The sequence below is a fragment of the Balearica regulorum genome, chromosome 1, assembly GCF_011004875.1.
Source record: "Balearica regulorum gibbericeps isolate bBalReg1 chromosome 1, bBalReg1.pri, whole genome shotgun sequence".
In the NCBI taxonomy this organism is placed as follows: Eukaryota; Metazoa; Chordata; class Aves; order Gruiformes; family Gruidae; genus Balearica; species Balearica regulorum.
Genome location: NC_046184.1, coordinates 20988940 through 21061028, shown reverse-complemented (window position 1 = coordinate 21061028; position 72089 = coordinate 20988940). Strand labels below are relative to the sequence as shown.

At 41.2% G+C, this 72089-nt stretch overlaps 2 protein-coding genes across 4 annotated transcripts; one reads left to right on the top strand and one right to left on the bottom strand.

Moving 5' to 3' along the window:
* Window positions 1-41829: 41829 nt before the first annotated feature.
* Window positions 41830-54373, bottom strand: CRELD2 (CRELD disulfide isomerase 2). Its single transcript, XM_075742622.1, has 10 exons — window positions 54050-54373; window positions 52915-52997; window positions 51904-52014; window positions 49660-49751; window positions 48063-48239; window positions 47573-47671; window positions 45854-45931; window positions 44978-45073; window positions 43972-44112; window positions 41830-42392 (listed from the first exon to the last, which is right to left on the bottom strand). Exons 1-10 carry the CDS (start codon window positions 54200-54202, stop codon window positions 42334-42336), a joined length of 1089 nt encoding a protein of 362 aa, XP_075598737.1. The 5' UTR covers window positions 54203-54373; the 3' UTR covers window positions 41830-42333.
* A 117-nt stretch (window positions 54374-54490) lies between these two features.
* Window positions 54491-71882, top strand: ALG12 (ALG12 alpha-1,6-mannosyltransferase). Of its 3 annotated transcripts, none has more exons than XM_075742611.1 (10): window positions 54491-54780; window positions 58973-59162; window positions 59314-59446; window positions 59975-60148; window positions 63050-63244; window positions 64548-64651; window positions 65116-65339; window positions 66080-66249; window positions 66460-66535; window positions 70539-71882. In XM_075742611.1, exons 2-10 carry the CDS (start codon window positions 58998-59000, stop codon window positions 70768-70770), a joined length of 1473 nt encoding a protein of 490 aa, XP_075598726.1. In that variant the 5' UTR covers window positions 54491-54780; window positions 58973-58997; the 3' UTR covers window positions 70771-71882. The 3 variants fall into 3 exon arrangements, with proteins under 3 accessions (XP_075598726.1, XP_075598716.1, XP_075598709.1); XM_075742601.1 differs by lacking the exon at window positions 54491-54780 and adding an exon at window positions 54850-54892; XM_075742594.1 differs by lacking the exon at window positions 54491-54780 and adding an exon at window positions 54902-55377.
* Window positions 71883-72089: the final 207 nt, after the last annotated feature.

Below are 72089 nucleotides of genomic sequence, written 5' to 3'. Positions count from 1 at the left end.
GCACGCAACACACAAGGTATGCATCTCCTCCTGCACTGAGGGGGAAAAACAAACCCCAAGAAGATGACCTGTGTGAATGTAAAAGGTGCTGCTGCTTGTAGGATATAGCTTGGGCAGGTTTCAGGAGACAGCCTTGGTGATGGAGTTCCTCCAAGGCATTGCTGCTGGGCAGCTTCTTGGCTTTGCAGAAGCAACTTGGAGATCTCACATATTAATCTTTAGTTTCCATGACTTCAAACTGTTTCTGTATGTCTCTTGCTGTAGATTGTCTCCTTCTAGCTCTTATCAGTTATATATTTGGCTATTAGTAGTATTCATTTCTGACAAATGATCTCTTGCAAATTTAAAAAAAAAAAAAACAAACCATGAGACTTTAGAAAAACTTATGTTAGTTCCAGCAGATCCTTGGGAAAAAAATCCATATTTTATTTTGGTTTTTTCCTTATTTCTATCATCTGGCTGATTCATTTATGAAATATATGAAAATTCTGCACCCCAGCTGTACTTTATAAGCACAAAATAGACCTACCCTCCAGCTGCACGCAATCCAAACCCTACCACATCACTTCCCTACCAAAGACACATGCATTTGGGGGAATCAGAAGCAGTGCCCAGAACAAATCTAAACCATTCACTTGAATGATAACAGCAATGAATACTGTATATACAGAGTTTATAACTTCTGTTCCATAGAAAAGGCTAGATTATCTACTCTGTACTCAAACACATGACAGGTCATTACATTTTATCGGCATGATCTTCTTAAAATTGTAAATATCTAAATTTAGGACCCAAAGGGCCTGAGTTGAGCTAAACTGCTTATCAGATGAAGTTTTCTACTCCTCCCTCCTCCCAAAGTTTGCTACTCCTGTAGCCAGGCAAGGGGATAACTGTTGCAGCCTGCACCCTGTTGCTCCATCTCTAAACAAGGAGGGAGGTGGGAATGCACAGCTGGATGTAATACCACCTCCAAACACAGAAACTACATCCAAGCCTGAGCTCAACTTTTACGTACTTAGACCAAAATATTCTGAACCTTGGTCAGTGATTCTGTTTACAATAGGGGAAATCAAAGCCTCACCAGCATCCAAGGCCCTTTATATGATATAACACTGAGATGATTTCTATTGCTAACCTTACTATTTTCTCTGCATTTCCTGTGTATACAATAGTAACTTCAAATACATGATCAGATATAAATAGCAGCCCCTTTTATCATAGAAGTCAGAGTATTCTCACAGAACACCACTGAAGTCAACAGAAGAACGTCTACCAAGAATAGGTTTTGGTCTTTCCATTGTCCTTGTCACCTAAAATACATGTATTTTTTTTTTTAGCGTAGAGCATGTGAGTCATCTTCAGGAGAAAGTGGTCATAAAAGGCCACTGATTTGCTGTGGAAAGTCCTCCACTGGTATGTACCTTCCCGCAATTGCATTAGTCCTGTCTTTGCTGCCTATCTTCCTTCAGCTGCCTGGCCTTTGAGAGGTGATGCTTTGGGAGTTAGGATCTGAAACGTGTCAAAAGGGAAGTAACAGGGCAGGGTAGGTCTCTGTTCTTTCTCATTTCCCATAGAAATTTTCTTCAACTGGTACTCATTAAAAAATCCTGCTGCAACTTACACTGGCATCAGGTATCCTGAAATCAGAGACCTGTCAACACTCTCCAGTGCAACAGACTATTAGTGTAACACCATGAGGTGCTCAAGTTAGCTAAGCTGTACTGCTACAGCACACATGCTCACATAGGTAATCACCATCTAATACTGATTTTCCATACATGAATCAGGGACCCAGATACTTGCAGGTTTGCTCATGGCTTGGTGTTAATGCCTTCTCTTTGCCTTCTCTTAGGCAGGTTCTTTAAGAAAGCAATGGATGGAAAGTCACCAGGAAGACTGTCACTTCTGTGAGAAGACTGGGTGCTGTAACCTGTTGATGCAGGAGTGACAGGTTATTTTATATGTTTGTGTTATATTTGCTTTATTTCAGGAAACATGTTTACATTTATGTAAATGAAGATTTGTTCCCACTGATTAATGCTGTCTTATTTTTGTTGAGTTACCTCGCAATGCAACCACTAATTTCTACCGGCTTGGCAGAAAGATAAAAGATGAATCAAAGTTCCCATGAAAGATATCTAGATTAACTCTGTGACTGAGGGATGTGCAGAGATTACACTAATTTAACTAAAACTTTTTGAATTGATTTAGTTAAAATTCATGCAATTCCCATATGCTGCTTGAAGAAATTTATTTCATTGGATCCATATTAATTTTAGGCACTGGGACTGATTGTTAAGTTTTTACAAAAGGGAGGGAGACCCAGATTATATAAATCAATTTACAAGTTGATTGAAAAACTCTATTTTCACAGTGGGACTGAGATTGACAAATGTTGTCTTTTTTTCTTATAGCTATATTGAATGAAATGATTACAGTCATGTATCCCTGATTACTGTAGAGAAAACAAACAGCTTCTATGTTCACAGTGCCAAAGAGAAGAAGTACAGTGAGGTCTTTACTGAAAGATTTCTTAGAAATTACTGCACAGCTTTCTCACAAATCCAGAAATTGTTTCTCTTATCAACCCAGAAGATTATTTTTGCATTATGTCAGGGATTAACTCAAACACTTCAAAAGCAAAAAATGAGAGAGAACAGCAATGTCTGGGAAAGTAAATCTGGTTGAGTCCTGCTCAGTTTCTGGAGTGACAACTATTATTACAGCTATACTTTGTAATGGTGTGTCATAGGCGTCTCTGTGCTACACTCTACATGGAAGATGTGGTCCCTGACCCAGCAAGTTTCTGTCTGCTTTTAGGTTTTGGAGCAGAAAGAACACACAAGAAGAGGCCAAGGTAGAGTGGCTAAAAATCTAGAGTAACATGTCACACAGATAGACTCCAATCTCCGTTTGATTATAACAAAGAACATCAAAGATTAGGTTTGGATTTTTCCTAACTAAAAATGCAAATTGTTGGAGTTTTTAACTCATCTGTAAGACCAGATGAGTTAATAAGCTCAAATAAAGCTCTTGCTCTCACATATCCTATTCCAGAATGGCTGAGCATTGTGAGGGCTTGCAACATAAAAGAAAACTACCTAGTTTGGTCCAGATGGTGTAGTATACATTAATACCAACTTAATGGATATTATAATGGTAAGGAAGAAAGTGTTAAAGAAATGCAAACCTTGAAGGCCCATCCTTTACAAGTACTAATCTACTTGTGTTCTTCCCTTTACACCAGTGCTGCGTGGCCTCCTATGGCAGTGGCTTATCTGATGACAGGAGATATTGCAGGTTGTATTGAATTGTTTATACTGTCAGCTGGGAAAAAAATGAGATGAGGTTCATAATACAAAGATGATGGTGGGTTTGTTTAAGCCAAAAGATAATACTCAACTAGGACACACATAGGATATGGCAGGTTCAAGTCTGTGCTTGATGTTTAAATCCCCATCATTCAGGAGATTTTTCCCTCAGGATAAAGCCACGGGACTCTCTTAATCACTTCTGTGGTATTATGTATTTACAAACTCCTCCAAGGAGAGACCAGAAGAAATTTGTTACATACTCAGATGAGTGTCTCACCCATCAGGCCATGGGATTAATCCCCTGATTTTTCCTAACCTATACCTATCCCTATATTCAGGGATCTGCTTGGTAGAATACCATGGGACAAAGCCCTGGAAGGAAGAAGGACCCAAGACAGCTGAGTAATATTCAAGCATCACCTCCTCAAAGCTCAGGAGCGATGTATCCAAACAAAGAGGAAGTCAAACAAGAACACCAAGAGGCCGCCATGCATGAACAAGGAGCTCCTGGGCAAAGTCAAACAAAAAAAGGAAGTCTACAGAGGGTGGAAGCAAGGGCAAGTAGCCTGGGAGGAATACAGAGAAACTGTCTCAGCAGCCAGGGATCAGGTTAGGAAAGCCAAAGCCCTGATAGAAATTAGTCTGGCCAGGGGTGTCAACGACAACAAGAAAAGCTTCTATAGGTATGTTAGTGAGAAAAGGAGGACGAGGGAAAATGTGGGTCCCCTCCGGAATGAAATGGGCGACATGGTTACCCAGGATATGGGGAAGGCTGAGGTACTCAATGACTTCTTTGCCTCAGTCTTCACTGGCAAATGCTTGAACCACACTGCCCAGGTCACAGGAGGCAAAGGCAGGGACTGGGAGAATGCAGAACCGCCCACTGTAGGAGAAGATCAGATTCGAGAGCAACTGACATCATCTGCCTGGACTTGTGCAAGGCATTTGACACTGTCCCGCACGACATCCTTGTCTCTGAATTGGAGAGACATGGATTCGATGGATGGACCACTCGGTGGATCAGGAATTGGCTGGATGGTCGCACTCAAAGACTTGTGATCAATGGCTCAATGTCCAAGTGGACAACGGTGATAAGTGGTGTTCCTCAGGGGTCGGTACTGGGACTGGCACTGTTCAACATCTTTGTCGGCGACATGGACAGTGGGATCGAGTGCACCCTCAGCAAGTTTGCCGACGACACCAAGCTGTGTGGTGTGGTCGACGTGCTGGAGGGAAGGGATGCCATCCAGAGGGACCTTGACAGGCTGGAGAGGTGGGTCTGTGCGAACCGCATGAAGTTCAACAAGGCCAAGTGCAAGGTCCTGCATGTGGGTCAGCGCAATCCCAAGCACGACTATAGGCTGGGCAAGGAAAGGCTTGAAAGCAGCCCCAAGGAGAAGGACTTGGGGGTATTGATTGATCAGAAGCTCAGCATGAGCCAGCAGTGTGCGCTTGCAGCCCAGAAAGCCAACCGTGTCCTGGGCTGCATCAAAAGAGGCGTGATCAGCAGGTCGAGGGAGGTGATCCTGCCCCTCTACTCCGCTCTTGTGAGACCCCACCTGGAGTACTGCGTCCAGCTCTGGGGGCCCCAGTACAGGAGAGACATGGAGCTGTTGGAGCGAGTCCAGAGGAGGGCCACAAAGCTGATCAGAGGGCTGGAGCACCTCTCCTATGAGGACAGGCTGAGAGAGTTGGGATTGTTCAGCCTGGAGAAAAGAAGGCTCCGAGGAGATCTAATTGTGGCTTACCAGTACCTGAAGGGGCCTACAGGAAAGATGGTGAGGGACTGTTTATCAGGGAGTGTAGTGACAGGACAAGGGGTAATGGGTTTAAGCCAAAGGAGGGTCGATTTAGATGAGATGTTAGAAAGAAATTCTTTACTGTGAGAGTGGTGAGGCACTGGGACAGGCTGCCCAGAGAGGTTGTGGAGGCTCCATCCCTGGAAGTGTTCAAGGCCAGGTTGGATGAGGCTTTGGGCAAAGTGGTCTAGTGGAGGGTGTCCATGCCTGCAGCAGGGGGATTGGAACTAGATGATCTTTGAGGTCCCTTCCAGCCCAAACCATTCTATGATTCTATGATTCTATACCTCCCCCTTTAACAGATCCTGTAGCATTTTTCATATATAAAATGAGATGAAGAGTGAGACAAAGAAATCAGTTCATCTGGTGCTTAATTGTTGCAGCCACTTTGATGACATTTGGTAACTGTTTAATATTGTGGGAACAGAAATTCAGTTTAAAATGGGAAAAGGAAAGGGATGTCATGGGACCATGAAAGGGAAAAAGTGGAATGTGTCTTGAGCTTCTTAAAACATCTTACACTGAAATGTTCCTCTGCGCACTCTCTCCTGAATTTTTTATGCTTGATCTACAAGCTTCAGGCTCCAGCCATTTTGTCTAGCCCTGCACAAACTTGCAAGCTCTCTCCCCTCGTTCTTCCTCAAGAGATGAGCCCCACCAGACAGGATGAAAGCTGTGACTGCTTGTTCCCCTTGGTGAAGGCTTGTTCTCCCAAGCTCCCTGGCATCCTGACACACCTTTCCAGGAGTTTCCCAGGCTGAAAATGGTCCAACAAATGTTCATCTCATGAAGAGCCTCTAGGTCATCAGAAGCAGAGACATCTTCTGGGAGACCCCAGGCAGTTCATGCACTCTTCTGTACTTTCTTTCTCCACCCGTAAAACGTGGCTAATAACACTTTTCTTTTCCTACTCTATTATCTGCCTTTCCTAAGGTTTCAGTCTTACCATAAGATGTAAATACAAGGGAACACTGACACAGACATATAAAGTCCTCTTAGCTTTAAAACATCCTGGTTTTTCCAGCCCTTGAAAAGAACTCAAAGCTAAGACTCACCCTCAGTACCAAAGGTCTGCATATCTACTTATATCTAGGTACGGTGCCTAGCACAGAGCATCCAGTCTTGGCTCAGGATCCTTCAAAGTTGCCATAACACCACTATTAGATGCTGTATAATACTTTTCTCTGTTGCCTTTCAAAACATATATTAACAAAGATCTGTACAAAGTTACACCCCTAGCTGGTCACGCTCTCAGCTAGTAAGGCTCTGTCATGGAGATCCATGCCTGAAGAGCCCAGCATTAGCAAAAGCAGTGTAAAATAAACACAGTAAGTTATGCATCCACCCAGTGCAGAGTTAAGCTACAGATTTTTTTTTTTTGTCTTAAGTTATAGTAAATGTTAAATGCTGTCAAGGGATCAAAAATCTTTTAGAGAAATTTATAGAAGAAAAATGCATAAAAGGCTGTTAAAGACAAAGACACTATGTCCACTTCAGGAAATCCCTGGCTGGCTAGGAGAATATTCTGAAATTTATCACTGGATAATTATCCTGTTCCTTTGCCTTTCCTCAGCCATTTCTGTGACACCATACCGGGATGAAGGAATGCTGTTGAGGTGAGATGAAGATATTCAAGTGCCCTTACAGAAGGATCAGTGTGACTAGAGATCAGCTGAACGGTCCATGGGATCTTCCAACAGTCCAGGGCAAAGAGAGCTAGTACAATCTTTGGATCATCAGCGGAAGAGTGATTCAGGCATCTGAGCTATGCTGTGAAGGAGGGAAAGATGAGGAGGGCCTCTGCAGTTCTCCTGACTGCCATAATGCTGACCTTGACCTCACTGGAAGGTAACTGCGCACAGAGCACTGTACCAAAAGGCGCTCCTGGGGCAGGAGACAAGGGAGAAGGCACCAGGCGACGGTCCTTTCCCTGCAACCCCATCTCTCAAGGTGGTTTCCCATGACATTTATTCTCCTGTTAATGTGCTGTCCTCACAAACAGAATCACAGAGGCATGGGAATGTGCACGTCTGCGTGTGTGCTGTGCATACAGGCACACGCTTGCAAGTGTTTAGGGATGTCACATCTGTACACCATCAGGAGTCAGTGTGTGGCTTTGATACCACTTCGGAAAACCAGACAGCCTGTCGCACCAAGGAGGTGGATAAGCTGGGACCCCATTAGAGTGTGATATGTGGGTACTTGTTTGTCATTCTCCCACGATAGTTGCATGCTCGTAGCCTGTCTGCATTTATTTATTTAATTTGCTGGCATTGCTCATGGAGGTCTTAAATCATCCTAAATGAAACATTTGAATAAAAATGTCTGAGAACTGTCAGTGTGCAATCCCACTCCACATTCTTTTCTGAGCTTTGCATCCAGCCTTCACAGTACAGATGCTTGCAGTCTGGTGTGTTATAACTTGCTTTTATTTTCAAATAGTGCATTTGTCAACATTTCAGAGCCATCCAACCTCCATCAGGACACAATGACAGCTGATCATAGGTTTTAAATAGCTGCCTGATATTTGGAAATACAGCTTTCTAAGTGTCCATGATTAACTCCATGATTCATTGAAAGTTGGAAGATGGAAGGCAGTTACTCTCCTCTGATGCACCGTGGTTATGAAGATGATCTATTTTTAAAAATCTCTGACTAGCCAAATTGTAAAGCAAGGGAGAACAGCTAGTATGCTAATGAGTGGCCACTGCATATAGGAAGGTCAGGTATCAACATACAGCCAGTGAGTCATGGAGATGTCCTTCACCACTTTTCACCATAAGCCGAAGCTGAATTGTCTATAAAACCTTCAAAGAGCATTGGCAACAAAACAAAACAAAACCCAGCAAATCTCTCTTTCTTGTCCACACCTTGGCAGATAACCAAGAGGTAAATGGAGCTGTGCAGACCTGCAGCAGCAAGACCTGAGGCCAGCAGAGCACCCAGGACATGCCAGCAGTGTGTCAGTGCACTCAGTGCAGAGCCCCACGTAGCCGATCCCTGCAGCCAGGAGAGCACAGGTCATGTAGTGATGGTTGTACAGCCTTGAACCCAAGCTACAGGCAGAGTTATTTTGGGCTCAGAGCAGTGTTCACAGCAACATGGTGTTTCTATGACCAAGCCAACATCTGTAGCTAGTGCGGCTGTAGACACAGCTTTCACTCAGAGCTAGCTTAGGGCTCTCTTGATCTAGTCTTGCCTCAGTGGTGGCAAGCTAAAGCTCAAGAATCAGAAATTAAATGCTGACTTTGTTAATGTCTAACTTACTGCTTCAGCTACTCACTGCTCACTACTGGACCTACTGTACAACTACTTGCTTTAGTTCCACAATGTTTTTTCTGCACTTGGACACATTTTTTATAGAGAAGGGGAAAAAAAAAAAAAAAAAAAAAAAAAGAAAAAAAAAGGTACTGAAATCCAGTTTCCCAGTAAGCTTTGAAAACTGAGGTAACATTCATGAAGTAAATTTAGTGCTTCTTTGTATCTAATGATTTTCAAATTGTGAAGTGCAATAATGTTTGATATTTGAGTATTTAAGAAACAAAGTACAAAGGAACAGTTATAGGATGCTTCCTGAAACGATGAATACCAATCAAATCTACTCTGTAACTCACAAATTCAGGATGATCTGACATATTTTAACACAGTTATTGTAACTGGTTTCAAGTGTGGTGGTAAGGGAAAGTCTAGTTTATATCACTTTCCTAAACAGATGACCTTGTTTAGTTTTTATATAAATGTTGGCCAAATGAAAAGTCCTAATGGTTCATAATATTTCATCTTTGCATTCGTTATTTAGCAGTGTTTTGAATAATTGGTGGGATGACCCATTATCATGTTGCTGGATCAGGCTACAGTGACCAACAAAAGGGAGGCTTCGGTGCCCACCAACCAAGAGGAATATTGATTAAATTTGTTTTAACCAATCACTGGAATTTTGGAGACAGGAACTTTCTAGTTATCATACACATCCCTTCCCTTAACCCCTAGATTTCAAAATCCTGCCCTCCTCTGGTACTGTATCTCTCACCCAACTTAAATATCTTTCTAATGTCCTCTGAAAGTGTGTAGAATGCCAAGAAAAAGTTTTCATGCCGCTATGATCATAGATAATAAATGGCAGCTGTCTATAACTCAAGACACTGCCAAAATTCTTCATTAAAGTCTCTCATTCTAGCAAGCAACATTACCCTGTATAAAGAGAAACGCCAACACACCCTGTCCTATTCCCTGAACTAGGGGGAGACCGTCCATTTATAATATTTGACATGATGTTTTATGGATTATTTGCCTACCAGAGAAGGACCTTAGCCATTCGATTGACTGACTGACTGACTGATTTGCTTGCTTTTGTGCCTCAGACATTCCGTTCTCTGCTAGCCTGGAGCTGTAAAGATTGACCTGGATTTCTGCAGTTTGGAAATCTGACCTGAAAGAACTAAGAATTAAAATTTAAAAGTAAAGACTACTTCTCCTGTTCCAGTGAAGAAGATAAACAAACCTGAAGATTAGGAAACTCAGTGAGTTCATAGTACAGCTCTCATTCCCTCCACTTTCTTCACAAAACCATGGAATAGAAAATGACTAGCACCATGAGCATGGTTTGGTGTGAAAAAAAGTCATCATCTTAAACATCGCCTGCCTAAAATGCTGAAATCTCTTCAAATCTTTTCAAGATTAGCATCTGTTTTGAAGGATTTTATATATGCTAAAATGTGAACAGGTCCAAGGAAAATCCTTCTACCCAGAAATGAAAACTTCTGCAGCCCTACAGAGTATCCAGCTTTACACGCTGAAAATCACTGAGGCGATGCCCGCCCAGCCCTGCTGCCCCGCGGCAGCGCCGGTCACTCGCATGTCCTTGGCACAGGAACAGCTTCTCTCATGCTTTGGAAATCAGAGTGGCTGTGCCTGGGCAGGGCGGCACAGAGACAGAGAGCAGCTGTGCCAACAGCCTTGGCAGCAAGGTCCTGAATGGAGGAAACCACCTGAAGGCTCCAGAGCTGGGGTAGCAGCCTCAGGGACAGATCCTTCCCTTTTCACGAGACGCAGCACTGAGGGGGCAGAGCAGAAGTGTTACCATTATATGACCCAGCCTGGGAGGCATGCAGCTCTCAAAATTATATATACACTGAGTAAAAGGAAGATTAGGTGTCCAGACATCTGCAAAGATCGCTATTCTCATTTTTCATCTAAAGAAAGAAGGAAAGATGACACCAATTCCCTGGTATGCTGTTCCTCACATTGGCACAGTCCATTCTCTCTGCAAACACTCTGCATGACACAGCTCCTTCTTGGCTCTCATTTCCAATTTGTCCTGTGCCACCACCACCGCCAGCAATAGCTCTGTCTTCCAGCACTCCCAGCTCCTGCTATTTGCTAACCTATTGCCCTCATCCCATTGATATGAATTAAAACTCCCCCCTCCCCGTCCCCTGCCACTTTCCCTGTGGGAAGGGACTACTGGCAATATTTTAGCAGCATTCTCCAGCACTGACCAAGAAAAACAACTTACCAGTCATGGTGACTATTGGTTAGCATTGCTCCATTCTATGACTGCCTCATACAACACAAAACCCGTATCATGTTGTGTTGAGTTTACCTCAGTAAAGGTCATTGAATCACGTGCACAAGCTGACATGGAAGCAGGAAGCTTTTCTCCTAGCCAAGTACGTACCTATAAACAGTAGCCCACGGAGCTAGACTCATTTTTGCTTTCTGTGCTCCCATCACTCTTGTATCTTGCCTGTAGAGTAGGAGACCATCACCACAGGCTCATCTGTAGACTGCCAAAGAGTGCAGTCTCCTGGGAAGGACAGTTTGAATGTCCTCAGTATGAGTGGAATATTAAACCAGATCTCTCTCTTCTTGATTAACATCTCTAGTCTTGATACAAAATGAAGTGCAGTACTACCACTGTCTTCTTTAGCTGTGGTTTGGAAAAGACTGCTTTGCTCTGCACTGAACTCAACACCCGTAGTGTGCGCTAGATGGGTCAAATTTGCTCCCAAATTGGCTTAGAGTTAAGACAAAGCTCCGCTAGCTATGACAGCAGTGCCTCGAGGCACAAGCCACAGAGCCTTGACTACCTCTGCAAGTGCAATGCCACCTGGAGGCACCCAGGCATGCTCTGAACAACCTGGCTCAGGTTCTGCAGTCCATGTAGTTTGTCTGGACCAGCTGACCCTGCTTCGCATTAGGCAGGACTGATGCCTGCTACATAGCTATATCTATCTGTATGACTGCTTACGGTGTTATACAGATGTTATACGGTGTTATACAGTCCCTCCTGGACGTTTCCTTTCCCCGCAGCGGGGAGGACTAAAGAGCACAGCACATGAGCCTGAGCCACAGTAGTTTGTGTGCTGGAAGAAATTCAGGAATAAGTTCAGATGTTCAAGTTCAGTGCAGCGGTCTTTGTAAGGCAATGCTTTGAACTCCCTCCTGGTTCTCTGTCTGCTAAAGGAGGACGGAGGCATTCTCTCCTTAGAAAGGATGTTATGAAAGAAAACATTAAATATTGTGAAGCTTGCAGACATTAGATGCATTGTTAGAAACCATACAATGTATTTGTGATTTGTTAGGAAATACTGCTTTTTGACTGCTATATCCATATAGATACACAGTTATATAGGTGTTAAAACTCCTGCATTTTGCAATAGGCTAAACCTTTCCTTTCAACTTTCTGTCCCAAGGTGAAACATTTTTGAAGACACTTCAGTAAATTGCTCCATCCATCCCTAAGTTCTATCAAGGTTGTGTTGGTTTTGCGTGGCAAGGTTTTGGTAGCGGGGGGGGGCTACAGGGGTGGCTTCTGTGAGAAGCTGCTAGAAGCTTCCCCTGTGTCTGACAGAGCCAATGCCAGCCGGCTCCAAGATGGACCTGCCGCTGGCCAAGGCCAAGCCCATCAGCGCTTCTGTGATAACATATTTAAGAAAGAGAAAAAAACAGTTAGAGAGAGCTTTTGCAGCCAGAGAGAGGAGTGAGAAGATGTAAGAACATCTGCAGACACCAAGGTCAATGCAGAAGGAGGGGCAGGAGGTGCTCCAGGCACCCGAGCAAGATTCCCCTGCAGCCTGTGGTGAAGACCATGGTGAGGCAGGCTGTCCCCCTGCAGCCCATGGAGGGAGGATGAGGGGGTGTAGAGATTCCACCTGCAGCCCGTGGAGGACCCCACGCTGGAGCAGGTGGAGGCACCTGAAGGAGGCTGTGACCCCGTGGGAAGCCCGCGCTGGAGCAAGCTCCTGGCAGGACCTGTGGATCCATGGAGAGAGGAGCCCACGCCAGAGCAGGTTTGCTGACACGACTTGTGACCTCGTGGGGGACCCACGCTGGAGCAGTTTGCTCCTGAAGGTCTGCACCCCGTGGAGGAGACTCACGTTGGAGAAGGCCGTGAAGGACTGTAGCCCGTGGGAAGGACTCACGTTGGAGAAGTTCATGAAGGACTGTCTCCCATGAGAGGGACCCCACGCTGGAGCAGGGGAACGATGAGAGGAGTCCTCCCCCTGAAGATGAAGAAGGGGCAGAAACACCGTGTGATGAACTGACCGTAACCCCCATTCCCCGTCCCCCTGTGCCGCTGAGGGGGGAGGAGGTTGAAGCCGGGAGTGAAGTTGAGCCCGGGAAGATGGGAGGGGTGGGGGGAGGTGTTTTAAGATTTGGTTTTATTTCTCATTCCTCTACTCTGTTTTGCTTAGTAATAAATAAGATGAATTCCCTCTCTAAGTTCGGTCTGTTTTGCTCGTGACGATAGGTAGTGAGTGATCTCTCCCTGTCCTTATCTCGACCCACAAGCTTTTCATTGTACCTTTTCTCCCCTGTCTAGTGAATGAGGGGAGTGATAGAGCAGCTCTGGTGGGCACCTGGCCTCCAGCCAGGGTCAACCCACCACAAGGTAAAAAAAAAAAATATTCTCCATTTTACAAAATTAGAGGTGTATTTTTTCTGTGACAATAAATTAGGAACATTTGAGAGGAAGGGAAAATAGAAATACATACCCTATACTTCATAGATAGAAATACATTTTTTCAAGTTAAAGGTTTAATTCTCTATAACCAATGATATCAGCTACTACAGACTAAATGGTCTAAATTAAAATGGTAAAATCAAACTATGAGGTGTTCTCAAATAAGTCTAAAAACCAGTGTGAAATACTCTCTCTCAGCTGTATGTCTGGTTGGATTAGCTGATAACGAGCTTTGTTAAAGTGTGGCTGCTCCCAGGTGACAGGTCTGCTCCACTGACGCTGGGTGACTGCTTTTGTACACAAATGGGGCCCATCCCCAGAAACCAGCCACTGTATGGAAGCCATAATTACTTACCTGACACTATCTAGAAAACCCCAAGACAATAAAAGGATGAGTCATAAAGGCAGAAAACTCTTCTCAAGTCAAAGTCTCTGAGTTATCAATGATCAAATGACACAGTAGAAGCAAAAGTTATGGTTTAACTGACATCATATTCCATGTGAAGTTCCACACAGCTTCCAAAACAGACACTATGATATTCAGTGGTGATATGGAGGTGAGAAGTAGCACTACATTTATTGACAAATTAAATTGCTTAGATCATGTTTCGTTCAAGCTGGAAATCGCTATAGTCATCCAGCAGCCATGCTCATGTACATGTTTGGGGAACAGAAGGTCCTGAGGTGCTTTTCTCCTTTGTACTTTCTGATGGAAACCAAGTCTATGTCCGTGTCCCAGAGACCTGTGTCTGGGCAGTTCTGTTCTGTTCTAAAGTTTTACAGCACAGCATTTAAAAATCTTTTCATGGGAACCGATCATCTGACAGTAATATGAGAAAGGAAATTGGGACTGGTTGGGGGCTGTTGGTCTGTGCTACATGCCATTCACACGATATCAAGAGATAGTGTCTGCCATGGAAAACTGACCATCTTAATTAAGGTCAGAAGCAACAGATAGGTAACAACAGAACCAGCAGTACAGAAAAAACTAACTAAAAGCTCTTCTGCACCAAAGATTACCAAGACCAAGATGCCACTGTTCTGGGGGAAGCATTATTTAATTGTTTGAGACCTGGTTTAAAGGCAGGAAGCAAAAAAATAAGGCTTAAGTGTCACTTATAGGATAGAGAAAAGACTGGAGTATCCCCAGGTACAGATGCTGGAACTAGTTTTATTTCACATTTTCATCAATGACCTGGAGAAGCAAGTATGCAGTGAAATCCCAGAGTTTCTAGACCATGCTAAGCTTTACATGTGGCCAACTGCCATGCCAATGGAGACGAGACACAGAAGGGCTCCACTGATCTGAGCAAAAGCATAAAGTTCCCCTTAAAAAAAAAAAAAAAAGAAATTCCCCCTCAGAATACACTGCATCTGCACTGGTGTGCCTTACTAAGGCAGGTGTGTAGGAGAGGACTTCTCATGCAGGCTTTACTCCTTCATGGGAGAGGCCATTATCCATGAGAGCATAACAGCAGATGGTCCCATTCCCAGAGGGGAGTCTCAAACTTCATTTTGCTAACAATCACAAATTGCCATATTTAAGAACAAACTTGAGGCTCAAGGAGGCCTTGCAGCATGGCTGGATGAAATGTTGCATTACATAAATAAAACAGGTTCCAGAAAGGACCACAGTAAGATCTCTAGCTTCCAGACTGGATTCAGTAACTGATGACAGCTTATTATGTGTGACAATACTGAGTGTTGTCCAGTTCATCATTATTTGTAAAGCAATATTTTTTACTTTCCAAATTTGAAGATTTGTGAGGTTCTTTTGTCCCTGAGCCATTCAAGGAAGCAAAAATCTAACTCCTTCATATTTTCAAAGAATAATAATTAGATCTGCTGTCTTTCATCTTAATTTAAGCCTGTTACTCCTGTCCAAAGCCTTCATCATTACTAAATCAGTGTGATACTGATCATCTAGCTACAAGCATATTGATGGACGTTTGCAAAGCTGAAGTTTTGCGGTTTGCTTATTGAAACGGATGTTACTACATTTTAGGAGTGAGATTTAGCACTGGATTAAGACAACTAGGTTTTGGTGTCAAAAGTGTTTAAAGTATTCAAGGAATACTTGTAGGTGTCTTGTGCTACTTTAGAGTACTTAGGTACTCTAAGCCACTTGAGGCATCCTCACAGGGCTAGCATATGACACTGAATTTGCAAAAGATTTGAAATTTTTTGAAACAGCAGGTGGGATGTCTCACAAGCATTGAAAATTATGCAGGACCTACGCTGAAACGACACAGGACCTACATTTAGATAACTGAATCCAGATGCACAGGAGTCTAACCTAGGACGAAATAAACTTGAACTTTGACATCTTAGATGGTGAGGTACTGTTTATCAGGGAGTGTAGTGACAGGACAAGGGGTAATGGGTTTAAGCTGAAGGAGGGTCAATTTAGATTAGATGTTAGAAAGAAATTCTTTACTGTTAGAGTGGCGAGGCACTGGGACAGGTTGCCCAGAGAAGCTGTGGATGCCCCATCCCTGGAAGTGTTTAAGAGCAGGTTGGATGAGGCTTTGGGCAACGTGGTCTAGTGGAGGGTGTCCCTGCCCGCAGCAGGGGGGTTGGAACTAGATGATCTTTAAGGTCCCTTCCAGCCCAAACCATTCTATGATTCTACGATTCTATGATTTAAATAACTAACTTTTTGAGCAACTTCTGTAAGATGAACTTTTTTCCTACTGTATTTGTTCATGTGATGAATATATGTTTCCTCCATATTTTCTTACCACTTTGCACTCATTACACATATGGTTTTAACTGTTCCCAAATGGCCAGGCAGAGTACAAGATCACAGCCGTTAGATTTAGAGGCATTAAATATGCACACCCCGTATGCGCCTTCAACATGAATAGGAGGTGCATGTCCAAGTCTCCAGATAGCTATAGTCAGATCAGTCACTATGCTTTAAAAAATTCACAGCAATGTTATCTTGGCTCCGGGCTGGGTACATGCTTACCCCAGCTGCTGCTCAGCATTATGGCCTTCCTCCCACTCAGTGACCGCTCTGCAAGTGTGCAAGATCAGGTTGACCGGTGGCAGCTGGCGTCGTACTTACAGAGCAGAAGGGAGACTGCTGCTCGGATTGAAAATACATGTTTTACAGCATGCCAGTGCAAGGCAGGAGCCAATTTTATGAGATTTGGCTGATATGATATGTCTATCCTCGATGCTTTAGGGAACTAAAAAATAAACAGCGCCAAATATGCAAATTCAAATAATTCTATTCCATACACACATTTTATTAGTGTGCCTGACATTTATGTCCCAAACTAATTCTATATCTGGTTCATTTCTCGCTCCCCAAACCAGCCCTTTGTGATTACCAGTTGGGCTTTGCAAAGCACCTAAAGATTATTAATTTGGGTTTTGTTTATACATGTCTGCACCACTCGTTGCAGGTAATTTGGAGAGATGTGGTAAGCAAGAGAGCCCTTGCCTCCCCACAGTGATATGATTTGGCTACAACGCTGCTCACAAATTGACATTTATATTTAAAGAACAAAATTTGTATTGAATTTGATCTTTCTTGAACTATTGCACTATGAAGTGTATATACAGGAGTATTTATATGCATTGATTTTTTTAATACTTTTTACTTTCAACCTGCTTAAAAACCTGCTGTAAAAAAATCCTTGGGCTCCTGCATTTTTCACTACAACACGACCTCAATAATACTGTTAAGTGAAGCCTTTCATACCCTTGTCTAAACTAAAGGGAACATTTACTGGAGCATATTTATAAGGAATTTTTAAATGAAAAGCATCTTTTCCAGAGAGTCTGAAATCCACTTCACACAGAGATGCTCAAGCAGCTTGGTACTTAACCATCGGATGGGAGAGGGATGTTGTGTGACATCCAAGGTCACAAAGCACCTTACAGGCAGCGTTCAAAAGTGTGTACGATCAAATCCAACCCAACTGTATGAACAGGAGAGCAGCAGGCACTCAGCATTGCTCTCCATTTACTGGTAAAGCCTGGCTATGAAAGAGTTCATTGTACCTGTGTGCGTACGTGTGTGTGCAGATACAAACAGTGATGGCTGTCCCTTCATGGCAGATCAAAGTCAAACAGCAAGTGAAAATGAAGACATTAAAACCAGCTTGCTCTGCAGTCACTTTGGTTCTTTCTTACATTCATGTGGATTATTTTTTAAAATTTTACTTTAAATCAATGAGATCACTGAGGCCAAACAAGCAAGAAACCAACCAAAGCAATTATTCACAGACCAACACAAACCTGTAACCAAGCAGCAGAGAAAACACCCCAATAAAAACTCGCAAAGATAAATAAGTGAAAAAAGGGAAATAGTGTATGTTGCTTAGTGTGGATATGAGTAGGATGGGGTCTGGGGTGCATAGCACAGGCTATAAAGCACTTAATCACCTGTTTAAAGCCAGGAGCTGAAACTTTTTTGCCATATCCTGGTTACTCAGAAGCTGTTTTGTAGCGTGGTTGGTGTAAGTTTAAAGCTACCACTACACCTGATGCCTCTGAGGTGCTGTCAGGAAAGACAAAATGACAATATCTGGGACTCCCTGGAAGTGCAGGGAGTAGCAGATTTCCAGCTGGATTCAGGAGGCCAGGATGTGGTACACATGACTGTGGAGTTTTCGCTTTCCTCCTACCTGGGTGATTCACCTCGATCACCATCAGTGTTTAAAACATCAAGCCACCTCACAGAGACCCTGGGTGACCTCAGAAAGCCACAAAAGTCCTATTTCTCACTGTGGCTGAACCACAGTGCTTGCTTCCTGCCTCCTGACACTTCCTTATAAATTGGAGCTCAGGGGATTTCCTCTCCTATTGCTTTTAAAAGAGCTGTTTCTAGGCTGTACTCACTTTCCCCTTCCTGGACTTGCTGCCTTCTATAATGACTGCACTTTTGGCCTGCCACTGCCTGCCTTGTTTGGTTTTTTGTTTTTTTTTTTTTTAAGAAAAGGGATTTCTAGCCGATTTTCTTGCATCATCTGGTTTCTGAGAAACTACTAAATAATCTTTCAGATTTCTCCATTGCTTTTGATTCTCTGAATATATCTCAGACTAGAGATGCACAAACCAGAGAGAATACCCCTGCTTACGGGTCCCTTTCCCCAGCTGAGAGGCTCCTACATACCAGCTCAGCCAGCTCCCGGCTGGGAATCTCAATCCCGGTATCACTGTACACCATACGCTCCCATAGTTCTGCCAGATCGTTTGAAAGCTTTTGAAAGGTCAGACACCTCATCCATCAGGATCAAACTCATCCAGAGCTCAGATGAAGTATTCAGGTTGATTTTTGTAAGCAATCTCCAGTACACTCTGAGAGTACGGAGGGTGCTCTAGGAGCCTAGCTCTTGGTTTTGCTGTTCCTCTGAGACTTTGAGAGTCCACAGCCACATGCCCAGTGGCAGCTGTATAAATTAACGGCACTCTAGTGCAGTACATGTGATGGTTCACACAGCTGGAAGCTTATTCCACTCTAATCAGTGTGCTTCTCCATCTCACAAATGCTTGAAAAACCTAAGACAAAGATTACAACTTTTAGAGCAAGATGGAAGCTTTCTCCAAATTAACTGAAGTTAGTGAAACCTTCCTAATTGACTCCACTGACCTTCAAGCTGGAGTACCTCCTGAAGTTTCTGAGGCATCTGAGAGCTCTGAGGAGCTTTAAGGGAATGATACACCATGGAAGTGCAGTAAAGCAAGCCAGGAGAAATCGGGAATGTGAGAAGGCTTCTGACATTTTTGGACCATGTGCCACAGACTTGGCACAGTAGTCAGCTGTAATAGGGAATGCCTCAAGAGGAGAAGATGGTAGTATTTACCCTGAAAAGAAATGGAAAAGGTATTAGTATTATTACCACTGTATCTCTGAGCTCAGAGGCCTTCTCTTTGCCCCAAGGAAAGCAAAGGTATTTCACCAACGTGGGTTTATTCTTGTAAGCTGTCACATGTCTCTGTAATAAACTTACGGGACATGGAAACAACAGTGGACATGAACCAGGTGTCTCAACTCTGTTAGGATGCTTATTGTCCAGGTTTACTTTATCCACTGACTCTTCCTGAATAACTATCATAACTGTATGAAGGATTGCTATATCCCAAATATATCTAGATAATGCATGCATATTTTAAGCTTTCTCCTTTCCATAAAAAACTAAGTAGTAATTTCTTTATCATTTAAAGAAGTATCACTGAATGGGTTTCTTGTGTTGCCAAGTGTGCAAATGCTTTATCTTGCTGTTACAGAAATGGGGGTCAGGGACACGTATGGATCAAACTTTTCCTGACCAGGTTTCATTTTCTTACCAGGTTTCCCTGTGAATCCAGCAATCTCACACCAAATGCATCACTCGAGCACTTGTAAATCTCTAGAATAAAATGTCAGGGGAGGATGGGGCAGGGGGTCTCGGGGGCCACCCTTACCCTCTCGCGGTGCGGTCAGATGTTGGCACAAGGGCAGCAGCCTCCCTCCCCGTGCAGCCTCTCGCCCCGGAGCCGCAGCCAGAAACACGGTCCCTTGCCATCCACCGTCCAACTGGGTGAAAGGGAAAGCTCCAGGCACAACCTGCCTCTGCGGGACTCAGCACAGACACAGGCCAGGCCTGGCAACCAAACATTAAACAAATACCTGTTAGCAACAGAAAGCCCATGCTCAACCCCCCTAAACCCCATTTCTCCACGCAGGCTGGCATCCCCTCTAGCAGCTGGCTGACACCAGGGGAACGTCACCAGCGTCCAAAAAGGACCAAAGGCCAGGTCCACGTGCGTATACGTAACGCAGTGAAATCAATAGATACATGCTCATACGTATGTTGCATACGCAAGAAATTTTTACCTATGAGCATAACTGTTTTAAGCCTGAAGGATGGGCTTTTTAGGATCAGTCACACAGTGTTTAATACATTTATACACGTGTGTATACTTACATGTACATATGCATTTCCTAGTGCCCTTCACTCTGTTGGTTTTTAAATCAGCACCCTACTAGGTAGCTTTTCCTTTTTATTTAGGCACTTGCTGCTCCCAGACAGACACGAGACAGAAAGAGTTTGGAACAGATAAACATCACATTCCCGGACCTCTTTCACTTTGCAAAGGGAAGAGGAAAAGCACCCCAATAACAGGATATAGGTTTCTCCAACGGAAAACACCAGGGGAACTCCCAGTGCCTCTCAGTAAACCCCAGCAGTTTTCTAGCCAAAAGCTAAAAATGACCCGATGAGCCAGCGGTACCTTCAGTGAGGGAAAGGGCAACAGGGGTGCCTTGACGTGGCCCACACTGCGTATTTTAAGCATGTGAAAGCCGTGCCAGGGAAACACATCAGCCTGGATTTCTGTGACCCCCTAGACGCTGCAGGTCCCAGATACGCCGCCGCCGAAACACCCGGGGGATGACACGTCACAGCAAGCTTTCTGGCACGGCTCTCAGTAAGTGCTTTTCACGTAAAAAACACATAAAGTTAAAGAAATGAGATAAGGGCACAAAGACACTTGCTTTGCCTCTAGCTGAGAAAGGAAACGGAAGGAAGTTTAACTGGGAAACAGAAGTAAAAAACAAGATTTGTGCCTGTGTAGTGACTTTGTGTCAAAATAAGCAGTTTAGAAGGTGGATGGTACCCATCAATTACAAAAATGTGCCACTGCTTTCTGTTTCTGTTTACTTGCACTCAAACAGGCTTCATGCCTTGCTGCCCTGGGAGGTTGCTGCATTTCACGTTATTTGTGAGTTATATACTTTTAATACCACCTAATGAGATATCTTCTGCAGAATCCTCCTCCATCTCTAACACGTGATCCATTGCTCACATCTATAGTATTACATATCACAAATAGCTCACAGCTACTACTCACATTCTGAGTATATCACACAAAAGAAGCACAAAAGAGGAGGCAGGCAGAAATAGAAATTGTGAGTAATGTCTCGGTATATTAGGTAGAAATGTTTCTATCTAGTAATGGAAAAGTATGTTTTAAAAGAGTACTATTAAAGGTGATTTGGAAAGTCAAAATCCAACAGCAAAAAGAATTATTGTAATTCAGACTTCTGTAAATGCATTGGCATTGTCTTTCCTTACATGATCTCATCCTATTTGTAGCAAGACTCATATCTTATTTAGTACTCGCAGGTTGAATGGGATAGAGACAGGTGGGAAAAAATGTTTTTGCCAAAATGGTTGTAAGCTTTCAAAGAAAAAAATCTTTTTGAATTGAAATGAACCCTCACACTTTTAATAAGGCTAATGTGGATTTTTTTAATACAAAACCTAACTGCTTCGATTCATAGAAGAGAGTGAGAGATTTTCATGAGCTCTGAAAGGCACAGGACATTTTGCCAGTTTCTACCACAAAAAGTGGTGTGGATGAATGGTGACGGTCAGGAGTGTAGTCGTATGGTGAAGAGCATGTTTTTAGTGGTCACCACTTCTCACCCATTTTCGCTAGGGCTCCCTCTCCCTCTGGGCTGGCCTCGGTCTTGTCTTTTCTACATCCCTTGCTCCTATTTTCTCCCCCAATCCAGGCTCGCTCCCCCTGCCCTGGACCCCTCATGCAGCCTGGTTCCCTTCTCACCCACCTCCCATCACTCCTCCCTACCCACAGGTCTTGATCCTGGGAGTTTAGATTTCTAATTTCTCCTGCAAACTCCTCAGCTGGTCACAACCCCCTTGCCCTGGGCACCTCAATCCCTTCTCCTCATGTCCTTGCCAAGCCTGTCTGAAAGCTCCACCTATCACCAAGTCCTTGTTGGCTCTGCCATCTCTGTTCTCCCCTGTTCAACCTTATCTTGCACTCTCCTGGTCCTTGTCCACAGTTTCTTTGCTTCTTTTGCAACCTATCAGCCTCTATACCATCCATTATTTCCCTTCTTACTTTACAGTCCCATTTTCCTTACCAAACAACTCCCAGGCAATGCAGTCAATGAATCCAGTCATCATAGGGAACTTTATCCAAGTTTTTCAAGTCCCAAGAAAAGCTATGGAAAGAATATCAAAGAAAAAGCTCCAAGAGATCCAGCAGAGACCTTGTGTAGCCCCTTTAATTTTTTTAGAAGAGAGCTTTATATGACTCAGAAGAGCATGCCAAAGAAACCCCTAGGAACAGGAATCACTTCTCTCTGCTGTCCTGGAGTAGAGTTCTGGAAGAATGAGTCATTTTGCAGATCAAAAGGTCTGGGAATTGTTCTTGTTTACAAGAGACGTGGATTCAAGATCTAAGCTGAAAACACACTGATTATACAGGAGATCAAAGTAAGAACATCAAATACATCTGACCCAGATGTAACATGGCCACAAGGGCCTTTATGGTTTTGTCATGTTATGCCAAGCCATATTTCCATTTAAAAACAAACAGCACCTTATCTGAATAGGATGGGACATCACAGACAAATGCAAGTTTCACCGTTTTGCTTTGTCAAAATAATATATGTAGTTTTCAGGTTTTCATTTCTTTATCCAGGTGCTTGAATGTATAACATCTGTTGCTTTCATCCCGAATTCCCAAATGATCCACTGCCAAGCCATCAAGGATGGAAGTTTTACAGATGCCATGTGCTCCTAGTTCAAGCATATGTCATTTCACTATTGTTCCTGAACTGCTTTGTCTCCCCAGGGAAACCTGAACAAAACTGCAAAGAGACACCAAAAAACCACACTCTGCATAGCTGCCTTGGCTACCAACACAGTTGAGTCACTTCATGTTACAGGGGGACTGAAGGGAAACCAGCTCTGGGGAATCAAATCACAAATGCCTTCCACCACCCAGGACAACAAGCCCCTGTGTCTTTACTTCAGGCCAGTGCTACAGTAACGAAGCAGGCTGGATAACTATGGTTTTCAAGCAGATATTAAAACCAAATTTTGTAACATTAATGCTTATTTAATGATGCATGCTGCAGAGTAAGTGTTGACAACATAAATGTCAATCGCAGGATGTTGTAATTGCATCTGAAGGGAAGATCAAGAAGTGCAAATATATAATATACTTTATCTGAATTGCTAACAGTGCTTTTTAAATGATCATTTAGCAGCTAATGTAAAGCAAACCATAATATACATAATGTATATAGCATACAGCCTTCTCAGAGGTAGTTTCCCCAGCATCTGAAGACCTCAGCCCATAAACTGATGCAACTTTACTGAAGTTTTGCCAGTTGAGGATAATGGCCAATTACAATGACAAGGTTTTTTTCTGTTTTTCTTTTACTTATTTCATTCCATTAAGTTAATTAAAATAACAGCAGATAAAGGGTCTAAGTAATGAGGTCTTGATATTTGGAGACATAGTGGCTTCAAATATTAGTGCAACAATTAGTTGCAGTTTCAGGAGCACACTAGTAGAGACACCTATTTTATGTAAGGCCAAGGCTGTATATGATGTGAAACAGCAGAACTTCGCATTTCTGAAAACAAATGTTTGAATTGTCTTGGTAAAGCCAGCAGTAATAATGACAGCTATCTATTTGATACCTGCAAATGTTCTTTGTAGCGTTTTAAAGGATGCAAGGAGAATAAAGTTTCAAAACACTTCAGTAGCGGTCAGCAACAGAAGAGACCACACAGAACGAATTCATCATCTGCTGGCCAGAGGTACAAATTACTCAGTGAGTATACAGATGAAGTCAACGTGAACTGACAGGGCACTCATGGGGTAAAGCACCATTTAACATCAGTATTAAGTTTGTGCCTAAGAAGGAGACCACAAGAAATGGAAATTTTTGTAATGGTAGCTTTCATTACCTGCTCAGCAGGAATGAGAATAAAATGTATTTTGTGCTCTTCAGTGAGAACCCACCCTGTTTTCATCATTAGATTCCAAACTAAACACAACTCAGTTAATATAAAGCCTGGAAAGAACACTAAAACTTAATCAAATTCTACAGCAGAGATAATCTGAGGCCAGATTTCCAGTAGGTGAGGTTTATCTTCTAGCAGGCTGAAGCTATACAAAAGATTGTGAATACAAATGCTTGGATTTAAAGTGAAAAAGAAGGGCATGTGCCATTTTCCTGCTAAACAAGTTCTGTGTGGCCACGTTTGCCATGATTCATCTTCAGGACTTGTTGCGTTCTCTGCTGTGTGCTTTAGACATTGCGGTACTCTCTTTTCTAGGGAGGAAGTAGAAACAGGTGGTTTCAGTTACTTTTGTGGGTTATGTTTGATGAATTGCTATATTCTGCAAGAATCTAGTTCTGGATGCTTTTCTTTTTTTTTTTTTTTTTTTTTTCAGGAATACTCAGCAAGTACTGGGGGCCATGAACACAGACAGCATTTTTCCAGTAGAGTTTAATTACTCTGAAGTCTAAAAGAACTAAGAATTTCTTTTTCTTCCCTATTTCACCAAGTTCTTGTCTCACTGACTGGGCACCTCATACCATAATTTTGCCTAGTTCTAAGTGCAGAAAAGGAGTATATCCTAAGAAGAAAGTAATTTCCTGTTCTGATTGGGTATAAGCAATGAGTCTTTAGCATTTCACAGGTGTTTTTCATTACTTAAACTATTCTTAACCCTACTCTATAAAACAGATCTGTAATAGAGAGGTCTATTTCTGACTGAAGATGCTCATGCAGGCAGCAGGTAGGGGCCATTCATGGGGTTTCACTGACACATTTAGTGTCAGGGGCCTCATGATGAAAGGTTCAGCTTTCCATGAGTTAAGGAGTGGGCAGCCTTTCCACAGTGGGGACCATATGGGAAATAGCAATGTACTTTTCTATCACCTTCAGCCCAACAAGAGGCCAAAGTGACTCCTACAGGAGTTTATAACAGCACATAGGTTACTTCAAACTTAGCAGGCTGAGACCTGCTCCTAAAAGAGCTATGTTTCTAATTAGGGAACAAATTTCTCCTGCTGCTACGCTGTTTTAAATGCATTTTGGTGGCCTCTATGCCAAGGGAATCCTTGGCTGCCCAGATGGGCAAATCAACACAAGAGCACACCAAAAAAGCCTGGAGCTAAGTGTAACCCAGGCCATGGGAACTGCATGCAGCTTCTGAATCTGAAGGTTTTATTTTTGAATGAGGTTTTCAAACATCTGGATGAAGATTTCTCAAACTCAGCTGCTGCCCACAGACAAAGCTGACTTGGGGTGCCCATGCTCCTGCTCTGAAGGGAGCCCACAGCCAGAGCGCAGAGTGCTGATCCAGAGTCAATGCATCTGCATTGAGGAGTCTCTGAGCACATTATGCCCAGCATCTCTTGACTCTTTTAAACAGCCCCGGCAGTAAGACTAGCTCCACACAGACAGTTTATCACACAGTGCACCCTAGATACTGTAAACTATATATGACATCAACACTTGGAAAGTTTTTTTTGGAGAGACTTGATAGAAGAGCAGAAAATTCCAAAGTAGCCCTAAAAGCTGCCATGGCTGGACATCACAAATTTCATGTATATAAAGCTAGACACAGAAAATTCATGCTTCCTTTTGGAAGACCTGGAAGATACTGAGCAGGTGTTATCACAAATACCAAATAATTTAATTGCAAGATACAGGTCTGGTCCCGATTGGTACCTAAGGCACCTGATGACTTAGCATAAACTGTCCCCCATAATTAATTTTTTTGTTGGTTTTGGAGAAACTAGAAAATTGGTACAGAATGCAGACTTTCACAGACAATTACAACCAATGATAACTGAATAGCAAATTATTGCATTAATAATAATAGAAAATTAGGTTGAGAAATATAATTTACTGAATTGGTAGACATAGTCAGCCAGCACAGTAGAATCTTACATTGAAAATATAGTCCTTGCATGAGAAGCCTCACCCTAGAGAAATGGCATGCTATTTATTAGTAACACAGAATAGCACTAATACTATACAACTGATGGGATTTGGGATTAATTATCATTGCTCTGTCCCATAACACTTCTGCAAGCATAAATTCCTACCATTGTGATAAAACAGAGTTTATAAAATGTCTGTCTGTTGACTGAGGGGTGTTCAGTCTGCCAGAAGAACTATTTCCAATAAAAGAAGGACACGGTTTTCTGTTCTTTTCCTTCGTGAAACTGCAATGCAGATCTGCCTTGAAAGATATGTGCTGATTTTTAAGTCTTAGTGCTTTTGCATCCAAGCCTCATTCGTACCCTTAGTCTGTGATAACCTGCATTCAAAGTGGTGCAGTAGTCCACAGCCAGACTTGATTTTCATTATTGCATACCCATCACAATGACATTTCTGCTAATTCAAGCCAAATTAAGCCTCCCTGCAAGACAAAAGACTATAAATTTCCAAGCCAGGAGGGACTGATTTTGTTTGCTGAGTGCTACTTACTCTGTCTTGTCTTAGCTTTATTGAGGATATAATAGTCTGACTTTCCATTAAGCCACTGACACATCCAAAACAAGAAATCATCATCAAGATATCAGCATTTTATTCACTGATGGGTAATAGCCTTTGTGCTCAAAAATATTACCTTTGGTTACTTGGACAACAGTTTCATAAATATTTTTATTTGCAATTTTACTCAGCAGACTACCAGGCTTTGGTTAAGGTGTATAAACACACTGCCAGCCCCGCTCAGTACCACTTAACCCTTGTAAAGAAAGGCTAAAATCAGAATAAACAACCCATAATATCTCTGTGAAGCACCTAATGTCGACTGGCACTGTACCAAGAGATCTTCAGCTTCAGCCTGGCACTTGGGGAGGAGAATGTTTTTCAGAGGCATTCGGCACCTGTGGGCCCAGGGATGCAGTTATCAGCATCATCCAAATTCCTGCCCCCAGTCACACTCGGTCCTTACTTGCAAGAGCTCCCCATATGAGGGTTTGGCTTACAAAGACAGTTTGCTTTTTCTCACATGTGGGCAAGCAAAACCATTTGCTGTTCAATAGCTGATACTTATTCACAGATTCACAGAATGGTAGGGGTTGGAAGGGACCTCAGGAGATCATCTAGTCCAACCCCCCTGCTAGAGCAGGATCACCTAGAGCAGGTTGCACAGGATCACATCCAGGCGGGTTTTGAATATCTCCAGAGAAGGAGACTCCACAACCTCTCTGGGCAGCCTGTTCCAGTGCTCAGTCACCCTCAGAGTGAAGAGGTTTTTCCTCATGTTCAGATGGAACTTCCTGTGTTCCAGTTTGTGCCCATTGCCCCTTGTCCTGTCACTGGGCACCATTAAGAAGAGTCTGACCCCATCCTCTTGACACCCACCCTTTAGATAATTATAAGCGTTGATTGATTCCTTTGTTTAACCCCTATTCTTGCATATCTTTGGAGTCTGAGATTTTTCTTTGAGAGGATCAGACTAAATAAAGTTTTCTCTGGTACTCTATTCTCTAATACTCTAAATAGAATATTCCGATAAAATCTATTTCTCTTCTTTTTTGAGCTTTTGTTCCTTTCTGAAAACTCTTTCACTCCAATACAGAGGAGTCCCCAATGACCCAGGTATATTTTCCTTGCAACAGACCCCTTTAAAACATTAGCAAAAACGTTTCTGTTTTTTCTCATTCATTTTCAGTGCTCTGAGGTCTCAGTCATGGTCCAGTTAAAAGCTGTGGGCAAATCTCCCACGGATCGCAGCAATGGTCACACCTTACTTGCAATGATACCCTAAAACAACAGGTTTGGCTGCACAATTCAGGCTACTTATGTGACTAGTCCCATCCCTTCCGTGGTGCTGAATCCCTGGGTATCATCCAGGATAAAAAAAAAAAAAGCAGCCGATATGTCTCTTTAGATGCCAACAGAAGTGAGGTAAGCTGAGACTGAGAGCGGAAAAAACGTATGCGGTGAGCAAAAGCCTTTGGACAGCTGTGGTCTGAGGAAGGAGAGAGGCTGCAGATACAAGCAAGGAGGGAGTGGGGAGGAATGTGGCAGGTGGGGAAGGGAGGGGTGGAGAAAGACAAGGAGGTAGCCAGAAAAAAATGATCCTCAGTATCGCTTAATCAGTGTCACCAGTCATCTCCAAAATCCGTTTGGTGTTAAAAAGCATTCTTCAACTTTCCTGCCTGCTTCTGTGCACAACCCTACTAATTAGCTAAATGTTTGTACATAACTTTGAAGCTGCAGAAGGCCATCCAAGTAAAATAACTTAAGCTGCATTTGCAGCTGGAAAAAGAATAAAAATTCCTTTTGTCCAGTTTCAGTGACTTCCACTACAGTAGAGATTAAGAAAATAAACTTTAAACAGGAATCACTGTATCTAGGAGTTTTTATCCTGGAAAATATGTTGTGACTCCTGCTAGCAGAAACAGTATTCTATAAAATCATTCATCATTTGTCACCAGGAGATACATCACTCGCTATGAAAGAATGAGAGGTTAAAGAAGTTTCATGAAGTTTATTTCTTGACACATCCTCAAAAGACAAGTTGGTTTTGCAAATAAAAAAGAATATCTTGTCCTGCTGTTAATGCCATTCCCTAACAAGCTTTGTTTTTATTGAACTGGTACTTTTTAGGGGGAAAAAAAAAAGGAAAAAATTCAGAATTTTCCATTTGGAAAAGAGAAAGATTGGGGACAGTACATATCGTCATGTTGCATTTTGACATTTTCTCTGTACATCTATTTTATTGTTGCTGTGGGAATGCAACAAATTGTGGATTCCCTGAACAAGCGGCTGTGTAAATTCCAGTTATGACCATACAACCAAACATTGTATAATCAAAAGCAACTTTTTCTCCATGCTTGCACTTTGGTTGACTTCTTGCCAAAAAAGCAGCTGCCTGTCCTTACAAAATCTACATTAATTCTGTTTTGTCTGGACTGGTATGAGATATGCTCCACAGTCCAAGGCCTGTAGTTATTTCATCATTTTGGACACTTCTCATTGGGGTATTTAAGTGCTTCTCCCACTTCTGTGGAGGTATGAATTTCACAGCAGCACTAGAAAGCACAAAATCGCTTTGATCCCTGTGTTCACTAGAAGTGTTTGGTTTGCACCAGATGCCTCTGTGTTCATCCAAAGCCCAGGCTGCTACAGGCCTGTCAGGTTCTCTAGAGCAAGTCAGGAAACCATGAGGATGCTCTGAATAACAGTGACTATGGGTGCCCACTAAGCTTCCTCATTAAGGTCAAAGCTTTCCATTCCCAAGTCTGGCCTCCAAATTCAATGGGAGGCCCTGGAGTCGTTTCACCCTCAATATTAAGAGAAATACCTTTCAACCGCATGCTGGGATAATGCCCCCCAAGCCAACCTATCAAGTGCAGTCTTGCCTAAAGCATAAAGCTCAGTGAAGCAAATGATCCAAAAATCACACATGTAATTTACAGCAAGGCTAGACCTAGAACTCAGAAATCTCATCCCTGCCGGCACTCCATCAGACTGTCCTTTCCCAGGGATTTGTCTATGGACGTGCCATCTGAACCTCCTGTACTTTCGAAAAGGTACGTCAGAGGTATCCCAGGAAAAACTTGGAGCAGTCTTTGTTGCTATCTTGCAAGATGCAACTGACACCTCGGTGTGCTACTGTTACATACATCTTAATTCATACATACATCTTAATTCATCTTACACCTTGCTGACAGGTGTAAGTCAAAAAGCTTTGGAAATGCGTTGCACAGCTTTTCCTGGGGAAGAACCAAAGCAAAATTTCCGTATGCCATTGAAATGACTTCTGTGGCATGGGCCTGCTCATTCCATTTCACTGGCATCATCTTCACCATATATCCAGGTTTATTCTAGTTTTCAGAAGAGTATGTTTTGCTCTACATATCGTCATATCTATTTTCTCCTGCAGTTCCACTGAGTTAAAAAAAAAAAAAATTGTTGAGGTGAAGCTCACCAGCTCATCTACAGTTTGGATGCTTTGGTAAAAATCTTATTTTTACTCCTTATTTATAGAGGACAACAGAATTAGAAGGAGAGATATTTGCAATGACAAAGCTCAGTACTGACTGTTTTCCACAAATGCTTATTTTTATGAATCCTCATCTCTTCCAACCTGCTACTAGGAACTGCAAGGTTTTTAAGGCCTTCCTAGGACCTTAAATACAACTACCAAGCTTAGTTTGCAGAATTATGATTTTTCTTTATATCTGTAAACACAAGGACTCAGAATAAAAAGCATAGCACGTCCACTCTTTTACTGGCAAGCTCAGAAGGCCATGATCCTGTGATAAAATCTCCCCCAGAGAATAGTGAAACTTTGTCACAGCATGAGTATTTCCTGGAACCATTTTTAAGTTCAGAAATAAACAAATTTCCAATGGAAGTTTATTCAACTGCTATTCAAAGAACATTAACTCATATAGTTGCTTCTTTCCAGTACTGTGCCTCTAACTCATGTAAACACTGTGTTCTTACTTCACATTGTGGGAAGCCCAAATATTATTACAATAAAGAATGCAAGCTCATAGGGAGCATGTACTATCAGTGGTGATGACTTCCCTGGTAAATATCATACTATTTTCAGAGTAATAGCAGATACCTCTTCAGAAGTACTACATATTCGTGTTTATATAATACTATGAAAACTGGCAGGTTTTTAAATTGCTGTTAACAGACACATAAGTTCACAGGATTTGGAACACATGCTCTGATACAGCTAAATTCAACAACCATAGATGTTTCCCATGGAAGTGTGAGATGTAGAACAGGGGTCAGCATCTTTTCAAGTGCAGTGTGCCAAACTACTATTTTTTTCCCCCAAAAGAGACGCTAAGTGCACTGGAAGGAGCAGAGTGGAAGCTATGAAATATAGCCTGGAAAGGGATGATGCAGACGATCATTTCTCCTGTTTGTGAAGCAGGGACATCTGAACCCTGAACTCAGAAAGAGTCAGCAGAGTCCCCAGATGCCTCATCAGGACTCAGTAGCCCCTGACCTTTATACCCGAGTAACATTCAGGATCTACGTCTCCCCCACCTTTCGCACTTATACCATACATTGTTGATCCTTGCCCTCGATTGAAGCACTTCAGCCATCATGCAGAGATCTTTCTCTTCAATTGCACAATGTATTGCTTGAACCCTCCAGGCCAGTGCTAAACGTTTTCACACATGTATTAATTGCACCAGTCACACTGAAGACAGTGAGATCATTCATAACCTTAAAATAAAGCATATATATTATTGTGTGAAGAGCATCAAGTACATATTCATGCTGATCTACTTGATTCAGCAAATTGGTTAAACCTCTGCTTAAATCTCACTAACTTAATGGGATGAGGACTATGCATATGTTTGGCTTTGAGTCCTTTCTACTTAAGCTGTACATGCTTTCCTGAATAAGGATGTACATATGTATACTTGTATATTTATTCTGAAGAATACTCCCAAACCAGGTGAAATGAAAACCACATGTACACACCCAAAACACAAACACAAGGATTTTACATTTGAAGCAATGTGCACTCCTCATGCCAAACTAAAATGACATTTCTAATTATTATATTTGGCATTTCTATCATATCGTTTGAATACCCTTCATGATAATGACAAAGAGGAGTTAAAAAAAATTTGCATATTTAAAGTGATGATAGTTGGAAAAATAATAGAACTCTAAAGAGTAGAAGACTGACCTCACCTTTCTTCAGGAAACAAGAATGCTGTCTGGTCTATACAAATTTCAATACCTATTTCCCTCCTTGCTAATCTCTTACTTTTTTAAACTATCAAACAATAAAAAAAGAAATAATAGGGGATGTACACTAGGTTGTGACCTTCACAAAAACATACATTTTTACTGCCCCAGTAGGTTTCGGGAAGAAAGAGGTAGAATTTAATTGACTGTAGTGTTAAGTCAAGGGTCTTGTACAAACATTGCTATACTGTGCCTAATGAATCATCAGCTTTCATTAAAACTCATCTGGTTCAGGTGGTGCCAGGTTGCAAATTGATCATAAAAGTGGTTCCATTAATCTCAGTGCTCCGATGATGCTGGGAGCTCCAGATGTGCCAGCAAGAATCCTGAAGAGGTTCCAGGTGTTTTTGGCTACCTTATTGCTCTGCTTCCAATCTGCAGAAAACATACAGCTGCAGGCAATAGGAATAACTGGTGATATAGCTGACTGGTAGAGGTAAAGACTGAAAACCAGTGAGGGAGCAATAGTTGTGCTTTAAATAAACTGTATTTGTACAGATGAGTAATGACATAAATATATATGGGTTTTAGAGAAAGATTTTGAGCCTTTAAAAAATATAGGTCTACTTATAATGAGGTCTGCATCATCCTGTCAAGTATGAACTGTGCATCTGTGCCTTTGACTATCACATCACACAAGAGATATGTAAGCTATGTGAAAAAGACTATTTTTCTTCTTGAAGTATTATTTTTCAAAGAAAAGATAAAACTCTTTTCCTCTGTTATTTGCTGAATAGTTTAGAAATCCATAACCTAATTTTGTAGTTTTGCTTGTAGTAATTTTATGTGTAAATCTGTAATCCACAAGGCTACAAACTTTCAGGCTTTACACATGTAATTCATTCTATTTAAGGCAGTGGAACTATTGATTTGAATGAAAATTAAGTGTAAAAATAAGAATTCACAGAAAATTGGGATCTACCCAAGCTGGAGGAATGGACTGATGGGAGCCTTATGAAACTCAACAAGGACAAACCCCACTTCCTGCACTCAGTAAGGAAGAGCCCCTTGCAATGACTCCTGGGGGTCTACGTGGGCAGCAAGATGAGCACGAGCCAGCAGCACCCTGGCAGCAGAGAGACAATCACTTCCTTGGCTGCGTTAGCAGGACCAGAGTCAGATCAAGGATTCACAGCAACGCATGGCAGGAGGGCAAGAGACAACAGGCATAAGTTGGAATAGGACAGGTTCAGCCTGAATATACAGAAAAACATTTTGAATGTGAGGACAGTTGTCTAATGAGGTTACGTGGTTTCCATCTTTAGAGGTTTTCAAGAGTGGGTAAGGCAGCTACTTGAACCTCACAACTGACCCTGCTTCAGCATATGGTGTAGAAGATTTATTCAAATATGACCTATTCATCAGTTTTACTTCAGTGCAATCAGGTGCATATAATTAAAGAGATCACCTTTTTGGCCCCTCCCCTCCATAATGTAACTGTGTTTCAGACTGTGGCCTCCTGAAACAGCCAATATGACAACTTCTTCTTGGAAGCTTAAGAGTACCCTCTGCTGGCTTAACACGAAAGTGGTGAAAATTTGCAGCACAAGTTATTTAAACAGCATGGCAGAGATAGACTCCTTTCCCAGCAAGGCACAGCTGTGCATCTCTGCATGGGGCAAACAGCTGTGCAGTAACATTTATCATCTACAAAGGGAACGCCTGAAGCAACACTGCACCACGCCTGCCACAGAGCACTCTCCCCCAAACAACAGGAATTCCAGAGCTGTCATCCCATTAGGATGCCTGTCTTGTCAAATATCCTGTCAAGCGCCATCTGCGTGAAGAGCTTTAACATAAAATAAAACTTATTCTAGGGACACTGTTTGTTTTGAACATGAACAGTGTGCAATGAATTGATAACAGAATTATGTCCTAAAAGACAGCTTGTGTCTTAATGACTCATCTTTCTCCCTTGCAAGCTCATGGGAAGAGTTTATCCACCTTCTACAGCTCACACTGCAATCAAATTTCTGGTTGCAAAGCTGACATCAGGTAGGAAGAATTTATTTTAATCACTGCATATGTTATAATGTGTAATAAAGACAGATACAAAGTTAAGTACTTCAATTGGAAAGTGTTTACTTATCTATACTATGGCACATAGGTCTATCTATACCTACCTATGAAAGTATTTCTTTATAAACATAAGCACTTAGATGTATAGTTACGCAAAAGAATTGTGTCTCAACTGCATTTTTACATTATTTCCTCACCTGATTACCAAGGAGAAGCTGCTGCTTCAGTCCAGGCTCTTGGAGAAAATGATTAAAGAGCTCCAAGAGATTGCCACTGATGGTAGATACCACGCCACCTGTTCCTGGTGGCTGCTTCATACACCTGATGACTTCTCACATTCCCTCTTCTCCATCCCCGGAGGGGCATGATCTTTCTATTTGCCAAGGCTGAGCAGCCACAGCTAACCTTCCTGTTACTTAATAAATACAAGAAACAATAACTTTAAGAAAGTATGTTATGAAGCCACTGAGGGGACGCACTCATACAGCAAAAATTCTGAATTTCCCAAGAGCAAGTTAAAGTTGATCTTAGCACTGAAACTACATGTTTCATTGCTGCCAAGAGTTACGGTCAGCCATTTCTTTTACATAACTGCAGTTCATATGAAAATGTCAGCTTTTCTAAATGGTAGTTTCTGGACAACTTTGCTTCAGTGCCTGAAAATGTGACATTGTCTACTCCAGGGGAAAAAAAATTAAAAAGAAAACCTGTAAATTATTTATGTTAAAAGTCAAAGATGAGTCTCAGTTCCCTGAATCTGTTCCTCTTCCACCTTTTGCAAGGCAAAGATCTTACATAGGACCATCTTTTGTGTCTGTGCATTACCTCAAACAAATGAGACCATGACCACAGCTGCATGTGGGAAAGTTCTTATTTATTGTGCTAGTCATTAAAAAGAATTACTATCAAATAAGTACCTGACAATGTGTCCTGATAGATAAAATAATAGGGAATGATGGAAAAGACATTACCTCAGCAATTTTGTAATTAGATACTGCATTTCCAAATGGCAGAGAGAAAATAATGCCACACTGACAAGGGAAGAATAAGATGACCCACAAGGTCTCTCCTGTTAGAACACTGAATAATTTATTCATACATCCCTTTTTTGGGCAGCCTTTATCTAGGAACAAAACAAAACAAAAAAACCCAGTATGTAGGCCACCGCATTTTTTTGTTTTAAAATGTGTGTTCCTCCTTCTTCCTCCTCTACTAAAAAAAGCCAAACTTTTTTTTAACTAAGAAATATTAAAGAAAATGTAATTTTTTTTTTTAAATTAGAAATAACTTCTTACAGGTACACAGAATGGTCAAAACCACAGGAGCTAGACTAGACTCCTAGAAGACACCAAAAAATTAATGTGAAGCAGAACTGACTTAATTTAAGGTGCCTTTTCATTTTTCCTCAAGGAAGATAAATATGCTTAGCACAGGTATCTTATCTGTCATAAAGAGGACAGAGAGTATGGGGTTTATAAAGTTGTTGTATACATAATCTACCAAAATGATAGATTATACTACATGGACATTACATATTTGCAAAACACAAAGCACCATCACCCAAGTATCCATAATTTCTCAAATATGCTTAGAAATACTGACATAGCAGTCCCAAGACGTATTTAAAGATGATTATCCCAACATTAACAAGCTTGAGTATTCATCATACAGCTAGTATGAAATCCAACTTCTTTCCTTTTTCTTTTTTTTTGGCCTCTTGGACTTACTGTGCCCTGTGAATACAGAATTTAGCAAGAGAAGCATGTTTCTCCTAGCTGCACAGCTTTCCAGCTACTTCTACACTAGTGGACGCAGTGGTAAATGCGGATCCTACATATCAAACACTATGATGCAAACTGGGGTATGGGTGAGGATTAGAGCATGACTATTTAACAAAAGCAAACCAGAAAGATGAGCCTCAGCCCCAAAGAGTCTACAGCTTCCCTACTGACAAAGCCTAAATTAAGAAGGTCAAATTCAACAAATTACCTCAGCAGCAGACCGACTAGTGTAACCAAATACCATTTGCAGGATCATAAACCTTGACATCAGGAGAGTAGACCTTGGTCTGTTCAGGGATCTGCTTGGAAGGGAAGCTAAGTCCTAGACAGAACTCAAGTCCTGACTAAACTCAGGACGTAAAGAGGAACACGAGGTGGAAAGAGAGGCAAGTGACCCAGAAGCAACACGGAAACACTGCCTTAGTATAAAGGGATGGGGTCAAGAATGCCAAAACCCACCTGGAGTAGAACCAGCAAGAGATTTGAAGAGCATCAAGGGCTGCTACAGGCATGTCTGCAGCAAATGAAAGACAACAGAAAACATGAGCCCACCGCTGTGGGCAGGGGACCAGGTGACAAAGGACACAGAAAAGGCCAAGGTGCTCAATGCCTTCTTTGCTCTGGTCTTTACTAGTAAGATTTGCCTTCAGGATTCCCAGGCCCATGGGAATGTCTGGAACAAGGAGATTTACCTGGTAGAGAATCAGATTAGGGAACAGTTAAACAAGCTGGACAGAGATTAAGACCATGGGGCCTGATGGGATGCACCCATGAGTGCTGTGGGGCTAGCCAATATTATTGCAAAGCCATTCATCATCATATTTGAAAAGTCATACTGATCAGAAAAGGTTCCTGAGGGTATGAAGAAGACAAGATTGTTGAGTCTCCATTCCTGGATATATTCAAAACCCAAGCAAACATGGTTCTGAGCAACAAGGTTCTGCTCTAGCTGACCCTGCTTTGAGCAGGGTTGCTGGCCTACACAACCTCTGAAGGCACATTCTTCCCTCAACAATTCTGTGATTTTTGTCATCTCAGAAATTAATTTGATAAAGCTCAATTTTAGTCAAGTGGCAAAATGAGTTCTGGCTGCAGAAAGTCTAAGTGTGGAAGAGTTAACTGGGTCTTAGGCACATTTAGGAGACAGGTCGCTAACTTCCTCACAGTCCAATTTTAAGGAACAACCAGAGTTTGTGTAATCAGGTCCTGCAGCTCATGTTTGTAATACCATACCAGCAATGCAAGCTGATGCCAGGCCAGGCCCAGCTTAGCTCAAGGTACAGCACACTGCACTGTGCCAGGACAGGAGTGGAACAGTTAGTACTTTCACATAAACACACTCCCTGCAATCTGGACTTCTAGATTCTGTTCTAGGAGCCCAGCACCTACTAGGTGTGAGCAGGGTGCCAACAACAGGTGTAATCTAACAGCAACTATCAAACTACTCAGCCAGACTTTGACATCCACATTCTAGATACCTAGCTTCCTTAACTTTGGCTACGTACTCCTCGCCAAAAACAGCCCTCAAACCTCCCCCGCCCAGGACGTGAATGAGTCTGACTTTTCATTCCTTCCACAGAACTTAGGTGTATGAATCAGGATCAGCAAGTTGTGTCTACTGATAACATACACTCATTTTCCTAAAAAAAAAAAAAACAACCCAAAACCACACACACCAAACACCACAGAAAAAACCAAAAACCCCAATCAAAACCACAAAAAACCCCAAACCAAACCCCTTCCCACACACGCACACCTGAAAGAACACACAAACTTGTATTAGCTCACTCTTTTCTTTTGATGTGTGGCCAGATGTAGTCTTGCCCATCTAGTTGTTAGTTAACCTATTGGTTAGAGCATTCTCAGAAGGCAGAAGTAAATCCGTTAGGTCTCTTGCTCCCAACTAATTATCCCAGGAGATCCCTCTACCTTCCAGAATCTTGGTTTAAGAGGTCTAGAATCAATAGGACTAACAGAAACTCTCCCCCTCACCCCCAAGAAATTCAGAGACAGGATAATAAAGATTCCTGTTACCTCAACTACTTTACACATAGTCATGTATGCCACAAAGAACAATCAGTAGACTAGAAACTGAGTCTTAATATTCCAGTCCTGTAAGAGGAAGTATTAACTTGAGTATCTTTTACAAAAAGTTAAAATCAAGACAAAAAGGCTACAAAAGACGTCCAATGCAACAGATATAAAATTTCAAAGGCACTTTCAAGTTAGAACAAAAATCTAATATACTAGTGCAAGAGAAAGACTGCTATATTAGCAGCTATTAAAGTCCAATTCTAAGAGAAATCTGTGAAAAAACCAAGATCCTTCCAAACACATTTGAGCTCTATCTGCAGATCATATTTGGATTAACATTAGAACTGAAAACAGAATGTTAGACATGGTGTGAAGTTGCTGACAAAGATGAGGAAAATTCCTTTTTGATCTAAGGAAGGAAAAAAAAAAAAAAACAGACAGTTGCTTTGAATAACCTCAAAAGTTTACTTTTAAAACAGATAAAAATATAATCTCAGAAAATAACCCATGGCACACTGATAGAAGGAAAAAATGGAGGGGCATCAGGAGGTCAGCTAGGATCATTATGGAGAACTGTCTTCTGTATTATTGCTATGTATGATCCAGGACTGTTTATGTTTTGTTTTTTTTTTTAAAGTTTTTTTTTTTTTTTTCCTTTCCCCATGAGTTCTTTTCAATTAGTTACTTGTTAAAGCAGGCTTGAATTATTTGTATGCCTAACCTTGTGCTGTACTAAGAATGGTCTGAAAGCAACCTGAAGGGCAGGGTGCACCCTGTCTGTCAGGGAAAACTTTCTTAACAAATGCACCTAGTGCTGTATCCACTGAGAGCTTAACACTCAAAATGTGATTTGGCAATTTTCACACTCTTAGTGCTTTTTCAACTTGCAAATGTCAGTTCAAAGGGTAACAATGACAACTGCAGGACTAAAGAGTAGCTCTCCCACACACACTAGGATGCTTATGATCAGTCCTCATCAACCATAAAAGGAAAAATAGTGTTGTGTTGGAATACACGGTACAATGTATTTGAGAGTGACCTGTGTCCTGATCTTGTCTATAAGCTATGAGCTTTGGCATCTCTCTGGAGAAACAGGATAGTGATTTGAACCCTTTCAGGTGATCTCCAACTTCCTGAATTAGCTAAATCATCAAGTTGTTCTGCAAAACAGGCTTTTTTTTTTTTTTTTTTACCCTATTTACACATGGATGGTATTATACTTTGCAGAGAACTCCGTGTCTATGATAGACATACTGGGAATTCACACTAAAGAATAAATTCAGTATTATGTCCCACTGATTAGATGAAAACATTTCAGCACATACTTTGATTCCTAAGTTTAGAGACTGGAGGAGGACTGTGGTATACATGCTGCATACTTGAGACTGCTTTCCTGGCCTTGTTTAGAGATTTAATTGAAACATACACGTCTGTAGGTTTGCTTGCTCCTGGAAAGTGTTCCTGGACCTTCTGAGAAGTCCAGCTATAACACATCAGAGAACTTTGTCCTTTAAAGTGCCTTTAGACAGTACTAAATAGCAGATTTCCCATTGCAAAAAAGCACTTAGTCTTAGGTCAAGAAACCCCAAAGTAGCAAGACAAACCAATAAAAAAAGATGCCGCTTTTAGTATGATACCACAGTATGAAGTTTAAAAAATAACAGGTGTGAATCTAGAAGTTCAAGGTTCACCTTGGCATTTATGACATAAGTACCTAACCAGCACTTCACTAAGGTACAGATCTTGTTTCTTGGATATCTGAGATCATTTCTGAAATATTTACCAACATATTCATATAGTTTGACATGAGATGTGTAATTCCAGGCAACCATTAAGTAAAACGTCTTGTACTACATAACCAGATCTCCTTTACAACATAATGAAAAATTTAATGGGAACAGCTCACTTTTTTAGCACTAAGCTGTTAACACATACAGTAGAAAACATTCATACCCTAGATTGGTTTGGTTAACACAAAGCACTTGACTTTCACTGCCAGTTTCCACTAACCAGTTTAAATCCTGCTCTCCCACCCCCTTCATTCTGATTATGAGGGGCAACACTCAAGACAACTAAGTCTGATCCCCACTCTATTCAAGGCAGAAAGGAAAAAAAAAATAAATTCAGTCAAAACAAATTTTAGTTCCAACCTCTAAAACAGAACTGAAGTAGTAAAACAAGGATGCAGAATCAAACAAGAGGACTAACTCTTGCAAAACTCAGCATTGAGAGGGCATGAGGCAATAGCATAGCGTTAAATATTTATCAAGTACATAACTTGGTCAATATTCCTTCAGAGAAAGCTCTAAATACTTAAGTCAGTAAATACTTAAGTCAGGGATCCAGAAACGTGAGCTCATCAACTTTACCCACAATAATTTAATGCAGAGCAACAGGTGCTACTAATCAGGGCAGGCAAGGGAATGGGAAGGTTGAGGAAAAAGATATTAGTGACTCCTAATACCCAGGTACATCCATATGCTTCCTAGGGAACAACACTCTGATGGTTCTACTGTGGTACCAGAAAGCTGGAAACACTATTCTCTGGAACTGAACATCAGTTTGGTTATATCAGACTACTCTCATTACTGTTGCAGGTCAGGCTAGGAAGAGTTTCTCCTCTCTACCATTGGAGAAAAAAAAAAATTCTTGAAGTTTTTGTTTTTCATTACTTCACCCCAGAGTTGAGCTTAACAAGGACCAAATCAGTTACAGCTTTTTGTCCAGAGCTTGGGCAGGAAGGAAATGGAAAACAAATGCTTCCATAATGTAGTTAAGAACCTCGTCATGTATCTCCCCTCCGTCCAAGTCCTAAATAACTTGAAGGGAATGTAGAATAGCAAGCTCTTCTTCATATGAGGAAGCATTATTTCAAGCTTGAAACATTCATAGAAGAGTTTCTATTGAGAGATAATTCCATTGAGTATGAGTTGGTGGTAGTTTCTAAACACAACTGACATTTCATGTTACTATTGACAAGGACCATTCAGACCATCACCTGGAACACGCACAAGTTAAGTGTCAGTGACTGAGCAACAAAGACAAGCTACACTCCCGTAAGATCCTTAAGACCTAATATTACTATAACTGGCTATGCCTGTACGAAAAAACCCTAAAGATCCTTGAGTTGTATTCCCTGTGCTCCCCAAACTATCTACTTTTTCCTCCTTTTAATTTAGCACTTATTAAATACAACACCTACCCTACAACTTGAAAGATATGTGGCAATTACAGCTGAGAAAGCACTAAAGTCTTCATTCTCAAACTGGCAAATTAAGAAACATTTAGATATAACAACTGAAGGAAAATAAAACTGTTATAGGTACTTTAATACCACTGGGTATTTAAACTATAGCACACAAGATCAGCTCAGACAGCTTTTAACATAAGAATCCAATGGAAACCTTTTTTGTACAATATTCACATAAATATTTGTTGTACATACAAATTCTACATGCACTGTTCACAAACAGAACTGTGACTTAGTCTGAACAAAGAAGTCTTCAGAAGTCGTCTTCACTGCTCAACATACCAATCCTATTCATACCCTTTTTATTTTCTATTACCTCAGGGCACTGTTCATAAAACTTCTTCATAGCCAAGCCAAAGCTATGCTGTTTTTAGCTGTATTCTGTAATCCCTCTATGCTCCCTGTATCCACCACCACAATGTATTCTAAACTTTACTCACTTCCATCAGAACTTTAAATATTGTACCTGGATGGTCCTTAGCTTATTTACAGCTGTGATGGTCCTGCAGAATATACCAATTGTAGCTCTTATACTTGCCTTTAAGCTTACAGAAAACATGTAGGAAGTTGTGTCTATGCTATGCTTCTTAGCTTTACCTCTGAAACAACACAAAAGACAAGAAGATAAATTGACAGTAGTATACTTGCTCTGAAAGAGACAGGAAGCTATTACATGCAGCAGCAGACTGTAGTAAAAGTCACATATTCATCAATTCTAAAGAGTACTCATTTAACAACTGTGAGCCACTGAGTGCAGACATTAGCCAAACTTACTTTTCATCACTGTATGAACTAGTTTACATAATTAATGCAAGTACGTGGAAGAAAGACTTGTCTACCTACCTTTCAGAAGTTGTTTGACATAATTCTTCCTTTAGAGGAAAGCGTGGGGGGTTCCAATGTTTTGGTTGGGGTTTGTGGTTGTTTGGTTTTTTTTTACTATATACACTGCAGCACAACTGAGTGCTGGAATTCAGACCTGAACTGAAACACAGTGCTTTCAAGGTTCTGGGGTTTTGGTTTTGTGGAAGGTTTTTGTTGTTGTTTTTAGTGGGTTTTTTTTTTTTACTGCTTAAATGAAAGACAGACATGACAACACAGCATGGTATTAATATTTTAAAAAATTTTAAGGCACATTCCAACAAAATAAACTTTTATTGAATGCAGTATTAGGCATTCTATTTTAAGGGAACAGTGCTTCCCTCCCAAAGAGATTCCCTTTGACAGTTTCTAAAAGCTGTATTTCAGTTACAGAAATATTTCTCATGTCAAGAGACACCAAACTTCAGTCTAAATTTTTCCTGAATTATGAAGTACAACTAAGTCCTTCCAAATGATGATAGTTTCAGTAGGCACTAGAATGAGAAACCTGCAAATCATTTACAATTGCTGGGTACAATGGTAAGTTAATTCAATTTTTGTACTAACCCATCTAGAGTGTTGTTCTTGAAGAATTATATAAAAAGTGGCATTTAAGAATAAAGAAATGCAGCTTAAAGAGCAGTTTATCACCATTTTAAAAAAATCTTAATGGCAACCTGCCTATTTAATACCATTTCCACAGTATGTCAGCTAGTAGAGACTTAGTCCAATAATTTAAAACTTTAGATAGGAATGTCTTTTGGTTCTGAAAATGCAGATCATAAGTCATCATGTCCAGTAGGTGAAGGCTCTGTTGTTTCACTCTCTACTTCCTCTCCTGTAAAATTAAGTATCGTAATTAGAACATAAATGTATTATTAATTATACCATATAATTTCTGACATTAGAAATCTGTTAAACAGAAACCCAAATCAACACATTTATCAAGACCAGAGAAGCAATAAAGCCATATAGAGGAGCTACTTGCACCATCCTCCTAGTCTAAGCTTATAAATTTATTTTCATAGAATAGAATCATAGAATGGTTTGGGTTGGAATGGACCTTAAAGATCATCTAGTTTTCTTTTTACTAGACGCAAACAACACATTTCAAATAAACTGGTACGATATTGTTAGTGGAAGAAAAAAGCAGCACAGCTATTTCTATTCTAAACTTTCGTTTTCAGCTATTAGTGAACTTTCTCCTTTCCACATGACCTGTCAGAAGAAATTCTGGTATTTGAAAACAAAAAGCAAGTATTACTCAGAATTATTTTCTATAGTGCAAACTGCTCAGTTCAGATGTTAAAACAGCCTTTAAAAAAGCAGAGCAATTTTATTATACTGCTAAAAGCATTAATCTAAGAAAAAAGCTAAACCAATTTGTCAACTTTTCATTTTGCTTTTATTGCCATAAAATGTCAGGCCACATTAAAAAAAAAAAACCCAAACACAACAACTGATACCCTGAGTATCTGCACAAGAAAAATACCTAACTGATTTTAAAAGACTAGTAACAGTGAGTACTGACAGTTTAAGGTCTGAACTGAATGGCCTTGAGTAGCAATACTACATAGAGTTTTACAACTTATTAGTACAAGATGAAAAAGCAGGCTTAGGGAGGGGAAGAAAAACAAAAAAACAAACAAGCTAAGTAGAAAGAAGAAAGTATGAAAGTAAGTGTCTCATCTATTCTCCTACAACCTTTATTGCAAAATAATCCTGTCTTTCACTTTGGAATTGTAAAAAAGTTTAAACAGAGTAATGAAACACTAATGAACAGAATTCTGTCCATAATGTGTCATACATCCTAGAGCAAGCTACACTTGAATTTCTGGACAGAAGGTATAGTTTAATTCAAGCTAAACAGTTCCCTACTACTGAAAGATGGATGTCTTCTCCATATTCACCTTCATACCAGCTCTGGCATTTTTGTGATCACAAAATAAATAAATTCAGCTCACTCATCCAGCAAAAAGAATTCTGCCTAATTTTCTGAGATTTCAGTGAAGCAGCTTGCATACAATCAGATAAACCCTTAAGTCATTATAATTAATGATAAAGGAAAAAAGTGGGGAGGAGGACAACCTCCTTTTTATGACAGCAGTAAGTTGCTAGTTCACTTGATGTAATGAAGCCAGACACTTAAGTGACTTACAAACACAACCGTGAGTTAAGCAAAAAAACCAACCATGAGAACAGGACGTTTAAAAAAATCCACTGTCTTTAAGCAAGAAAACACGCATGCCAGAATGTGGCCTACAGCACAAACTACTTGACACAGACCACAGCTGTAGGAAGATGAGAAATTATACAGAAGAGTTTACAAGCAACTAGACCCCTTGACAGAAATACACCTCCAAGTTGTCAATATAGCATATTTTAAAAAAAAACCCTGTCATTGAAAAGACACTTACCTGTTTTTACAGTTTGAACACATATTCCATCCTTATCTTCAAACCCTTCTGAACATACACACTTGTAGCTGCCTGAAGTATTAACACAGTCTTGATTCTCTTTCATACATATCTTTTCAGGAAGGTTACATTCATCTATATCTAGAGATAGGATAGGGAAAGAGAGCCCACTGCAGTTATTTTGTTATAAAACTTACCTGTGCTCAGTCATGTAAACAAAATTCTATTCAAATATAAAAAACACTGAGGAGTAGAATGGTGCTGCAACAAATTTAACTTCTGTTAAAATAATCTGTTACAGTTCTTCACAATTTAGACTGTGTTTCAAATTTATTCAGATAGTACTGGGCTGGGTCTTTCATGTTTTGCAGGCCCCTATATGGGGAAATGAATTAAGCAATGGCACTTGTCTTAACCTACTGAAGATTTCCCACAGTTATTTTCTATTGATGCCATCAAAGTACAACTAAAGGGAAGGGAGCCTGTAAATACTACATCATCATAATTAACAGCTACTTAAGGTTGTGCATACCTTCTGCTCCTCCCCACAGAGGAACTCTTGATTTCACTCTTTTACTATCATTTTACATGTTATAATTCACTATCAATTAGTATCATTTGAACTTGGACATTAATGGATTAACAGAAAGACAAGAGAATCCACATTGTGCTCCTGCCTTTCTGTTACAAAAGGAATACAGATGCACATTTCTAATGAAGCAGTAGATAAATACATGAGTCCTCTGTCAGTTATTTCCTGAACCTGTTATAAAACACTTTGTTCCTTTTGTAGGAGTGTTGCACCTTTAAGCTTTGTCATGCATACTAGCTCAGTAATATAAAGAAAGTTATAAAGTCTTTGCTGCTAATACCAGAACGACTGGGTTCATTTTGATAGGCTTGAAAACTGAAGCAGACAAAAGCGAACACACTTAACAGGTCCTCAGCACAGCTAATCAAGAGTGAGGTAACTGGTGTTCTATCATGTACTGCTAAATCCACCAACCTGTACACTTTTCATCTTCCTTCATGTATCCAGGTGCACAGGTCTTACACTTGTCAGAACCTTCCCCTGTACAACCTACACAGCTGACATCACATGCTAAAGAGAAAATATTTTAAGCATAAAACTTCACATACCAGGTTTAAAGTACCACCCTTAAAGTCAGTCAGCTTACCCACACAAGAAATAATAGAATGGTTTGGGCTGGAAGGGACCTTAAAGATCATCCAGTTCCAACCCCCCTGCCACGGGCAGGGACACCCTCCACTAGACCACATTGCTCAAAGCCCCACCCAACCTGGCATTAAACACTTCCAGAGATGGGGCATCCACAACCTCTCTGGGCAACCTGTTCCAGTGCGTCACCACCCTCAGAGTGAAGAATTTCTTTCTAACACCTAAGCTAAATTGACCCTCCTTCAGTTTAAAGCCATCACCCCTTGTCCTGTCACTACACTCCCTGATAAACAGTCCCTCACCAGCTTTCCTGTAGGCCCCTTCAGGTACTGGTAAGCCGCAATTAGATCTCCCCGGAGCCTTCTCTTCTCCAGGCTGAACCACCTCAACTCTCTCAGCCTGTCCTCATAGGAGAGGTGCTCCAGCCCTCTGATCAGCTTCGTGGCCCTCCTCTGGACTTGCTCCAACAGGTCCATGCCTTTCTGGGGGCCCCAGAGCTGAATACAGTGCTCCATGTGGAGTCTCATGAGAGCAGAGAAGAAATAACCAGAAATCTCTTGCTTTCCTCATACAATAGGTCTAAAGCCTCATCCTCCCCATGTCCAATCATGACCAGACCATATTGTACTAAATACCTAGTATCACGCCCTTTCTAGCATTAAGATTCTAGACGATAAGCACAACAGCAGATTAAAAAGAAACCTTTGCATGAGAAAGATCCGTCTGTGTTCAAACAATACTGGTGATCTTTGCAAGGAGAAGCAGCACACTCATCAAAATCTGAAAGATAAAAAGTGACAAGTTACCTAATGTAGCAGTCATGATTAAATAGCCAGATTAATACAAGATCTCAAAGCTTAGCATTCAAGAACTGGCCCACAGAAGCTATAAACTTTAGCTGCCTGCATTGACAGTAATTGTTACAATGAGTTTAGGATCAGATATGCAACATGTTAGACAAAGTCACATGGTACCATATACTCTTTTGTTCAGCTTAAATTTACATTAACAAATCAAACCTGATCCTCTGAAGATGTTTTGTGATGACAGTAACAGACATAGCAAAAATTCAGGAGCTCAAACTAAATAAAACTTCCAGAATACCTGCCATCCTTGTCATTTTCAAGTCAGCATTTTGCATGCATTTATGCTTTTTTGCAAATAGCGTAACAAATAAGCAGACAGATTACTCTTCTGCAATACTGTTGATTTCTCTACTCCTGTATTACCAAGCTATGGAACTTTTTAAAGTATTAAAACAATTACACAAATGCACACACATTTACAGCTTGGCTTTCTCCAATTTGCTCTGTGTAGAAAACTAAGTTATGGTTAGGACCAGTCAAGCTGAAAACCAGTTCTACTTGGGAAGTTAAAACATGCCAGTCTTGTTATTTCAAGGAAAAGGCACAACAGTACTCAGAACTAAAAAATTTGGACAGACAAAGGCTATTTCAGTCCCCTCGCTGTCTATCTCATCCTGTTACTGCAGACATCATTCCTACTGGTTACTCAATCAATTTATACTTGGTCAGTTGCAATGATTATTTGAAAAAAACCAACCATACAAAAGACAGTACTGGAGAATCTTAAAAATGCTCTTGGAGTATTCAACAGTTGCCTAAGCAGGTATTGCAGGAGCTGTAATTCAAATCCTCGTTCTCATTAGCACTTTTAAAAGAAGCAGTGTTCACACAGTGTCTGGAAACAGTATCTTAGAAATTATGTTAAGGGACTTTGGTCAAAGTTAAACAGAATGTGTTACTCTCCCCCTCAGTGGATTCCTGCATCAGAAGTACTTTTAGTATTTGGGGTTTTCCGTAAGTGTTTCATACATATCTCCTCATAAACCAAGAGAAATGCTAAGCTAGAAATAGGTAAGAGATTAATGGAAGCACTAAGCTTGATGTCTCTTGGTATTTCTCTCCAGTAGTAGGAAGAGTTAGTATGCCTGGCTTTTAGGGAAATGTTTGAACTCTATTACGGTTGAGCATTTATACATAAACAGTAACGTGAAGACAATTATGCAATTGCTACAAAATATGTAGGTAAGCTGACAGGAATCTTCCAGTAGTTGACAAAACAGTTTAAATCAAGAGCAGACAGTTTAAATCAAGTTCAGCATTCAAAAAACAAGTCTTAAAAGGAACAGTCCCCTTGCTGCTATCTGTATTCCACTAAACTAAAAAGATATAGTTGTTTTTATCAAACTGTTCACAGTGTAATCACCAAGCGATCAGTAGGGAGGAAATACTGCTTTCCTGCAACATGAAACAAGTTAGAAAGAGAGACTACAAACTATAGAAATCTAAATTGACAGGACACTTCCATAAAATACAGTAAAACTTGACGTGATGTCATCTAATCTCACTAGCCAACATTGCTACAAAACCTGTTTGAAGTCTACAAAGCATTACTCACCCACACAAGCTGCTGCTTCATTTTTAATCCAGCCTTCTTTACAGTCTTGGCAGTCCTTGTTACTTGAACCAGTACAAGTTTTACAGGCAGTGTGGCAAGCTAAAGTAAGAGAAAACTACAATCTGAGCTTTGTTGAGAGATTCCAAGACAAGTTTGGGCACACAAATTCTCCAAGAAAACCCTATTTAGGATTCACTGGAAGCTACCATATTTAGTAGCTTGACCCTTCCATTCACAAGATTAAATCTTGAATTTATGGAGATATAATTTACAAAAAAGCAGCTCTATCCTACAAAAAACCCCAAAACCAAACCAACAACAAAACAAAAAAGTCAAACCAAAAAACCGAAACGTAAAAACCAGGAAGCCAAACCTGGCAATTACAGTCACCTGCACCACGTAAACCAGTGTCAGTTTAAATTGTTTCTAGTTTTGTTTACAAAAATTGAAGGAAGACAGAGATCTAAGCATGTGTTAAAGACTTTGTTACCTGTACAAATAGAATGCGTCTCATTTCTCAAGGTACTGAAGTAACCATTAGAACAGTCCAAACAAAAATCTCCTGTATACTCCTTGTTGCAGCTACACGAGCCATCTCCACTTCGGGTACCATCACCATCACAGTGGCCATTTCCATGGCAAGGTCTTTCCGATCCACCACGACAAGCTAAAAGAAGATGAAAAATACTTTTAAATCAGAGGTTAAGGGAAATAACTTCCTATTCACAGCAACAAGCACCTGAAGTCTCTCCATCTTCTCAGACAGTAAAACGTAAAAAAAAGTCACACTAAACCAGGATATAACTTCCAAGTTTGGTTTTTTTTTCCCTTGAGAGCAAGCAAAAGACTTGCAACAAGGAACACTCAGTAATATATTCAAGTGTAAGAGAAACTCAAAAGAATCTCCAGAAAAATTGTAAATTTAAATTTTGGGTAAAGACCATGGCTTAGAATTTTCTCAGTTTTCCTAGCTTCCTGGCTACAGTTGGTATCTTTATTTATTCCGCACTTCTGAGTACATTCATATGGTAGTTAAAAAAAACCTACTAGCAATCACTTAGATCAATACTGGGAATTGGCACTTGATTTTTAACAATGTAAGAAACGAAAGCTTATTTCTAAGAAGGTGCAGGGTTTTACAGATTTATAAATTATACAAACTTCAGGGGCCAAAATATCTCCTTCATCACTTCTGTATCAAAGACCTTACTTTCATCTAATTGTCTCCCACCTACTTTTATCCAAAGTCTCCCACTGCCTTTTTAACTAGTCCTCAGCTGTGAACTTCATCTAATCCCAAACAGTGTTTTGGCCATTTTACTCTTGAAACTGGTCAAGAACTGTTGTCTACATGGCTTCTAAAAGGCCACCTGAAAAACAGACTTGATGTCACAGCCAGCCTACAAGCATGGGTCAGGTGTGGATGTGAGCATCAGACCAGATGGATTCTGCACATGCAAGTACCCTTGATAGCTTTGTACATTACCTCATGCCTATGAAGACAGGCTGAGAGAGCTGGGGTTGCTCAGCCTGGAGAAGAGAAGGTTCCAGGGAGACCTTAGAGCTGCCTTCCAGTACCTAAAGGGGCCTACAGGAAAGCTGGAGAGGGACTGTTTACAAGGGCATGGAGTGACAGGACAAGGGATAATGGCTTTAAATTGAAATAGGGTAGATTTAGATTAGATATTAGGAAAAAAAATTTTCTCTGTGAGGGTGGTGACACACTGAAACAGGTTGCCCAGAGCAGTTGTGGATGCCCCATCCCTGGAAATGTTCAAGGCCAGGTTGGATGGGGCTTTGGGCAACCTGGTCTAGCAGAGGGTGTCCCTGCCCGTAGCAGGAAGGTTGGAACTAGATTATCTTTAAAGGTCCCTTCCAACCCAAACCATTCTATGAAGACTTCTCTTCAAGCAGGATGCTCACAAGACAGCTACCTAACTATCAGGCAGCAGGCAGGCACAGACTACACAGCAGCTGGTGTCTCATGCAAAATATCGTACTTCATGTATTTGTCCCTGTTATGAAAGACTGAAACAAACAGGTAAAAAGAATGTATCTGCTACCGTATTTTTCAAAAGAAAAATTACCAAGGCAGTCTGGTCCATAAGTTCCAGAAGGGCAGCAAACTTCTACTGTTTCTATGCAAAACCACTTAAACAAATCAGGATACTTCTTCTTTCTGTATATGAAAGACATTCATTTATCAACCAATAAAAATCAATTCATTTTGATACATTCACACCCTCCCCTTATTTTTTTTTAATGCCATATTTTTAGGGAAGGCTTACATACAGTTTAGACAGTCTTATTTATATCTTCCTCTTAAATACAACTGCTGTGTCTTTATCTCAACTATGCACAAGATAACCCAGGACACACATTAAAATTTGCTCCTATTGTCAACCTGATGATAGGGTGCTTGTTAAAATTTCTCCTTTTTTTTTAGCATTAGACTCAAGAATTATTTTATAAGGATTCTTTGTAAAAAATACTAAGTTGGCTACTCTAGCACTAGCATATACCCTCAATTAACAATGAAAACGCTAGAAATTATTTTGCAAGCATGAGGACTACTACAGTTCTGAATGACAGTTCACAGATCTCAGTATCAGGCTGATGCCGAAATCTCAAAAACTTTAGCAAAGGAAAGGCTTAGACATTCTGTAGCCTGACAGAAGTCTTCAGCAACTCCTGAGGCATATACAGCTTCTCTTCTAAACTGTTACGTCTGACCATACTGACTCCCAAGGCTCAGGCCCTGAAAAGTAAATTTATTGAGTACCACATGTAATGCAACAACTTGTGAAAAAAGATCTAAGGTATTCATGGACAAAGAAACTCTCTTAGGAAACTATCACAGAAACTGAATGATGGTTGGGTATCACAGGTTAAAGGACAGAAGGCAAAGTTAATCAATTGCACTCAAAAGGTCTATTAAATACAGAAACTTAAAACCACCAATGTATGTTATGAATGATTTTCTTTATTTTAGGAAGTCTATTTTGTCAAATTCTCTAGTTTAAGACCCATTTCTTTCAGTTCTGCAAATTTAAGACAAACTTGAGACTCTGGGTTGCATAGCTCACTTTTCTGAAAAGCATGTCCTATTGAGGAGCAGCTAAGGACTTTGGGGTTGTTAAGTCTGGAGAAAAGGAGGCTAAGGGGCAACCTCACTGCTCTCTACAGCTTCTTGAGGAGGGATAGTGGGGAGGGAGGCACAGATCTACTTTCCCTGGTTTCCACTCACAAGAAACATGGGAATGGTTCAAAGCTGGGCCAGGGGAGGTTCAGACTGGACATTAGGGAGCATTTCTTTACCGAGAAGGTGGTCAAACACTGGAACAGGCTTCCTAGAGAGGTGGTCGATGCCCCAAGTCTGTCAGTGTTTAAGAGGCATTTGGACAATGCCCTTAAGAACAGGCTTTAACTTGGTCAGGCAGTTGGACTAGATGATCATTGCAGGTCCCCTTCCAACTACAATAGTCTATTCTATGCTATTCTATTCCCTTCAATTGGCATGTTAATATATACACAGTCCCATATAGTTAGGCAAAAGGATAAAGCAATAAAGAAGTCATTAACCAAAGTGGGTTATCAAAAATCCTTATCTAGTTATGAAACATTATAGTGATATTTCACCCTATTGAATGCTAGATGATCGGAAGTGCTGATAGTCTATAGCAGTAACAAAATACTTATAAGAAACATGATTTGGAATTAAAAAAGATCTTAAGATATTTAAATGCTACAATGCCATGCTTGCGCTAATTACAATTTATAATGGCATATAAAAAGCTTAGTTACAACAGAAATCACAGGCTAGCTTAGAAGGCTGGTAGAAGAGTCAGCTGCTACACTACCATCCTCAAGAGATCCAACTTCTAGATTTACTAGTATCAACTATTTTTTTGATTGCCAGGAGAACAAAATAATGTTTCAGGAAAAAAACCAAACAAACAGAAAACCCACAAGAACCAGAGTCCCTTGCAGTTTTATGACCAACGAAAACAAAAAAGGTAATAAACCTCAAAGTTTTCCAATGTTTGTTTGCCTGAACACTCTGCTGGTAACCGAGTAGACAGCATATGAGAAGCCAGACTGGAAGTTTTGGTGCAACACTTCCAGAACTGAAAATAAAAAAAGAACATGGTACAGCAGCACATGCTATTAAAAGTCAGTCTGAACCCAGCTGTACCCAATGGCAATTTTTGAAGGACAGTGAAGAATTACCTGTACTGCTATTGTTCAGGCACCAGATTTAACATTAGTAGTTCATCCTCTTGGATAGTTATCCACACACAGATCTCCACAAAAAGAAATTTGATACTTACAGTTTGAACCACCATTTCTCTATAAGCTCTTCATGCTCTTCTACCATGTTGTTACATTCAAAGTTACTACTGTCACACAGATTCTCTATGATCTCTACAAGACGAATTTCGCTACAAGCAAAGAAGGAAAATCATAAGTTTAAATTAAACATTTGACACCACTCAAGACATGACAGAGAAGCTAGACTTCAGCCTTGAATACTTTTAAGAGTTTATGATGTGTTCTGAATTAGTTCCAAAACAATGCAAATATCAGAATAAAGAACTAATGAACTTTACTTCAACCAAAAAAAAAAAAAAATCAGGATGACCACAAGAGCCACTTTGGCTTGCTTGCATTTATGTCTGCAGATTTTAGATTTGATAGATTTTCAGCTTCCCAGCAAATTTGGAGTGCAGTATTTTTCTCTTAAGTTCAACAATAAATTTCACATATTGTTAATTTGATAGAAGCGTAGGAAGCTCACAGTAACCGAGGTTCAGAAATCCCATCCTTACATCTCTATGCTCCAACTAAGATAAAGTGAATTGGAAATTCGGAAGAATGATACCAGATCACCTTGCTCAGTAATCCAACATATACAGAAGAGTACAGTAATGTGCACCTCCTCTAGTTTTCTGTTTGACACTGAAATAGTGATCACTCTAGGGAAAAGATACAGCTTTAATTCTAAAACAAGTATCACAGTACTCCACACTTTTTATGGCTATCAATTAACTACTGACCATTATTTAAGATCATTGCTTTAACACTTTAATGTGTAAATAGAAAAAAATTACTATGACCAATGATGGTATTAACTTTTATTGTTTTCAGAAACAAAACAAATAAAGACATTAATAAGGGGTTTCAGTCTTTACTTTACAATGCAATGTTATGTGTATCAATAAGAATGTAAGGCTTGGACATATGAAACTTTAGCTGCAACAGTCAATATTTAAGTTCCAGACGAACACCAGTACGGTGAAATGGAGATGAAACATAGCCAAATGAGAAATGAAACAGCTTACCTGGACTCATACTTTGACAGCGTCTTCTCTTCCCAAGCAGTGTTTCCACCACCAAAGTTCTTTTTAGCTGTATCTGCTAATCCCTATGAATGAAAAGTACCAAAGGAATAAGTTATGTGGAGTTTGTTTCTAACAAATTAAGGGCAATAGTAAATGCTTACATGAAAATTATGAAGAGTGTCATGCAGAAACTTCAGTAAAGCTCTGAAGCTGCTGATCAAATTGCTAGGTGAAAGAAACAGCTAGTGACAACATGAAAAGCGAGAAATGGTTATACCATAACATGACTCAATTTTCATGATGCATAAAGAAGGCCTGTTACAGTCTTCATTTATGTCAAAAACATACATGTATAAACTTTATTACTTTCTCGTTTAAGTTTTCAGGAACTTCACTTACCAGTTGAACAGGACTTTTACTTTGTTCAGTTTTGATAGTACTTAGCTCAATCTTCACCACATTGTAACTTAAACACACAACCATTCAAGATAATTCATCGTGATCAGCGCAACTTCCCCGAGTCAGAGCCAACGCCTATCAAATCATACCTTGCAAAAATCTCTGCAGTGCATGATCTACCAACCCTACAACACTGAATATACGTACAAAGAATATTAAGTATCTGTCAGAAGCGAAGCAGTCCCTCGCTGCCTACGCTGAATTTATTGTGCCACAACGTAGGGCTGCTGCAAGGGGCAACAGACACACAACTTCAGGGGACGATGTTTTCCATCAGCACTCCTCATGGACACCGGGCAAGCTACTGCCAGCACAGCCAGTCTTTTCGCATTAAAGCACAAAAACGATAGCAAAGCTCGAGGAGCTATGTAGCCTACCGACCTAAGGACTGCAAGTGTTACCGAAGCGGGGAGCAAACTGCTACCGTGTACCGGCTTCGTTAGACGCGGCCAGTAACAGCCCACCGGCGGAAGCGCTCCCAGAGCTTGGCCGAGGGGCTTTCTGGGGGGGCCCGGCCCCCCTCCGCACCCACAGCTGCTGACCGGCCCGGAGACCGGGGAATGCCCCTCAGAGCGGCAGACACGGAGCGGCCTGCGCCGCTGCCACAGCGCCTCGGACTGCCCGGTGGGACCCCCCCCGCCCGCCCCTCCCGCGGCCCCTCAGCCCCGCCGCCCACCTGGTTGAACCTGTCCACGATGCCCCGGCAGGTGGAGCACGCCAGGCGCCGCCGCTCGCCAGCGCCCAGCGCGGGCAGCAGCATCAAGAGGGCAGCGCAGAGCGCCACGGCCAGCGGCGGCCGGCCCGGGCGAGACGCGGGGCTGTGCCCCATGGCGAGGGCGCGGGGAGCCCCGGGGAGACGGAGCGGGGCCGCCCCAGCCGCGGCACCGAGCCCGCCTCAGCGACGGCAGCGCCGGCCGCGCGCAGCGCGTTCGCCCCGCCCCGGCCCCCGTAGCAACCGGCCCGCGAGCTCCATTCAGATTTCCGCGTCAGCCCCACGCACGCTCCAGCCGCAGGCGCTTGTTGGTGGAGGCAGGGGAGCGGAGGAACGTGGTCCAATCAGCGCCCGCCACGCTCCGGACCAATAGGAGCCCCCCGCGTGCGCAGAGAGCTGAGGGGAGGGGCGTGGTGGAAAGGTGTCGGGGGAAGCGTTGCACGTCGGCCTCGCGCGCCGTCGTCGTCGTCTTCGCCGCCATCGTGAGAGCGGGCAGACACAAACTCCATATGGGCTTCAGATCCATCCGCCATTTATATTTGGCAGCCGGTTCGGAGCCTTTTGGCAACCGGGGGCGTGCTCTGCCCTCACCTAATATGGCTGGCCGGGGAAGTGGTCACGTGGTCACGGGGCTCTCTCCCCCGCCCCCCTCCTGCGGGCGCCCTCTGCGGTGCGGCCACGTGGGCGCCCGGGCGGTGAGTGTGGGCCGGGCCGAGGGCGTTGTGCCCGTGCCCGTGCCCGTGCCGGCGGGCGGGGCGGGGCGAGGCGAGGCAGGGCGGGGAGGGAGCGGCGGGAGCTAACGGCTGTGTGAGTGCGTGCGCGCGCGCGTGAGGGTGAGAGGGGAGGCCGGTAACGGCCGGTTCGTTCGCCGCAGCTCGGCTGCAGTCGGGCCAGGGGGCGTCGCCGGGAGCTCCGTCTCCCGCGGAGGCGCTGGGCTGCGGCTACAGCAACGCAGCAGGCGGCGGGGCGCTGCCAGGCGGCCCCCCCCCACCGGTCCGCCGCCTCCCAGGCGCGGCAGCTGCGGCGTGGCGGGAGGGAGCGGGGCAGGGGAGGCAGCCGCCTGCTGGGCCTGTCAGCGGGCGGGCGGGCTTGCTTTTGCCGCGGGGTCCTGTGCGGCCTCGGGGACCGTGCCGGTGGCTGCAGAGGCGGCGGGTGATGTGCTGTCGTCTTGAAACACCCCGGGGCTCCACGGGAGCGGCCTGAAGGGCAGTAATTTTAAATCCGCCCCGAGTGCGCACGCATCGGCGCACGCTGTGACGTGCGGCTAACGGCGATCTTCGTTTCTGAGCTCGGTGGGTTCAGCGTCGCCTGCCCGTTAGCTGAGGCGGGGGGTGGGGGAGGGACTGCGCGGCCAGCGGCGAGCCGAGGAGGCAGCGCTGCCGTGGAGACCCGCCGCCGGGGTGGGGGTGTGCGTGTCGGGTGCCCTCCGCGGGGCCGGCCGCTAGAGGGGGTCGGACACACGCCTGGGGCGGCGGCGTGCTCGGTACCGCGGGGGTGGGGGGGTCTTTCGGGGTTTGGGTTGTTCTAGTCGAGAGTATTCTGGTGTCTTCCCCCCCCCCCCCCCGTCCGAAGAGTGACATTTTCTACATAGCTTCGTAATACCGTCATAGCTGGTGGTGTGTCAGGCTTTTTTTCCTGCCTCAACTTTCTCCTCTCCTTTTTGTCTTAATTTCTTGGGGTTGTTTTTTTTTAGCCCGTCCCCAAACTCATGAGGAAATGTGTATAAGGATAGCAACTGTCACGTTCCTTCTTAGAAAAGAAGAAAAAGCAATACCAGCAAGTACAAGGTTTAAATCTGACCTCGTTCAGAAGTTAGCTTTAGAGCAAAATTGGAAGAGCTACTAAAGCATAGGAAAAAAACATGAAAATTGAAGTTAATACAACATAGGTTTTACCAAATCTAGATCAGCTCAGAGAAGGAGGATCTTAGGGTGAGATGCTCTCGGTGTGGTTCTGCTTACATGTTTCAGTACAGAGCATGTGAGGGGGTGAAATGTGGTCTCTGTAGACAGATTCAACATGCAGTTTGCCTGCCAAACTCTAATATGTTTATACTGAAGAATGTCTGTAAAACATGAGCCAAATGTGGTAGATTTTTCAGGGGAAGAAAAAAATCTTGGAACTGACACCTCCACAGAAAAAGTGTAGAAAAAGAATAAATCACTTCTGGTAAAAGTATTTCAGCCTTTTTTTAATGTGAGAAAACACTTTATTTTCACCCAGTTTAATCCCAGGAAAGGTGAATTCCTCGTGTTGAAAATCTCCGCTCTTCTATAATTCAGTCTTGATGCAGACTTCTAGGGGTCTAGAAGAGTACAAGTCTGAGGACAACTCTTCTGAAGTCATGAGAATGTTAATGATGAAACTATTTGTATTTGCTTATGATACTCCTCTAACCTTCGTTATTAAAAAAAATTTATGAAGTGAAAATCTGTTTCTGTGTTTTTGGAATTTAAAAATAAAAGTTGCAGTTGCAAGCATTTTGCCTTTATATAGCACATTTATTTTAAACATGAAATTCGGTGTCTACCTGTCTTGATAAATCCCACTTGAATTCTGACATTTGTCAGCATCATTTTTTGACAGAGCTTGTTATCTTGAGTCTTGACAAGACCACTAAATTTATTAGGCTTTATCTCAGAAACCTAGGTGTTGTCTTCATGCTTTGTTTTTTTTTTATCTTCTAGAGTGTTTCCCTTCAGGGAATTTCAGTATGTATAATACATATGATTATCTTGAAAATCTATGAGTATGCTGGCAAGCTTAATTTCTTCAGGCATACAAAAGGATTGGAGTCAACAAGATAAAAAAGCCTAGTGATAAACTGTGTATGGGATATTTAGCTTCACTGTCATTCTGATGATTTAGGAAGTTGGGGATTGATTGTTTATCTGGTGATCAGCTAAATATATCAGGAGCAGCCAATACTGTAGAGTGATCACAGTATAATGAATGTGATATTTATAGGTGAAGGTTAACATCTTTTCATTATACAACTGATATAGTTAAGAAGGAAAAAAAAGAGCTTCTTGACACTTGGGTCCTTTTACAAGGATTCATTGGGTCCTAAAATACCAGAAATGTTAAGAAGCTGTGAATTGGGAATGAGGCATACCTGCCTTGCTGGCGTATTATATGCTGCTCCACATACCGCACAAGCTGCCCAAATGCCTGTGTCGCTGTTTGCAGCAGTGGATTGGTCCTTCAGTGTCCGTTTTTCTCTCGGGGAAGTTTGGCCAGAAACGTGGGATGCCTCTGTATTTATTGGAAGAATTCAGCAAGAGAGCTTTCTGGTCATGAATTTGTACCAGATAAACTGCCCTGTGCAGTTCCTGCCAAACGCTTCTTGAAGCGCTCCTGATGGCAGTCCCATACCTGTTTTACTACTGCTGTGGAAAAAGGATTCTGTCGTAGCATCACCTGTTTTTATCCGTCCTCATAAAGAAGTAATGCAAGGCACAGGTTAAAAAGACTTCTTTGTGCTTCCTGGGATGTTGTCTTTATTTAGGATCTTAACCTTGCAAAACAAGCCAAAGGACTTCCCACAAAACTCTGAGCTCAGGATAGAGCTCCAGTTACAGCCTGTAACAGCAGCAATCATGAGAAAAAGAGGTGCTGTCAGTGAGATACATAAACTAATGTGCAGATACATGCGATTTACAGAGGTACATAAATCTTGGGGTTTATTTGTGTTAGCTGTGACAATAAGGAAACATTAGCTCACTTCATTTTTACTAATGAGGAGGACAAACATCAATTCAGGAAAAGGTAACTCTGGGCAGCAGTTGCTAAGTGATCCTAGCAAATCTGCCAACTACCTTACATCTGTTTCATGGACATATTTAGACTAAAACACGGGAGAAAACATCTCTAGCCAAAATCCTGGTTGTACCTTAAAAGTGCTATTTTTAAAGTTTTGTTTCTGTGAGAACAGAATGAGAATAACAATAAGCAAAACGTCTTTTTTATGAAATTGTAAACTTAGAAAAAGTGGGAAGCTTATATTTAAAGAACATGAGAGTACCTTGTTTTTGCTGGAAATGGTCATGGAAAAGAAATTTCTTTTTTAATACTGGTTTATAATCTGAAACCAGAAAAGATGAACTGTTTACTCATGACAGTACCTATGCTTCCTAGGCATCATCTGGACACATGATTTTATCATCACAATAAAATACATCATAAATACTACCCTAAGAATGGCTGTTGTGAAACCGAGCAGTTGGGAGAGGCAGCCTTTGTTTCTGGGTAGCAATGCGAAGGATGGGGCTCAGACCGTCTCACGCCATAATGACACGTGGTGTGCGTGCCGAAGGGGGTTCTTCCTTTGCTCACCGCGTCCAGACCTAGCCACTGGCAAGCTGGCAAATGCAGAAGATCAAAGTGCTCTATTCTGAGCAATTTCTCATCCTCGTGCTTCCTTTCCCACTAGTTTCAGAGTCCTAGACAAACGAGGGAGTATGTTCTAAAGATCATGTGTAAACCTGGTGAGAGTAAATTACAAAGCTGCCTTTCCCACAACATGGAGACATAATTGAGGTGGCACTCTCAGCAGGGGTGACAGTATGGAACGTAAAGGGAAATACTTTCTTAAGTAGCGTCTATCTTTGAGGGTTTTTATGGGAAAACTAATACCTTTATATTTACAGAAGATGCCATAAGTCCTGAAGTGCTGCCTGAATGTGTCTTTGGCTATCTACTTTATCCAATGTATGTATGAAAAAAAAAAAAAAAAAGGATGGATTGTTTGATTTAGTAGCCTTTGTTTAAACTTTTACAGTACTGTAGAATGTTTTCCTTGTGTTATTAATATCTCTTTTTCTGTTTGTACACTTCATGCCATGTTACTAATGTATTTTCTTTTAATTGTCTTTTTAATAATAATAGAATATATGTGAGTTTCGAACCCAAGATGGCTCAGAAGAGGAACTCGAGTGGGCCGTCATTCCTGTTGCTGCAGCTGATTATTATTGTGGCCTTTGTTCATTTAACTGTCTGTCCTTTTACAAAAGTGGAGGAAAGCTTTAACCTACAAGCTATCCATGATGTGATGTACCACCAACTGGACCTGGATAAGGTAAATTGGAAAGAAGGTGTTCTTTCTTGGACACTGTTAAAGATTGCAGTTCCCTGCTATATGAGTAGGATAAATGCAATGTGACCGTGGTTTATGTCAGTTTTCCTTTGTTTCTGATTCGCCTATCTTACTTAGATTTTCCTTTTTGCAGTATGACCACCATGAATTTCCCGGAGTTGTCCCAAGAACATTCCTTGGACCAATTTTTATTGCTGCTCTTTCCAGCCCAGCTATATATGTACTTTCTGTATTAAGAATGTCCAAGTTTTACTCCCAGCTGATAGGTATGAAAACTTTAAATCATCAGAAGAGAGATGTTTTTACTACTGGACTAATGGGTGACATTATAACATTCAATGTTTGGATCAATGATTAAAATGTGATATGCTTTTCTTTAATGAGAGATTTTGCAAACTGTAGGTACTTAGAACTTGCATGACATTTCCACCCTCTCTTTGGAGTAACTGACAGCATAGAGAAAGTCTGTGCCAGCAAATGTCAGATAGTGTTGCAAAAAGCCAGTGTCTTCAGAGAATACACTCCCATGTGTACTTCCGTGTACGCTTCAGAAAATATTGTTTAACTTGAGCATAGAAGCATTGACCTTTGTGCAAAAGTATCAGACAAGTTAAAGGTGGATTAAAACAGATAAACTAGTGGGGAAGTTTTGCTTTTTTTTTTCTTTGAAGTGGGTTATATTGTGATATCTTCCGTATTATTCTTCATAACTTCTTTGCATTACATTATGTAACATGGTTTGTCAGTGATCCATCTGATATTACTTTTACTTCCCATTTTGATTTTTCTAATAGTCCGAGGAAGCTTGGGGCTTAGTGTGATCTACACGTTATGGAAGTTGCAAAAAGAAGTTAGAAAGCAGTTTGGAGCAACTACATCAACAGTCTTCTGTCTCATCACTGTTACTCAGTTTCATTTGATGTTTTACTGTACGCGAACCCTCCCTAATGTGTTTGCGCTTCCTATTGGTAAGTATTTGCATAGAAGAATTTTTATATTTTAAAATTATTCTTCAAATGTATCAATAGTTAAAGCACAGAAAATGTGTGGTCAGACCAAATTAATATATGTGCTTGATTGATTTGTATGATAACAAGACTAAAAAACTTAAGCAGTTGTGAAGATCAGGTTCTAGAATATCTAAGGAACCTGAAGGCGCACAAGTCCATGGGACCCGATGAGATGCATCCACGGGTCTTGAGGGAACTGGCAGATAAGGTGGCCGGGCCACTCTCCATCATATTTGAGGAGTCCTGGAAGTCTGGCGAAGTTCCCACCAACTGGAAAAGGGGGGACATAACCCTCATTTTTAAGAAGGGAAAAAAGGAAGACCCAGGAAACTACAGGCTGGACAACCTCCCCTCCGTGCCTGGCAAGATCACGGAGCAGACCCTCCTGGAGACTATGCTCAGGCACATGGAAACTAAGGAGGTGATTGGTGACAGCCAACACGACTTCACTAAGGGCAAATCATGCCTGACAAACTTGGTGACCTTCTATGATGGGGTTACAGCGTCCGTGGATAAGGGAAGTCATCTGACGTCATCTGCCTGGACTTTTGCAAGGCATTTGACACTGTCCCGCACGATATCCTTGTCTCTAAATTGGAGAGACATGGATTCGATGGATGGACCACTCGGTGGATCAGGAATTGGCTGGATGGTCGCACTCAAAGAGTTGTGATCAATGGCTCAATGTCCAAGTGGAGAACAGTGATGAGTGGTGTTCCTCAGGGGTCGGTACTGGGACCGGCACTGTTCAACATCTTTGTCGGCGACATGGACAGTGGGATCGAGTGCACCCTCAGCAAGTTTGCCGACGACACCAAGCTGTGTGGTGTGGTCGACACGCTGGAGGGAAGGGATGCCATCCAGAGGGACCTGGACAGGCTGGAGAGATGGGCCCGTGTGAACCGCATGAAGTTCAACAAGGCCAAGTGCAAGGTCCTGCATGTGGGTCAGCGCAATCCCAAGCATGACTATAGGCTGGGCGAGGAATGGCTTGAAAGCAGCCCTGAGGAGAAGGACTTGGGGGTGTTGATTGATGAGAAGCTGAACATGAGCCGGCAGTGTGCGCTTGCAACCCAGAAAGCCAACCGTGTCCTGGGCTGCATCAAGAGAGGCGTGACCAGCAGGTCGATGGAGGTGATCCTGCCCCTCTACTCCGCTCTCGCGAGACCCCACCTGGAGTACTGCGTCCAGCTCTGGGGGCCCCAGTACAGGAGAGACACTGAGCTGTTGGAGCAAGTCCAGAGGAGGGCCACGAAGCTGATCAGAGGGCTGGAGCACCTCTCCTATGAGGACAGGCTGAGAGAGTTGGGGTTGTTCAGCCTGGAGAAAAGGCGGCTCCGGGGAGACCTAATTGTGGCTTACCAGTAGCTGAAGGGGGCCTACAGGAAAGATGGTGAGGGACTGTTTATCAGGGAGTGTAGTGACAGGACAAGGGGTAATGGGTTCAAGCTGAAGGAGAGTCGATTTAGATTAGATGTTAGAAAGAAATTCTTTACTGTGAGAGTGGCGAGGCACTGGAACAGGTTGCCCAGAGAGGTTGTGGAGGCTGCATCCCTGGAAGTGTTTAATGCCAGGTTGGATGGGGCTTTGGGCAACCTGGTCTAGTGGAGGGTGTCCCTGCCTGCAGCAGGGAGGGTTGGAACTAGATGATCTTTAAGGTCCCTTCCAACGCAAACCATTCTATGATTTATTTCTTTTTTTTTTTACCATATATGCTTACAATGACTGTTGAATCAAGCTTTATTGAATATGAGTATATGTGGAGTTTTTCAGATGGCTTTGATTAACTGCAGGCTTGGGTACACATATCTGATGCATAAACCATAGAGCTATTGAAAAGGTGGTAGGTACACCTGCAGTTCAGAAAAAATCTGTGAACTTGGTCTACACAGGAAACAGCTTTCTCATGAGACTGTGGAACGAACTCCCACTGCAATCTCTCCACCTTCCTCTTCTGGAGTTATCTACAAATGTAGCAGTTTGTACATTTAAAGGGGAGGAAAAAAAATCAAAGTTAAAACCTTACTGTACACATACAATTTTTTCCCCATAGATGATGGGAGGGAAGACTAACCCCATGTGACCAATATTAGCTGAGTCACTTAAGGCTTTAGTGCAAGTTTTTCAACTAAGAAAATTGTGAGGTTGGTTAAGAACCTGTGTAGAACAGAACTGAAAACAAAAAGCAGTTGAAATGTCAGATAAACAACATGTAGTAATAAACTTCTCAGATAATTTCTGCAGGTATTAAAAATACAAGTTCTTTCATGTTTTTGTACTATTAATATTTCACACATTTTTCTTAGGATCATGACCACTTTATTATGTAGTCAGTGTTGTAGACATAATGATGTGTCTCCAGCTAACCATGCAAATGGATTTATAGTTCTGTAGTCTCTTTTTCATATTTGAAATAGGGTGCTGTTGTCATGAACACAGCATATACTCAGCCAAGAGAATAAACTAACTCTTCAGCTGATACAGAGCAATAATAATTCTGAATCTTAGTTTGAAAGGCTTTTAATATTTCCTTAAGGTTTGGGTTTGTTTGGTTGTTTGGGTTTTTGTTTGTTTTTTTCCAAGAAAGATATTAAATATACTGTCTAGGAAGAGTTCCCATATGTTCTTTCTCTGGTTATAATTTTCCTACTTACGTAAGCATCAACTGTGGCAAGTTTTGTGTTATTCCGAATTACATTTCTCTAACTGAGGAAGAATTTCTGGACTAGAAATTGTAGGAAGACCAAGAGAGGATTTGTGGGAAGTTAGAGGATCAAGATGCTAGCATTGAGAAAAGTGTTGCCCTTTAGAAAATGAATAGTTCAGTGTGTCAGATGTGTGCTTTTTTATTTTTTGCAGTGGTCCTAGCATTGACATTTTGGATACAGCAAAAGCAGAAGCCGTTCATTTGGTTCTCAGCTTTGGCAATTATAATCTTCAGATCAGAGCTCTGCATATTTTTAGGCCTCATGCTCCTGGTGACGTTATTAACTAAAAGAATCTCCATTTTCAAGGTGCTTTCCCATGCTGTTCCTGCTGGAATTTGTTGCTTGGGTAAGTGTTTGCTTGGAAAAAAACAAATGCCACATATTAAATTCAGCAGAAGTCTGGAGATTTGCCTGACTTCTCTGGTGACCTGGCCCTTAGGGCTTTTTTTATCCTTTTCTTTTTTTTTTTCCCCTGTCTGATTCCATTTGCTAATAATATGAAAAGGTTAGTTATTTCTTTGAAAATTTCCATGTGACGAAATAGAGCACAGAGCAGAAGATACTGTGACTCCCACCTTTAGATGCTTACAGTATAACGTCCTGATCTTAAAAAGGCTTAGATGTGCAAGTTGACTTTAGTATAATTAGTACTTGGCTATAGCTACACATACATTATCAGCTGTAGTATCTATTGCCATGATGATAAGCTGAATCCCAGGATAAAATACAACACTGTGAGAGACGGGGATACCGCACAAGAGGATTGTGGGGAGAGTCACACTTCAGCTCTGTTTCTTTATTACATTAATTTTAATAGCTTAAGTGATTATCCATGCTAGAGAGGTTGAAAAATCTCCTTGTCTCTACCCATCCGTGGAAGGCTCGTGCATAGGCACGTAAATACTCTAAGCTTCTCTGCCAGCCTACCTAATTGAATATGCTGTTGTCAGATGCCTGATGATGACCTCTGGTAGTGTGCTGTCCCTTCCACAGTGTGGACAATGGAAACAATAGAAAATCATGCCATGTGCATTTGGAGGCACCTCGCAGTGTAAGAGTTTGGACGTCCAATGGAAATTAGTCAGTGCTACTCCCATTCCTTCTCTGGGCAAACTGCTTAAATACCAGAGCAATTTTCACAGAGCTGAGTGGAGGAGGTTGGGCTGATGGATTTGCTGCTCTTCCAGTCTTTTTGCCTTTCATCCCTTATCCTCCTCCTTCCCTCCCACCTAATAAATGGTAGCAAACTTCTAGAAATCGTTTTTCTTAGCAGCTCTACAATAAAAATACATTTTGTACCATATGAAGTTAACCCGGGTTTCTTACCTTTCGTTAAATTTATGCTCTAATATTCTTTTAAAACAAATTTTAATTAAACCACTGCTTTTCACACCTGGGGTTGGAGTGGGGCGAATCTCAATCAGATTCCTATCTAACATGCTTCTATTAAGACTTCTGTTAGGAAGTGCCTCCCTACCCTGCATTTCCACTGCAAGACAGATTCAACCTTCTCTGTGGCTTTGGGTGAGGCTTACCATGCATGTTCCAGTTTATGTTGATCTCATCAGTAAATGGGCAATTTGGATGTGCTAGTTTGCTTTTCCCTAGTTTTTAATTCACTCTGCTTTGTATTTCTCTCATTCTTTTAGGGCTAACAGTTGCTGTGGATTCTCTATTTTGGAGGCAACTTGTATGGCCTGAGGGGAAAGTGCTCTGGTATAACACAATTTTAAACAAAAGTTCTGACTGGGGAGTATCCTTTGAAATGTCCTGAGAAAAAGATCTATTGAACACTACCTGCCAAAGCAAAGACTTGATGTAACCTATTCCTGAGCCTCAGTTACGGTGTTAAATTCTACTTTTCATCTAGTATTTCATTATTTAAAGCTTATGAGACAATGTCTGTTTCTTAGATCTTTCTATAAATTTTGACTTTCCTCTGCTGACTGTTTCTTCTTGTTTCTTTGTGTTCTACCAGTGTAGAGCCAGGTTTCTTCCCCTTTATTTTTCAAGTTGCCCATTATTAGTGCCATTTGCTGTGTCTCAGTTTGGCTGATGTGAATGTAGTTGGGCAACTGCTTTTATTTCTCAAAGGGTAAGGCAGAAAACCAAATGCCTGGAAGTGCATATTTGCAAAATTTGCGTGTACTACTGTAAAGAATAGTTACTTTACTTGTCAGCAGTGAAAGATCCTTAACTCTCCTTTTCACCTTGAAGACCTCCCCCTTCTTGTGGTATTTCTATTCAGCCCTGCCTCGTGCTTTGGGATGCAGCATCATATTTGTACCTTTAGGTGTGGCAGAAAAGAGAACTCGGATATTACTTTTGCCAGCACTGGGCTTTATTTTCTTGTATTCATTTCTCCCACACAAAGAGCTGCGTTTTATTATATATACTTTCCCTGTCTTCAACGTAGTGGCTGCTAAAACATGCTCACGAATGTAAGTTAAAAATTCTGCTTATTGTTTTTCTCTGACAATGCAAAAAGAAAAGCAAAAATATTATTACTATTTTCATGCACTTCTTCCATCTTGGAATCTGGATCATCATGAGATCTTCATATGCTTTAGAAAGGAGGTCTGTATCACTGTACTCATTTGGCTAAAGAGGGAAATGGAGACAAAAAGAAGTTAAATGACTTGACAGGATGATTTGGCAAGTCTGGGGCAGAGTTGAGAACAGAGCCCTGATTTTACTGTTACGCTGTTATAATTCAGTTTATTTTATCCACCAGAGAAAAAAACACATTCCAGTGTACTCCTGTGTTGTTAACATAACTTACCTTAGGAGACAGTTTAATATACAAGTGGGGCTCATGAAACACGGAGTTGGTATTAAATAGTTAAACTTGAGTATATTGAAGAAACAAATTGAAGTTAAACTCTGAAGTTCTCTGAAAGAGACTACATTCATAGCTAAAGGTTTTAAACACAGAAATACTTAACTTTATTGATGAGCTTGTATTAGCTTTATTAATGAGAATATTCTAATTTAAATGTCACTAGAAGCTAGTCTTTTAGAAATGGATAATAAATGTATTCATACACATGATTGTAACAGAGTTTGCATTAACCTCTATTATCTAGCAGTGGAGTTTTCGTAAAAGTTCTGTCACAACAGTCAATGACCAGTATGAAAAAAAAAAAGAGTTTATTCTTACTCATTTTTCCCTCCTCAACAGACTGAATAACTACAGGAAATCCTGGCTGTACAAACTTGGATCTCTCTTTGTTATAATGCATCTCCTAGTTAATGCTGCTTATTCGGGAATATCTTTATATGTTTCACATTTCAATTATCCTGGAGGAGTGGCAATTCAGAAGTTGCATGAGTTAGTACCTTCAACAGCAGGTATGTAAAGCTGGCTTGAGGTACATTCGCCTAATTTCAATTGCTTTTTTTTTTCTGCTAGTATATCTTTGCATGTACTGGACATTACTGCTTCACACTATTTTTCACACTATTTAGATGCATCTTTTCTGTTACTGCTTTGTTAATTTATTACTCAGAGTGTTCTTAGAAGAATTTTGAAATTCTGTTTTGTTTTCTTTGTTTACATAGATGTCTCTGTTCATATTGATGTGGCTGCAGCACAAACAGGAGTTTCTCGGTTTCTGGAAATGAATTCAGATTGGAGGTATGTTATGAACAAGGTATTTTGATCTGAAGACAGGAGCCTACTTTTTCCTTTCTTGTATATGCACAGGGGTAAGCATGACAGATATGGTTTCTGGTACAGCATATTTATTAAGCCAGATCAAGAACCATGTGAAATGTCAGAGAATTTTGATGTGGGCAGCGCTACAATTTCAGAAATAGAGCACTGCAATGTTTTTTAATTGTTTTGATTGGTTCTGGTTTGCCTAAATAGTATAGAATCTTTTAAAAACATCAGAAACAGTGCAAAAAATCGTTAGCTTAGTAAAACACCAATATCTTTAATGCAGCTATGTTGGATGTCTCACTAGATCTTGTAAAACTCAGCTGTAGATGAACATGTTTCTGTTCTTGGCAGAACAGTGTACATAATTGTGGGAATATCTTCTCACTTGGTTTGTTTTTAAATGATTTCTGGCAATTTGAGGCTTAACCTGCATATTCATATTCAAAGTCTATTTTTATTTGGAACATTTTTCACATGGAAAGCATTGAAGCTGCTGTTGTGGACTATCTGTCAGATTCATTAGATCTGAGAGAAAGCAGTTGAATGCTTTGTTACCATGACCAGCAGTCATGTACAAACATTTTTAAGAATCAGAATATTTAAATGAATAGTAGGAGACATTTGTGGGATGGCATTGTTTGCTTTTCAGGATGCAGACCGAAAAAAGGCACCTTTCTGATTCTTAGGCCTGCCTCTTCAGCTGAAGTGTAGGTTTCTAATTTAAAATGTCACCTTAATGAAAATGATTCAGCAGAAAGTGACACAAAGCCTCACTTCATACTTGCACAAAACAATACAAGCAGACTTTGGTTTAAGAAGTACTGTGAGCATGGGGTTCTTTTGCCTCAGTTACATTCTTCAGGATCAGATGAACAAACATAATTATTGTTTTGTTTAGAGATAAAAGTTTTTTGGAAGTAAAGAGGAAGAAGGGGAAAATATGCTTCTGGGAGAATTATAAAAAGTGTTGAGGTTGCTATGCCTTATTTTATGTCCATGCTCTGTCATAATATTCTGATGGTATAGATAGTATAAAGCTGAATTGCCTTCACAGTTACCAGGCCAATGTTTATTTCAAATTGTTTTTTCCGTGTTCATTCTAGAGAAAGTCTTAAGCCATGAACAGTCAGGAGGAGACTTTAAACTATTAGAGTACAAGTGGTAGAACACACGTGATAGCTAAAATGTTCCAGTCTCTTCACACTACTCTAAATACAACTCTACTCTTTAAATACAATGCTTAATTTCAATGAGCTTTTTTAGGTCCTGGGTTTTGAATTGTTTTGAGCTTGCAAGGCTGTGGGATACTGGAATTGGAAGGTGAACCAATAATATCCCTGTCACTGATGGATGTTTCATAGTGTTGGATCCACAGACCAGTTTGTGTCTCTCACTTTTATCTTTACTCATCATAAAAAAAGCCTCAAGGGAGGGCTGATTCGTCATAAAATTTCACATTAAAAAAAACAGGCAAAATCTGCAACTGAGCATCATACACAGGAATACCACTTTGTCTAACAGCACAATAGTGTGAAGTTTAGTGGCACCGGCTGTCCATTTTCCCTTTATCCAAGGAAGCAACAGCCTTTCAGATGGATGAAAACTAATTTACTGTCTTCATAGACTGTGTACATCAGGTGAAAACAGATTTATGGATGGAGTGGCTATGAAGGCTGATGATTCATCAGGATAACTACAATCCATAAATAAAAGTGTCTTAAAGTGAACAGCTTTCAGTGGCGTGCTTAGATTAGATCTGTTTGCCTCAAGAAAAATGCAAGTGATCCATTATTTTTCTTCAAAGGCTGATTGAAAGAAGCGTGATGCAGATTCTTACGCAGGACAGGTGTTACAATCTTGTCTTCAATTAGTGCAGTCTCTTTGAACCAGGAATAAACATGCTGTATAAGCTTAAAGTATTTAAAATTAATAAATTTCAGAAATGCTTGCAGCCAGATGAAAGGCCCTTTGTTTGCTGATGAAGAAAACGCAAAATTAGGAGTTGGTAAAGCTGTTATGAAGTATGCCATTCCTTCTGCCAGTTTGGACGCGTGTACCATCCTAAGTGGTATTGTGATCTTTTTGGAAATAGCAGATGAAATCAGCGTGCTTTTTTTTTTTTTTTTAGAAGAAGGAAACACTTACTCAATGTGCAAAGTCTAATTCTACAATATATGTTGTATATAATCACACCTCTGGATTCTGTCAGCCTGGGGTCTGTTCTGGATTGCCAAAATTTTATTTAATCCACGCAAATCTTCTAGTTTGCTGTAGAGTACTTGCTTTTAATATCTTAAATGTTAATGACTGCTATGTCAGGGAGTGTTGTAAAAATATATACATTGAGATATCCTTTACAGTTTTTCACAGAGAATTCAGGCAGATGAAAGGCTAGGTTTGCAAAGATACATGTGGCAAAAGATGCAGCCTAGATTTACTCCTAGGTGCACTTAAGAGTGTGTAGGGTTGGGATTGTACCGCTTCCCTACCAGCGTCCATGCCTGTAAGAAAAGCCACAGCTTTGAGTAAGTTGCTTGTGAAATGCGTGGGAAGGATCAGGTGCCTAAGAATAGGAGCTCTACGAGCTGGTAGAAAACAGTGCACAGAAAAGGGCAACAGAAAGGGTGAAGAACTGGGCACTGCTTCTCACCTGGGTTACAGAGTGTGGACAGTCTTGTATAGTTAGATGCCCAAGGCTATCTGCTGGTAAATAAACTAAAGGTAAGTAACCTCAGTCTTAACCTCTGTTTCTGGACTGTTACCCAGCATTAGTGTAGAATGTTTTTTCTGGAATATAGAGCAAAGATCTGAATTCAGGTCTCCCACTTTTGAAAGTACACTAAACAGTGCTCTACAGAGTGTTTTTGGGTGGACTTATCTTATTTGATACCTTTGAAGTTGCTGGATTTAGGACTCAATCGGGCTGCCATGTCCAATGTAAACATCCTAACCCTTGGGCTATAAATTCCACCTGGCACTCTTCAGTGAATGAACAGATAACAATTGTGAAGTAGAACAGTGTCTTCATGACACAGTGAAGGAGATCTACCTCACTTTCTGGAAAATTGGAGAGGTTCATGCAGCTGTGTGAGATAACAAACTTCAGTTCTGGGCTTGATAGAGAGAGTGGCTGAACCTAGATCTTTCACATCCCTGCCAAATGCTTAAGTCATTTGTTTCCTCATCCTGTAAATTTCCTCTATGGCTACATTGAATATAACTCCTTTTAAGAAATAACTGTAAGTGTACATGTTAAATAACTTTAGAACTCACTGGTTATTTTTATATAATTTTTTAATATATAATTTTTATATATATATATATAGGTACCTAAGCAGGTTTATAAAAGCTGACCCAAAGTGACCTGCCCAAACATGTAGTAGGTCAGGGAACTGAACCCAGAAGTGCCAAGTTAATGCTGTAATTGCCAGGCTGTTATTTCTTTCCTATAGTGTTCAAGGAGTTCTTTTCCTTGCTATTCTCTAAGGCTCCTACTTTAATGTGTGATGACCAGAAGAGAAAGGTTTCTGTTAAAGTGCCTCATAACTTTTTTTTTTTAATTAAAAAAGCAAAAAAAAACCCCAGCCAAACCCCAGCACAAACAAAAAAAACCACCCAAACCCACACTAATCCAAACCACAATTCTTGTAGAGTAAAACTTAAAAATTAATCCAGTTTTCTACAGTCTTAGGATTTGGTGTCCTTTCTCCACAGAACTCAAATAGAGAACTGGTGAGAAATTTTCTAGGAGTCTTGATTTATCTCACAATAGCAGCAGAAAGATTTGCATAGAATCCCTAAACTCTTCAAAAATACTATTTCTTCCTCCAGTACTAGTTAATTTCATCAAGAGATATAACTGAGAATGTTACAGTTTCTTTTGTGTTCCATCTTTGATGCTACATGCCCTCGCAATAATGGAGATGTTTAATATGTGAAGAGAGGAATGTAAATAAGCTTTCTTTATTCTTTACAGGTATGACAAAAGAGAAGATGTTAAACCAGGAGACCAGCTGATGTTTTCTTACACACACATTCTGATGGAAACAGACCCTCTTCAGATATCACATTACAAGACAACCCACAGGCCATTGGCAAATATACCTGGAATCAGTAAAATTGGGTTGAACCTTACTGCGCTACCTCCTTTTACTTTAAACTTGAAACCAAAATTAGTACTGTTGGAAAAACTTCCTCTATCATCTTGACTGTGAATTCTAAGTAAGTCTTTTGATGTAATTTTGCTGATGACTGAGCAATCTAAGATAGCAGCAAATTGTCATTCCAGCACTGCAATTCAGCTTCTGTGGAAAGGCACGGAAAATCGTTGTGCCGATTGGTATTTAGCTCCGTCCTGTTTCTTACATAAATATTACAATGCATTCCTAGTCAGTATATACTCAAGTACTGAGTTGTATTGTTAAATATGTTTGAGAGGCTACCTGCAAGTTTAGTGGTATTAAGTAAAACCTGTTGACTTGGTTTGGGTAGCTGTTTCATAACGTAGCGCGGGTATGTCCTAATTGTCCTATATAAGATACATAATGGAACAAGTTTGTGCTATGGCAATAATTTGATATGTAATCTATGTGTGCAAAGATGTATTACTTGATGTATCTGCAGGATTGTAACCCCATCAGTTGTTAGATTGCCTGTGTGAAACTTCAATGATGTTATCAACATAGGAAAGCCATATTCATTGTGGCTTCATCACAATAACTAATTGTGCCCTGTAGGCTACCAACTAATTAAAGAGAAAGATTCACTTAAAAAGCAGTTGGACCTCTTGGCAAGCACTGTCTCATAACAGATTTGAGTATTAAAGGATGGTTATCTTTATCCCAACAGCTCATGAATAAGCAGCAACTTGGATTTCACAGAAAAAACAAACTTTCTAAAATAGTGCTTCCCTCTTCCCTCTTCTGCAATGGTATTATTTTAATTTGCAGTGTAAAAATTTACGTATGAAAATATTCACTTGAATACACTTCAAGAAGATAGATGCTGTTTTCCTTTTTTTGTTAAGTAGTCCCTTTGGAAAGGAGTAAACTAATGTGCCATGTGTTGTATTCTATAAACTAGAATAAGATAGCATGCTCTGTAGTCTCTTTCCTAGATGTTTTTGTTAAGGATGTCTGCCTAGATTGCTGAATGGAACAAATTAAGGGGTAAACTAAGAAAAAAAGTTAGAATTTTGGTTAGGACTGGTTGTAATATGACAGGAGCTCCATTACTGTAAGAAATCAGTATTGCTGAAATAATCATGGGCAGAAAACTATTCCTTGCTGACTGCAAACTCGAGTAAAAAATTCTTATTGAATGAAGTGGTTGGTTTTGGGGTTTTTTTACTCTTCAAGTGTGGTTCATTCAGGAACTGTATTTACCTGTGTACATTTCAGTTTTTAGGACCATGGGGTTTTTTTACCTTTTAGATGATGTATCTGAGGAACTGATCTGGTGGGGTGGAGCCTGCTCCCGTGGGTGGTGGTGGCCGTTGGGCAGGCTTCCTCACCCTGAGCAGATCTGC

Bases quoted from the DNA above. Each gene is read 5' to 3' on its own strand.
- ALG12 (XM_075742611.1), top strand. From the start codon at position 58,998: ATGGCTCAGAAGAGGAACTCGAGTGGGCCGTCATTCCTGTTGCTGCAG. The intron at 66,250-66,459 runs GTATGTAAAGCT...TTGTTTACATAG, and splicing joins GTTAGTACCTTCAACAGCAG to ATGTCTCTGTTCATATTGAT. The intron at 66,536-70,538 runs GTATGTTATGAA...TATTCTTTACAG, and splicing joins GAAATGAATTCAGATTGGAG to GTATGACAAAAGAGAAGATG.
- CRELD2 (XM_075742622.1), bottom strand. From the start codon at position 54,202: ATGGGGCACAGCCCCGCGTCTCGCCCGGGCCGGCCGCCGCTGGCCGTG. The intron at 52,998-54,049 runs GTGGGCGGCGGG...TTTCATTCATAG, and splicing joins TCGTGGACAGGTTCAACCAG to GGATTAGCAGATACAGCTAA. The intron at 49,752-51,903 runs GTAAGTATCAAA...TTTCATATACAG, and splicing joins GAGAAATGGTGGTTCAAACT to AAAGAAGAAGTATCCTGATT.